Source organism: Ictidomys tridecemlineatus, chromosome 11, assembly GCF_052094955.1.
Source record: "Ictidomys tridecemlineatus isolate mIctTri1 chromosome 11, mIctTri1.hap1, whole genome shotgun sequence".
In the NCBI taxonomy this organism is placed as follows: Eukaryota; Metazoa; Chordata; class Mammalia; order Rodentia; family Sciuridae; genus Ictidomys; species Ictidomys tridecemlineatus.
In genome coordinates this window covers 118,392,446-118,453,848 of record NC_135487.1, presented here as the reverse complement: position 1 = coordinate 118,453,848, position 61,403 = coordinate 118,392,446, and the positions used below count along the sequence as shown (strand labels likewise).

Genomic DNA, 61,403 nt, shown 5'->3' with positions numbered 1-61,403 from the left:
TAAAAAATGCCAGGTTTGATTGGCATTGTAAAATGGCTTCAAAAATATTACCCTATGACTCAAGTTTATCATATATGCAGAAAAGCATGGAAACAGAGCAGCAGGGTAGAAATTTGATATTAGTGAAACAAATACTCAGTGTTAGCAGAACTGATCACCATTTCATATTTTCTTGAGTAGCACTCACAAAATATTTTGAGAGCTAACATAGGAAGATAAGCACAAATAGATGAAGTTGAACTACATTTTGTCAGTGAGGCCTTGCAAAAGGTTGTCTGTCTCATGCCAACCAATGAAGTTGAAGGCAAAGAAAATCACTGTCTCACACTGTCTCATATGTGAGACAGTGCAAGAAGGTTCAGAGGAGAAATGACTGAATGCTTGTCTTGATCTAATCAGTGAATTAGTTGAGTGGTAAACTCAAGGCAGGTGGGGTGTGGCTGGAGGAAGTTGTTCATTGGAGGCATGTCTATGAGGTATACATTTTGAATCTGGAGAAAAGAGTTTCTCTCTTTCTCTGCTTTCTGATCATCGTGTAAGTTGCCTCCCTATGCCACACTCTTTCTCCATTAATATTAAATTTATGTCTAATTACACATGAATATTCATATTATTACATATGCTTTATATTAATGTGGTTTTATGTATAGAACTAAATTTAGGAATAGTGTAGGGTTAGACATAGGGCTAGGGAATGAATATATATATATATATATATATATATATATATATATATCTCAAAAGCATGAATATTCATAAGAATGTACACGTGAAAATGTGTCTGAAAATATATATGTTGTGAAAAAGGCAAGGGTTTAATTTGAATCATAATACACATCTTTAATTTGCAAATGCAGTGATAAATTATGTAAAACATATTGATATATATGCAAATATACCATTGAAAATTGAATATATAAGTCAAAATATACATAAACATATTACTACATACACATTCATGTAAAATTAAGTATAGAGATATTTTGAGAGTTAATATTAAATTATAGCTTGGGTTAAAGTTAGAGAATGAATATGTAAATCAAAAAGAAAAATATAATTACACATGAAAATATATGTAAGTGTACATTTTTCAAATGGAGAAGGGTTTAATAGGAGACATAAATACACATTTTTTTAAAATTATAAACTCAGATAAATGTATATTAATATGTAGTAATACTTATGAAATGGACGTGTCTAATTAACAAAAATATTCTTATTATTATATATGATGCTATATTAATATTTTTAGGTATAATATTACATTTAGGATTACTATTGTTTTTAGTGTAGGGTTAGGAATTAACATATATATATTGAAAATCATGAATATTCATAAGAATGTACATGAGTGTATTTGTATGGCAATATATATCCCTATATATGGGTTTGTTTTTTTGGGAGGTGTTTCCAGGGATTGAACTCAGGGGCACCCTTGTCCACCAAGCCACATCCCTAGCACTATGTCAGTTTTTATTTAGAGAGTCTTACTGTGTTGCTTATTGCTTTGTTTTGCTGAGGCTGGTTTTGAACTCCAGATCATCCTGAGACTCCAGAGCCACTGGGATTACAGGTTTGTGTCACTATGCCCTTGGTATATGTTTGAAATAGGGAAGTGAGTCTTATAAATACACATTTTAAAATTGTAATTGTAGAGATAAATTTTATATATGCATATACAATTATATATGTAAATATACCATTTGTAATTGAATATCTAAGTTGAAATACACATACACATTCATATTACTGCACATATACTTATGTAAATGGGTTTAGGTATAAGGGTGTTGTGAGAGTTAGTATTAAATTATGGCTTGGGTTAGGGTTGATGTTTGGGAATGAATAAATTTTTCAGAAAACATGAATATTAATGAACATATACTTGTGAAAATATCTATGAAAATATATATAAACACATATGCTTTAAAACAGTGAAAGGTTTAATGTGAGTTGTATGAATATACATTTCTTATTTTGCAAATGCAGAAATAAAAAATATATATTCATACAAAAATATGCAAATATGCCATTGATAATTGAATATATGTATCAAAATACACAAAAAACATTTATGTAAGTACATAAGCTTTTATGTAAAATTAGATTTACTTAAAGGGGTATGCATAGGATTAGTATTAAATTATGGCAAGAGTTAGCAATATAGCTATGGAATGAATATGTATATCAAAAAACATGAATATTTCTAAGAATGTACATGTGAAAATATATAAAAATATATTTTTTTGAAATAGAAAAGAGTTTAATGTGAGACATATACATACACATTTTTAAATTTGTGAATACACAAATAAATATACATATATAATATATATGCAAATATATTTTTGATAATTAAATATATGTGTCTCATTACACATGTATATTCACAATTTTATGTATGCGTCTATATTAATGTAGATTTAGGTATAAGATTATATTTAGGTTTAGTGTTAAATTTTGTGTAGGGTGATGGTTAGGGTTAGTAAAAAAAAATGCATATGAAAAACCAAGAATAGTCATTAGAATAACTCATGAATATAAGTATGAAAATATAAATAAATACATATGTTTTGAACTAGGGAAGACTTTATTTTTTATTTATTATTTCAAAAAATTTAGTTGTTGAGTTTTATTTTATTTATTTATATGCAGTGATGAGTATAAAAACCCAGTTACTCACACATGCCAGTAAATTGCACTACCACTGAGCCCCAGCCCCAGCCCCAGCCCTGAACTAAGAAAAGTTTTAACATAACACATATGAATACAGATTTTTAAAAATAGGACTGCACAGATTTATTATATATATGAGTACATACTTATACATATTCTAATATAACATTGATACCTGTATACATAGTTATTTACAAATGAATATTAAAATTATTATATATGCTTTTATTTAAAGGTAGGTTTAAGTATACAAGTAAATATAGGGTTATTATCACTTTCAAATTTTGGTTTACATTTATGTTTATCTTTAGGGAATAAATATACTAGTTGGAAAAATGAATACACCTAAGAATGTGCATGGTAACATTTGCATAAAAATTAACATAAATATGTTTTGAAATAGGGAAGGGTTAATATGAAATATAAATACAAATTTTTAATATGCAAATGCAAAGATAAATTTTATATATGTATATATAATAACACTTCTGCAAATATAAGTGATAAATGTGTATGTAAATATAAATACATATGAGTATTCATATAAGTATATATGCTTTTATCTGAAGGTAGGGTAGTTATAGGGGTAAAACTATGATTAGTACTAAATTTTGTATATAGTTAGGGTTAGGGAATGAATAAGTATATTGAAAAATATGAATATTTTAAGAATGTACATGTGCAATTTTGATGTTTTGAAATTCTGAAGGGTTCAATATGAGATTTAGGAAGACACATTTTTAATTTTTGAAAGCAGATATATGTATATATATGTATATAAACATGTATATATGCAAATATACCAATGATATATGAAGGCAAGTCAAATTACACATAAACATTAGGCAATGAATAAGTATATTGAAAAACGAGTAATTATAAGAATGTACATGTAAAAATGTGCATTAAAATACATAGAAATATATGTGTTTTGGGATAGGATAAGGTATGATATGTATAAATACACATTTATTAATTTCCAAATGTACAGATAAATTATATGTGAACATATATAAATACTTATGTATACAATTATCAATTGGATATTTGAATATGTATGCAAGAATATTCATATTGCTATATATGCTTTTATATTAATGTTCGATTAGGAATGGGGTAAATTTAGGATTAATAATAAATATTGTGTAGGGTAAAGGTTAAAGTTAGGGTATTTATATATATATATATATATATATATATATATATAACATGAATATTTAAAAATATGCATGTGAAAATACATATAAAATATATTTGAAAAATGAACATAGACCTAGTAAAAAAGAACATTATATGGCGAAATGTTGACAATAACTAAAGGAAATCCACTGCCATATATACAGTTGGAAACATATAAGTTTAATATACAATAATAGAAAATAGAAAAAGTACAAGGGAAAAAAAGTTTATCTCAGATATTTCGAAGCAGTGAAGGCAAGATAACAAATGCAGTCATAAAGCAAGACTCAAAATTTCCTCAAGGATTTATTGAGAATAGATGATTTGAACATAGAATTCAATTATGAGTCAACAATAAAAAATAAGTGAAAGATCAACAGAAGTTTCAAATAAAGCAAAGACTTTATATAAAAAATACATATGGGGTAAAGAAAAACATTACAAGGAAAATTGGAAATGCTTTTGAGATGACAGATAACAAAGATTCAACAAATCAAAGCAATAGGAGGCTGATGAAGCAGTTCATAATTCCACCTGCTTACATTAGAAAAAGACACAGGATAAAATCAGTGTTGACTCTGATCATGCAACTTGAGAAGCACTAATAATAATTTATTTCTAATAATAATTAAGAATTTGCTTAGAGTAGATATGTACATGGAGTTCAGGGCCAATGAATGTAGCATATACTAACGTGGGATCACAAAGAGTGCAGCACCATAGCAGGCAGATGAGCAAGTGGCCAGGTGCAGAATGGTGTCCTGAAGATGTGTGCAGGTCAGCTGAAGATCTTGACTTTGTTGTCTCTGGATGGGGTGGAAGAGAAAGGAAGGGAAAGGACTATTTCTTAGTTGTTTGTGCTGCTGGATCCTGGGCACATTGACCACAACCATAGAACTTTTTTTTTTTTTTCTCTGATGTGTGGTTTGGTCTTTGGAGCATTTTTCTTCTAGGTCCACTCCCACTCTCTGTGACACAGGCCACATTTCATAAGATGAGCGTACACTAATCATGTGACCTGTCAATGCAGGGACCTGTGGTGGCTTTGCTTCTTTTGTGGCTCCTGGAAGGCAAGGGTCTCAATGCTGGAGCACACAGAAGGACCCTTAACGATTTCACCTGCAAGTAAACAAAAGAATTCTGTTCAGATGGAACTGTTAGACCCCACTTATGATGCCCAGACACTGGAATTAGGGCAAAGCATGCAGGAAGGCATAAACATGGTGGGAGGTAGTAAAAAGAATGAGTCAAGGGGATGCACTGGATCTGGAGGAGATTCCAGGTTCCAGCTTAGAGGATAAGCTTCCCTGTGCACCCAAATCCCTGGTGCCCCAGCCATAGCCCTACTGCATGTCATATGGTCAGATCCTACTACTGTCCTTTTATTACCCAGTTCATACTACATGTTATGTGGTCTGAAGAAAAATAAAGGCCTTGTCATATTCCAGGAAAAGAAGGATGAAGCATGAAACACGCACATGTAGAAACAGCCTGTACTGAAGAGGACATATTGGGGCAAGTTCCCCTGTTAATTGTGTGTCTCATTTTTCATAAGGAGAAGTCAAATTGGCAGGGACCTCAGAGATGGTCCACCTTTAACAGATGAAGGGTAGTAGCTCACAGAGGCAAAGGGGCCAGCCAATGGCATACAACCAGTTAACATTTAGCCTGGAGTTAGAGACCAGAAATTTGGAACAAAAGAGGGTGGCCTGCACACTGGAGGGAGCCAGCAGGAACTGGAGGCTGTGGGTTAACTTGGCAGGGATAGGAAGAGGCTGTACAGAGCCAATCCTCTAAGTGTTGTGTTAAGAGGCTCAGGAAAGAAAGCAATTCTCGGAGAACCAAAGGGAATTAGAAAACAAGAGCTAGTTAATATACATCCCATGCTTGATCACACTATGGGTGTCAAGGCTCTCAGGGTACAACTTAGGAACATTCCTAGAATGCTCAACTGCTCTGATGTTTACCATATAAGTTTAAAGGTTTAATTTCTCATATTTAAAACAATCAGTTACACATGAATTTTCTCTTAATAGGATTTCTAGGGAATTATTAGCACAGCATTTAAGTGAAAGTAGAGAATATCTGCTATATATATATATATTTTAAAACTTTTCCCTTAAAGTGTATTTTTTTCTTTTCTTTTCTTTTTTTTATTGGTTGTTCAAAACATTACAAAGCTCATGACATATCATCTTTCATACATCTTTTTTTCATTATCAGTTTTTTCTTTTATATCCAGGAGACCAAATGGATCTTCCTTCATGTTTTTTAAAGAAAATGAGATGTTAAAATAAAATGCTGTTCTTAACCTAATTTTGTGCACTAAAGTCAATTTATAAGGTTATGCCTTATTTGGTTTTTCATAAAGTAGTTCAGGAAAGTCCAGAATGCACTTATGGCCTCAAGATCTCTTGGTAGACAACTAATTCACAGAGAGACTTTGAAAGTTTCTTCCCTCAGGGACCAACTGAACTGCATTTCTCTGGCTCCTTGCTTGACTGACATCAAGGAGAGAAAATTGGGCTAAAGGGGAGAGATGGTGAGGAGAGGAGAATAATAACAGGGTAGAAAGCGGAGGGGGCAGGAGGGTGAAGGGATGGAATCTTAAGAGGAGGCTATCCAGGAGCTAAGACCTGTGTGGTGAACCTGATATCTCCTAGAAGGTAAAGGAGGTCAGGGTCACTTACAGAGCTGATGTCAGATGGTGATGTATTTGAAGCAGGCTCTGTGACTGTGTAAGATGGAATCGTTGCTTTCGCTCCAAGTTAGTCCTTGCCTTCTTCAAAATATCATGTGTCCTGGTCACTGAAAGAAGAAAAGAGCCCCAGAGAGAAGGAATTTCCAGCTGGGCCCTACTTGCTGGGCATGCATTTTCTAGAGCATTTTCTTCTCACCCCTCAATCATGGCCTCTTGCTGACCCCTTTTTCTCCCCCTCCTTCTGCAACCACAACTGCTCATGTCACAGGAGGGTTGGGCCCAGTGCATCAGACTCTCCCTTCCCAACATTCCCAGTGCCTCTGTGGTCACTGTTTATCTGCAGCACAAGTGGGACATCTGCAAGACAAGCCCTTTCCTCTGCTGCTCCACAGCTCAGGGGCACCTACGCTGGCTGACAATGAACTGCTCCATGTTCTCCTTCTGCTGGTTAGCAGTCTTCAGACGCTCAGCTGTGCTCTCAAGGAGCTTCTCCTGTTTCGATACTTGGGCTCGCAGATCCAGGAGCTCCCTTTCCATTGATTCATCCTGGGGAAGAAGGACAAGCTCTCAGACAACAGTTTGGAGACCGAATGTATCCAGTTCTTTGTGGTTCCTACCAATCAGAAGCAGAACTCCAATCTTCTCAGCAGACTGAGTTCCCTTCATTATAGCTTCTCAATCCCTCAGTTCAGAACAGTTGAGAAAAAGACCACAGGTAGGAATGTTGAGAACCTGAAAGCCCCCAATCAAGGATCAAGGAGACCCTGACTCCAGACCCACAGCAACTCCCAACTGTGAACAAGACCTCCAAATCAGTCCTTGAAGTAATTTTGTCTCACCCTTCTCCCATCCATGCTGGACTTGGAATTTCAGAGATACTATGTCTGGGACACAGGGCTACCTGATGACAGTGTTCACATTTCAAAATGTCTGTACGAATCTGAAGATGGTAAAGTGCTTCCTTGTAATTAGCATAGTTTTTTCCCCAAACATACCAGTTACATTAATATGGAACTAAAAACTAGTGAGCGGATCCAGATTCTAGTCCAACCAAGGCAGGACAATTCTTTAGGGGCTCTACCTTTTCCCCAGACTGAAACAGAGATAAAAGGTGTGTTGGGATTCTAGGAGCATGACTGAAAGAAGCTGCAGGATCACAGTGACTTCCTTTGATCTTTTGACCAAGAAGCCCTGAGGAATGGAGAAGCTTCAAAGGCCCCTGAATTTTAGTTCAAACTTCAGATTTATTGGAAGCAGATATTTATAGATTACCATGGCATCTATGTCTGTGCTTCTCCATTTCCTTTTCTTCTCTTTGAATTATTATCTTGGGGTTTGGGGTGTGAGGACAAAGTAAGGTAATCAGAGCTTCAATGAAAACATCCACCAGGGGTCTCCCTCCAGGATGCTACATTAAGATCCAGCACATTCTAACAACCTGTGTAGCTCCTGACCCTCAGAAAGCCCTGGAACTGAGAATACAGAATCTCATGGGGCAGAAGAGCAGGGCTTATACCAGAAGACAACACTGGCCTCTTACCACTTTGCCAGGCAGCCCAGGGCCATGGATACTTGGTAAAGCTGCTCTCCAGAACATGGTCAGGAGCGAGGCTGACTCATCTAGGGTGCGCTGCAGGGCATGAGCACTGCTTCTTAGCTCATGGAAACATTTGCTGCCTGGTGCCTGTGGAAAGGTGGGAGGGAGCCATGGACATCACTGAAGTTGAGACATCACAGGGCTCACGACATTGCAGCCCTGCACAAGACTCAAGCTTTCTTTGTTGATGAGGCACAAAGCATGGGCTGCTTGAACCTGCAAAACCCTAGCTCATCCCTTTGAGGTCCCAGGACTGAAGTGTGGCTCCTTTTACCTGGAATGACTCCTCACCTGGACACCCTATATAAGGCTGTCACAGCTCATTCCCATGTCATGTCCTCTACAGACCTTTTAACTTCCTTGCATACAATAAAAGACCCCTCTGCACCAGTGAACTTGAGGTACAAGAGGTGACTTCTCACATTGGGCTTGTGGCCCATTAGTTGGTTTATGAATAGGGGTATGTATCTTGCCCTGAAGTGGGGGTTACCTGGATGCAAGGCTCTGTCTATACATCCATGGGTCTCTGGTAGCTCAGACAGCACAGCCATTGGCCCTTGTTGTCTCTGAACACAGATGCACTCTGAGAAGCATTTGCAGATTGCCTCCCTCCCACTGCCAGATTCTTACTCTTTCCACACACAAGGCCTTTATGGATGTGAATCCCTTAGTACCTGTCCTCCTGACAGATTTTAATCCACATGGGTCAGCATGAGTGTAACAGATAATGAGCCATGAGACTGTGCTGATTTCAACATCATATGGGCATCAACTCTTAACAAATACTTTACTGAGGATGGTGGCAACACTGCACAGACATCTCTGTGGCTCTGAGGCAGAATATCTAGTTGGTTTCCTATACCACAGAGTAGAACATAGACTGAATAAGGAGATAGGGAAGCAAGGGCTTGGCTAGAATAATTGGAAGATGCTTCCTCTGTCATTGGGAGATGCAGGCCACAAAAATAAATAGGGGAGAAGAAACTAGAATTAAGGACAAAGGGCACAAAGAAAGAGTGAAGGCAGGAGCTGCAGGTGTGACTACCTCTGAGCCCTGAGCATCAAGGCCCAGGAAGTTGCATGTGGGTGTCAGGAGAGACTGGATCTGTTCAACCAGCTGTTTCCCCTCCGCAATCTGATCTCTGAGAGCAGTATAGTCATCAATGTGGCCTATTATGTGGCGGCCATGCTTGTTGGCGAAGGAGCCATCCATAGAATCACCCTCTAGCTTCAGAGAGTTCTTCATTCCTGAAGGATCATTTGAATCCAGCTCTGAAAAAGAAAGCCACAATAATAAAGATCTGCTGTTATTCATGAAAATATCCTCAGTTCTCACAGTGCAGAGACAGTGAAAGAGCTCAGGGTCAAGAAAGGCAGCCTTCAGAAATGCAGGGTGGCTCAAGCCTATAGACACATTTTGGTTTCTTTATTTTTATAATCTTTCTTACAACATTACATAATGATAAACTTTCCAGAAGAAAAATTTTGTTTTCATTGACAAGTGGGCTATTCAGGACAATATTATAAACATGAAAGCTTTCTGTATAGAAAAGGCACAGACAACTGAATAAGAATGTGTACAGGGCAATGACCAAAAGACAGCAATAGGACAACTGTGGCAAGAAGAAGAATGAGAAGAAAGGCAGCCACAGAAGTCTCAAGGAACATGGAAGATGCTTTCTCTGTGAGGAAAAAGGATGTCGCACACAGAAAATTTTCTAAATTCACATGACACACTTACAGAGGACCAGGAGATATTTGCATTAATAATTTTCCTTCATTGTGTCCAAGCCCTTTAGTTGTCATATTTATACCATTTGTCCTGGTGACAATGACAGTATCTGAGCCAGGAGAAGAGAAAGAAGAGCTGTGGAGGACCAGAGTTAGAAAATCTATGCCAACACCCCAAATACAGAGGAAATACCTGAATCTAGGGAGTAAAAACAACCAGTGTCAAGGACATCACAAACAGCCTGCACCCCAAATCATGCACAGTCTGGCCTTCACCACACAAGATCTAAGGTGCCAGGACTTCCCTCTCATATCATTAGCCGATATATGTCACATAGAAAAGCAAAAGTCAACAGATTGATATGTTTCTATTATTTAGAAAAAAAATGTTTGATGGATGGATATTCCACATGAATGTAACTTCCAGTAAAAACTTGTTAGGTACAATTTCATAAACCAACTTTGAGTATAATTTTCTATGTGCTTTCTAGTACAATGCCTTGTATTGAAACTTAAATATGCACGAAATCACATATATATAAAATACACATACATATGCATATATATGAAATATGTATATGTTAAAATATTTATCAAGGGCTGGGGTGCAGAGTTCAGTGGTAGAATGAAGAAAAAGAAACCACTCTATATAGTGTGGCAGGTCTAGCACACACAGAAGAACTTGGGTTCAAATTCTCTGTATTACAAAAGTAGATCAAAATGTAAACTATCAACAAAAGGAGTTCCTGGTAAGAGGAGAGTGAGTCATAGCCAGGTTCCAGTTCAGGCCTCTGGAAGCTGAGAACAAGAGGAAGAGCAGGGACTGAGCCATGCTGCTGCATCTCAGCTGGTACATGGGAACACAGTGACAGGGAAGCCCTGTCAGGAGGAAGTGAAGAGGAAACTCAACACCACACCCACCATGGCAGCTCCAAAAGGGCAAGGCAGCAACCTAATGTATGCTGAGCACTTCCTGCCAGCTGGGTACTGTGCTTAGCAGTTTACAGATATATCTTACTTACAGGCCACAATAAAAAGTCCATGAAATAGTCCACTTTCATCTGACATTTGAGGACATTAACTGAAAAATGAGTATTCAGTGCAACCAGAGAAAATAAGGATTAATATGACCCAAGAATATCTGGCATGAGAATGTCAAGGCTCAGACTTAGAGGAATCTGAGCAGAAGTGATTGAGGATATGGCCATGCAGGTTATTGGAGAGGGTGAATTAATTGGTGCCCCCCAAAAGACAAAACAGAAGACACAGAGTGGAATGTTGTGTCAAGAGGCTGGGGAGTGGGGCCTCTGTTAACACTCAAATTAAAACTAGGGAGGCAAGATACAGGCTGGATATGGAAGAGAGCCAGAGAAATCTGGTGAACATGCTTATCTGAACAGGCAGGCAAGAGACTGGGGCAGGACTGAATGTCAACCACGTGAAATAAGTGTGCCTTCCACCCAGCACTTTTCCACAGCCCTGATTTCCTTAGGGACACGAGCATTGTGCCACAAACTGAGGTCCCCCTAGGTGAAGAAAAGGAAGCCCTTCTAGAGAGTGTGGAAGGTCTGTGATGCTGAGACGGAGCCTAGTGAGGTGGAAGGAAGACCAACTAAAAAGCCAAGCACCTGATTAGGTCTCTAAGCCCTGTAAACCCAGCTTGTCTATTAATGTCTCAGTTTCCCCTTTGTCAGTTGGATCATGTAAAATATAAAAATGTAGTAAAACCTGTCCTACAATAAATGACATTGGGAAACACAGGCTCCAGGCCAGTATGTGTCTCCCACCTATAGCCAAACTTCCATAGAAATTTGTTTTTGCCTTTTTAGGTTTCATAATGATTTTCTTACCTATATTTCTTTTTTAAAATTAGAACTGTGTAGTTATATATAGTAGTGGGTTCATTCGGTCAAAAAAATACACACATGCAATTTGACTTCAGTTCATGATTGCCCCCTTCCCTCTCTCTTTTTTCTCCCATTCCCCCTAACATTTCCCAAATCTCTTTCATCTACTCTATTAGACTTCTTTTTTGCTCATCTATTAATTTATATTTGATTGCTTCTTTCTACCTATGCATAAAGGTGGAGTCCTTGTGGTATATTTATATGTCCACCTAACAACTTTTTAAGAATTCATTCTGGGGCTGGGGTTGTGGCTTAGTCGAGAACACTTGCCTCAAATGCCTGAGTCCCTTTGATCAATCCTAAGCACCAGGTTAAAAATATATATAAATATATTGTGTTCATCTATAACAACAACAAAAAACAATCATCTGCATTGCCTCCCCTTACCCATCTCTGCACTCTGCCTCTCAATCTTCTCCATTACTGCTCTTTCCTTTATCTGTATGATATCCTATCCTGCCCTCCCCATTTCCTTTGTTCTACTCTAGTTTCTGCATGAGAGTAAACATTCAAGTTTTGAGTTTTTGTGTTTGGCTTATTTCACATAGCATGATATTCTCATTGCTATCCATTTACCTGTAAATGCCATTATTTCATTTTCTTTTATGCCTTTGAAGAACCCTAGTGTGTGTGTGTGTGTGTGTGTGTGTGTGTGTGTGTGCGCGCGCGCGCATGTGTGTTTACATACATATCATATATATGTGTCAGAATCATAAAATTTATTTATCTATTAAGGTGATTCCACCATTTAGTGAAATGTGCTTCTATAAACATTGAGGTGGCTGTCACTGAAGTATGCTGATTTTAGAAGTTTTGGCAAAATACCAAGGAGTGGGCAGATCCTCACAGGGTGCTTACATCTCTAGTTTTTTGATGAATCTCTACAGTGGTTTCTGGACTTGTACTAGTCTGCAGTCCCATTAACAATATACAAGTGTATATTTTCCCCACAACCTTGCCTGCATTTTTATGTATATTCTTGAACATTGCAATTCTGGAGTCAGATAAAATTTTAATATTTCTTTCATTTGCTTTCCCTAATTGCTAGTGATATTGAACCTTTTCTCATTTGGATATTTGTAATTTTTTTCTTAAGAAGTTTCAATTTCATTTTTTCTATTGCCCATTTATTGATTGGGTTATTTGGGATATTTTTGTATGAAGTGCTTTGAGTTATTTATATATTTAAGAGTATTAATCCCTTATCAGATGAGTAGCTGGCCAAGATACTTTTACCATTCTGTAGGCTCTCTCTTCACACTCTTCTTTCTTTCTTTTGCTGGGAAGAAGTTTTGTAATTTGATGGTGTCCCACTTATTTATTCATAGTTTCAGTTCATGTACTTTTGAGGAAGCTTGTGCCAGCAATTATATGTAGAATGTTGGCCCTACATTCTTTTCTAACAGTTGCAAGGTTTCTGGTCTAATTCCAAAGTGTTTGATCCATTATCATTTGAGTTTTGTGCAGGGTGAGAAATAGGGTTTTAGTGTTATTTTTCTAGATAGTTATCTAGTTGTCCCAGAACCATTTATTAAAAATCCTCTTTCCTCCAATGTATATTTTTGCACCTTTGTTAAGTATCAGAGGGCTCTAAGGATTGGATTTGTCTCTGTCTTCTATTCTGTCCTATTGGTCTTTGGGTCTATTTTTGTGACAATATCATGCTGTTTTGTTACTAGAGCTCTGCAGCATTACTTATTGTCTGGAGTTTTGTACCAATAATAAAAAACAAACTGAAATAGAAAACTACTTCAAGAATTAGATAGTAGGAGACAACTATGTAGGCTAATATATTAACATCCCAACTTGAAGTGGTGGGAATTACAATATATATTTAGGAATACAGTATTTTTCTTCTGGCAGAGCTATTTTTGTTTAATACTTTTACTTTATTTATTTTTACCTAGTGCTGAGGATCCAATCAGTGCCTCACACATGCTAGGCAAGTTCTCCGCCACTGAGCTACAATACCAAATCTAGGAATACAGTATTTTTATTGAAAATTCTTTTTAAAAATATTATTATTTTTACATAATAGCATATTTTGGCATATTATACATACATAGAATAAGTATAACTTGTTGAAAATAGGATCCCCCATTATTGTGGTTGTACATGACGAAGAACTTCATTGTTTGTATATTCATACATGAAGATAGGAAAGATGTGTCTTATTCATTCTCCTGTCTTTCCTATTACATGTTCCCCCCTTCTCTTAATTCCCCTTTGTCTAGTCCAATGAACCTCTAATCTTTCACTCTCTAGTTGTAAGTTAGCATCCACATTCTGCCTTTGGGTTTGGGACTGCCTTATTTCACAAAGCATGATAGTCTCCACTTCCATCCATTTACTGGTGAATGATATAATTTCATTCTTCGTTATGGCTGAGTAGTATTCCATTTTGTATGTATACCAAATTCTTTATCTACTCATCTGATGTAGGGCACCTAAGTTGGTTCTATAGCTTAACTATTGTGAATTGAGCTGATATTAAATATTGAAGTGTCTATGTCACTGCGGTATGCTGATTTTAAGTTGTTTGGGTACAAAGTGAGTGGGATAATGGGGTCAAATAGCGGTTCCATTCCAAGTTTTGTAAAAAAGCTCCACACTGCTTTCCAGAATGGTTGCACCAATTTCCAATTCCACCAGCAATGTATTAAGTGAATCTCTTTCCCCACATCCTTGCCATCATTTACTGTTGCTTTTATTTTTAATATTTACCATTCTGAGTGGGGTTAGTGAATTCTCAGTGTAGTTTTGATTTACATTTCTCTAATTGCTAAGATTTTAAATACTGCAACCTCTAAATCAAACAAGTTCAGGCAGCTTCTCTGATTTCAGGTTTTTCTGTACTCAATCTGTGTTTCTCTGTATTCTCCCCTCCCTTTGTGGGGTCTCTTTGCTGCTTTCAGTACCCATGTGGCAGGTGAGTTGGCATGTATATATTCTTACATTTTGTTGTTGTACTCAAATTTCTGATTCCCTAGTCCAACTGAATGTACACTATTATATTTTGTGAAATTCCTTTTTCATCAACCTCAGTAGGTGTCTATATTCCTGCTGCTGTGCTCATGATACAAGGTAATGCAGCTTTCCACTATCTCACCATCTTCTGGTCTTGCAATACAGCTTTTTATCCAGGATGATTGCTCATCAATTTTAACACTTTTCAGATTGATGCCATCCCATTTGTGGATGTTTCATTTTATTTCTTGAACTTTAGGAGTGTACTTAAAGAATTCAGTTCCTGAGCCTCAATGTTAGGGTGTTAGGCCTACATGTTCTTCTGGTAGATGCAGGGTTTCTGGTCTACTTCTCAGGTCTTTGATATGCTTTCAGTTCAGTTTTAAGAGAGAGGGGCTAAATTTCATTTGGCTACATATGGATTTCCAGTTTTTCCAGCCCCATTTGTTGAAGAGGCTATCCTCAGCACACTATAGTGATATAATCACATCAATGTTTTTAGCAGCACAATTCACAATAGCTAAGCTATGGAGTCAACACACACACACACACACACACACACACATACATGTATTACTCAGCCATAAAGATGAATAACTTTATAATAGTTGCCATTATATGGATGAATCTGGAGACTACCATGCTAAGTGAATTAAGTCAGTCTCCCCAAATACAAATATCAAATGTATCAAATGTTTTCTTTGACATTTGGAAGCTAATCTACACTAAGGAGGGAAGAGTGGAAGAATACAAATTCCAGGTATTAGACAAAGAGAAATGAAGGAAAAAGAGTACGGTAAGGAAAGGAAATGAATGGTAAGAAAAGGAATGAACCTGACATTGTGTTCCTATATGTACATTTGCTATGTACATATAGGAACACAATGCAGAGAATGTCACCTTTATGTACATCAAAAGCCTGGGGTCCTAATTAGATTAAGATATATTCCATGCTTCTATATGATCTCAAAATGGGCTCTACTCTCATGAAAAACTAAAAAGAAGTCATAAAAAACATAATAAAAATGACACTTTAATTTGCATGTCTAAGTTAACAATCCAGGGGGCTGGGTTTGTGGTTCAATGGTAGAGAAATTGCCTCGCATGTACAAGACCCTGGGTTTGATCCTCAGCACAACATAAAAATAAATAGGTGAAATAGAGGCATTATGTCCAACTACAACTAAAAAACAAATATTAAAAAAAGATAACAACCCAGGTTTGAGTTAGACTTGTTCCCTATGAAAACCCCCAGAGAGAGATCCATGAGCTACTAACTTAGTAAAGACTCATTCACAGCACAAAGAGGTAATGAAGTCAAGCAATTCAGGTACAGAAGGCAAAAAAGTGTAGAAAGTATACAATTTAAGAGAAGGGAGCATGTGTCTGAAAGATGCTCTTCATAGGGTTGGGACTGGGCTTCCCTGCAGCAGTTATCAAGAATATTAGGACAGCAGGCATGAGAACAGAGCAGATTTCAGAATGTAAATAGAAAATGTAGATGGAAGGGCAGGTCAGGGCTACAAGGCCATGGGAAGTACAGATAAGACCAAACAGAGGCTCCATCTCCTGTTGGAGACAAGCACAGATGAAGAGAAATCACTGCAGAAGGAGGAGCTACAATCTTACAGAGTTAAAAGGAGTCAAGTGCATTCCAGAGCCAACATACCTGAAGCCTGAAGGCCAGGGAATCTGCATGCTAGTTTCCTCTTGCTCATCAGAATTTTTCTTGTAATCATCTTCTCTTTGCTGACACCTGTGGCATCATTGAGGACATGCTCTGTAAGTATGTGCAAATAAGGCAGGATTTGTAAAATGCAATAGCACCCAGATATATTTCCAAACACTAGAAAATCAGAGTGGAGGTAGGTTGTGCTTTGGGGAAGGAAGAGATAATAAAAATCAAGCAAAATCAAAGGAGAAACACATTATTAAAGAAAGGAAAACTCATCCTAAGGAATTTAAAAATATGCATAATAATAATACACTGCACATATACCCATTATATATGAAAAAGCACATATAAAAAATGTGTAATACACACAAGAGGGATCTCTATATTTATCTGATGGACAACTGCTCCTTTGGGCTCTTGACTCCACCTGTGCATGGGAAACTTGCATCTATGATATGTATGGGCTCACATGTCCACTCAAAGGCCCTTGGGCCTTCTCAGAGGAAATTGAAAGGAGAAGAGGGTTCAGTAACAATCCCAATTCTCCCTTTGCTAACTACTCCTAGAAAACCCATTTCTTATGTCCCTGTCAATTGACCCAACCTATCAACCCAGGCACAGTGACAGAAATCACGTTTCCAATGGACATGTCATCTTTTGTACATGTGCCTAGGTATTCTTGAGTGGGTGGTGCCCATGCAAAAGTTCCTAAAATAAAGTAATACAATTGACAAAAAGGGCTTTAAAGTAACAATGAATTCATGTTTATTATCCAAATATAATTAATCTTAGTCACTATTTCTGGAGAGAACATTCTACAGAGACACCAGGGCATGGGACAAAAAAAGGAATTTATTGATCTTGATCCACAGGCAGAAAAGATCATGAATAGAAATGATGGACATCATATTTTTCTTTGGGGGGGGGACAACAGGGATTTAACTCAGGGGACTTGATCACTGAGCTACATCCCAGCCCTATTTTGTGTTTAATTTACAAATTGGGTTTCACTGAGTTTCTCAGCACCCCGAGGCTTTGAATTTGAATAATACTTTTTGCTGAGGCTGGCTTTGAATTCATCATTCTTCTGTCTCAGCCTCCTAAGCCACTGGGATTATAGGCCTGAGCCCCCATGCCAAGCACAGCAGACATAGTTTAAAGACAAAATCAGTCAGATCCACCTGACCTCTGTACCTACTCTGAAACAAGATGGGTCTCCTGCCTCTGCATGCATAAATTCAGCCTACACAGTAGAGTTGAGTGCAGAGAATTTTTGCTTTCCTAGGGAGAAAAGTTAGATTCATTTGAATTATGATAGGAATACTCACTGGCTTCATCCATAGCAGAACTGACTGTAGGCTCAGCTGATGGGAAGACAGAGCTTCTGACAAGTTCTTGTGTGTTAGATGAATTAGGATGATCCAAGGGTAGAAAATAAGTTTTCCCCAGCAGGAGGTCATCCTCTTTCTCCTCCTGCAGTTCACCATTGGGAATGCTGAGACAAGGAAGAATAACCAAAAAATCAAGGTGGTTTAGAAGCTACAGCCTCCCAGTTGGTTATGATTCAAAGTTGAAGAGTGGAGTCCCCTAACAGGTGCCTGCCTTCAAAAATAATCTAGAAAACCATTTTCAACTCATGGACATAATTTAGGTGCCATAGTATGAGAGAGAGAGTGAGAGCCACCAGTGTCCAGTGTACTGGCCAGATAACAAGCTGATGAGAAAGGAGGCTCAACTTCATCTATAAAGTACAACTACAGAAGGATCATACAATGAGAAGCAAAGCTGTAGTTGAACCTAGGGCATGACTGATGCTGACACTTGCATATAGATGGCCAGCAAATACAGCCTGATACATGATACAGTGCCCCCAAAATGTGTGCCTTTTAGAACTTTTTCTATCCATTTTTTTGACATAATACTTTTGGGGGGGGAAGGGGTAGAAAGGGAGCGTATTTCTGTTTTTCTTGCTATGACATACCTGTCCGGGATTATCAGGCCATAGTATAGAAAGATAGTATGCCTCTAATTCTGATTATTCAACTTAAAATAAACAAGTGATTTTGTTAAAAGGAAGAAATGCCCAAGACTGACTGTGCAGTTCTTCTCAGTCACGCTCAGTGTACCAGCACCAGGAAGATAAAAGATAACCTTGCTAAAGGGCTCCATCACACTGGGCTTAGTCAACATCACCCCTGCCAACAATAGTCTTTTTTACATTTGGTCATCAAATGTGTCTACTTTTGACCTCATGGTCTAATCTTTCAGGTTATCCTTAACCCCTTATTTTGCCTTTTCTTACAATCTCCAGATTATTTGTTGTTACCTGGAATTCAGTGAATTTTGGTCTTTTTCATCATCATTTTCATGGTTTTCTACAAACAATTCAAAAACATCCAGGAGTCATTACATAGTGCTATTTCACCCATTTCAACACAGAGCCCAAGTGGGTTCTTCAGTCACCTTGGCTAGACAGGAATAAGAATCTGCAGGAAATCTTGAAAGTTATTACAATTTCGATCAGGAATGAGCAGAAAAAAGAGTCATGGAAAATGGAGTGGGCTAAGGGGTGAAGACAAAATGACTTCTGCCACGTATAGCCCAGATAAAGTTCAGTTGTCATAATCTTTCCCATCAGTTTTCACAATTTTTCTTTGTGTGTTGACTTAGTCCTGTTTGCCAAGGAGGGTCCAAGAAGGAGCCATGTGCTAGTGACTTATGAAGGCCATGTTCCCAGAATAAAGAGGCAGCAGAGTCAAGGAAGCAGGGTAGATCAAAAGCCTAGACAGTGTGTGATTCCAGGGAAGGTGGCATGTGTCTGAAAGATGCTCTTCATGGGATTAGGACCCCCCATTAAGCTGGGCTTTCCTGTGTCAGTTACAGGGAATATCAGGACAGCAGATGTAGGAACAGAGCAGATTTCTGAATGCAAACAGGAGGTGGAGATGGAACAGCCTCTCAGGGTGGGAGACCATAAAATAGAGACATAAGACCAGACAGTCTCCATCTGCTGTTGGAAAGAACCAATGGTGAAGAGAAATCACAGCAGAAGGAGCTACCTCCTCATAGAGAGAGCTAAAAGAGGTAAGTGCATCCCAGAGCCACAGAAGCTGTCACCACTCTACCCGAAGCTTGAAGTCCTGGGAATCTGCATGCCATTCTCCACTTGCAGAAGAGTTGTTTTCTTTTCATGATCTTCTGCTTCATGACACTCATGGTATCAGTGAGGACATGCAGCTCACATCCAGGTGTTTTGACAGCCAAGCCTCCAAGGGCATCACCCTCAAGCTTGGGAAGGTTCTGCAGTTCAATGCAAGTATCCAAATTCAGTTCTGAAAATAAAACAGGAACTATTATCCTGTGACACAACTATTGACCCCAAAGGGTCACCTAATGAAGAAAGCAGCCTTGCACAAAAAAGTCTAAGGATTTATGTGTAGCTTATAGAGACTGATACTTTCAGGGCTGGGGTTGTAGCTTGGAGTTAGAGCACTTGCCTCAAATGCATGAGGCCCTGGGTTCTATCCTCACTACCACATAAATATAAAGACATTGAGACTGATACTTTCATTTTGTTGATGATTCTGGCATATCCAGTATGATAAACTTGACAGGAGGCAAGTGTGCTTACAATTCTTGAAAATATTCAAGAAATATGGAAGTTATAGACACCTATAGCTCCCCAATATAAAAGGCAATAATACCACTAGAGATCTAGGCAGAGCTTTTAGTCAGGAAGTGATCATCAAAGTTAAGCAAAATCATAGTAGAAGGAAAACTATATGAAAGTAGAGAACTGGGGAAGAATCATCCCTGGAATATTTTAAATCTTACTCTGACTAACTTATTTTATATACAGGCATTATTACTAATAGAACTACTGTATATGCCTAACATATAATGGATATATCTGATGAACAGAAAATTATGAACATTCACATGTGGGATTGTATAATATCAATATTCTGGCCACAAGAAGTCAGAAATAATTTAGAAACCTGAGGGAAAAAAAGAGATGTTTGAAAAGCAGATGCTCAAAAATTCCCTGTGAGACACCAGAACACAATCACTCAACTGAGCCTGTAGGCTTAGTCTTGACTGGGATTGTGGGAGCACCCAGTAGAGTCCAGCAGGAAGAAAAGATGGTGAACCTCCGCAAGTTTTCACACGTGCTTCAAGAACTACACACCAGTGACACACACAGAGCCCATGCCAGGGAGTGCTCTACATGAGGCACAGGTGTTTCTTCTCTTGCATGACCCTCAGATGTTTGTAATGAGTGCAAGGGTGCCCACATCTGTCAGATGAGTGTGGCACCTGACATGAGAACCAGAGGCTCCAGAAGCTGATATTGAGGGAGACAGAGAATCAAGATGAACACAACCCAGATTAAGGGGACAAGGAGGGACTAAAACTCAGTCTTCACATCTGAGCAGAATTGAGTCCTTGTGAGGACACTGGCAACATGGCTATGAAGACAGACGAATGGAGAGGATGGACTCAGTGTGGAATCAGCAAGGAGACAATTTGTGCACTTTCTGTGTGAAGGTGTCACATTAATTTAAAGAGATGAGGAAAGGTGAAAAGTGAGCTGGATATGTCAGGACACAGAATTGTAAGCCCAGGATTTATACTATTACTGAAAAATTGCTCTATATCCAATGAAAATATCTTTTGTGAAATTATATTTATCAAATAACCAGAAGTTATCTGAGGATTTGAGATTACAGAGTCAAATCTTTCATTAAAAAATTTTTATTTTTATTGAACTGGTACTATGGAAATTATTTTAATAAACCATGAAAGAGATGAAAGCACCTAAGATATGCACTTGGTAAAGGCCAGCCCAGGACCTGAGAGTGTATTTAACCCTAGGCCCCAGGCTCCAGCTCACATCACTATGTCAGAGAATCGCAGCTTTAAGTCTGACCGAGAGAACATGTAGAGACCCACCATCTCTGCCACCCACAATATTCTGACAACCAACATGTGGATCAGAGCTTACAAATTCCCTTGCCTTTCCTATCTGGGAAGAGCATCCACTGTTTTCCAGGGTCAGTGTTGGCTACACAGCTATCGATAGCAGAGGAAAGACTCAGCCTGGCTCCACCATCACCACAGATTAACTGGTGATCCAACATTGTCCCCTGACAACTACTCATTTGGGTATTTACATCCAGGTGTGCATCTGAGGCTTGCATCTCTGACACACTGGGGCTCACATGCCCACTCAAAGGCCATTGGAGGCAGGCCTTCTTAGTGACACCTAAAAGGAGAACAGGGTAACTATCCCAGTTCTTTCTTTCTTTAGTACCCCCACCCAGAATGCCCATTTCTTATGTCCCTGTCTGTTGGGGAAACCAGCTTGTGTCTCAGGTACAGTGACAGAGATCATGAGTGTGATGGATATGTCACCTTTGGTTTCTGTGCCTGGATGCTAAGAAGGCCAGAATCAATAAATGGGATGGCAAACTGCAAAGAGTCTTCAGAGTAAAGGAAACAATTAATAACGTGATGAGAGCGCCTACAGAATGGGAAAAGATTTTTACCACATGCACATTAGACAAGAGCATTCAATCCTCAGGATGTATTAAGAACTCAAAAAACAAAAAACCCAAAAGAAAAAAAAAACATTAAATAACCCAATAAATAAATGGGCAAAGCACTGAACATGCACCTCACAGCCGAAAAAATACTAATGGCCAAAAGATACATGAACAACTCTTTATTATCTCTAGCAATTAGAGAAATGCAAATTAAAACTATGCAGAGATTCCATCTCACTTGAATTAGAATGGCAATTATAAAGAATTCAAGTAACAATAAATGTTGGTGGAGAATGGGGTGAGAAAGGTACTCTCAAAAATTTGAGTAGGACTGAAAATTAGAGCAGCCACTATGGAAAGCAGTATGAAGATTCCTTAGAAAACTTGGAATGAAACCACCATTTGACATCATCAACAGATGAATGGATAAAGAAAATGTAATGTATATAGAGAATGGTATATTACTCAGCCATAAAGAAAAATAAAACAATGGCATTTGCAGAAAATGGATGGACTGGAGATATCATGCTAAGTGAAATAAGCCAATCCCAAACACCAAAGGCTATGTGTTCTGACTTCTAGATGATAACCGGAAAAAAGGGAGGTTGAGGAAGGGAATAATAGAAATCTACGGTATTGGACAAAGGAAAATAAAAGGATGGGAGGAGAGGGAGAAACAGGAAAGACAATAGAATTAACTGGACTTAACTAGCCTTAACTAGCCTTGTATTTGAATACATAACCAGGGTAAATTCACATCATAAACAAAAAGAGCGGGATCATCCACAGGATAAGTTATACTCTACTAATGTGTAATTTGCAAAATACATTCTACTGTCATATGTTACTAAACAAGAACAACAACAACAAAGGCAGGTGTCCAGAAAAGAGTGTCCCTGAAGAAAAATCATCCACTTAAGATGGCTTTGAAGAAAAAAATGAGTTTAAGGCTATTTTCCCAGGATTATTAAACTCCATCACTGTTTGTAGAGAGGACATTCTATTGAGACTCAGTGACCTGATTGAAATTAAAAGGTTTATTGATCTCTCCCCCGAGGGAGGAAAGATCATGGAAAGAATCTAGGATACCATGGAGAGGGGTGTCCAGTGGTTGTATAACATTCCTAGTTATGGGACCCTCTCTGCATTTCAGAAGCCTATGACTCCTTGTGGCCTATATACCACCTACAATCCATACAAATATACAGTCTGTTGCCACCTGGAGGCTGTTAGCAGCTATAAGCAATGCAGCAGAGGAGCTGGCTCCTTATTGTAAATCAACTGTATGAAACTGTGAAGAGATATCGGGTCCATAATCCTTATATTTTCCACATACTACAGAGGCAAATTGGACATTCCTCCTGATATAATTGAGTTCTATGTCCCTAGGGAAATGAATAATGTCCTCAGAAATTGAGCTGACTGGAGGTTTCCAGCAGCCTCATGTCTATCCAGGTCAGACTCAGGAAGAACTGGGTACAATAGGGCCTGCTGCCCACTACTGTGTTCTCCACACACTCTCCTTGAAAATCCCTCATTCTCACCACGATCTGCTTCAGTTTTCTCAAAATTTCTTCAATCTGACTGTTTGGCTCCATCACCCTGAGAGCACACCTCATCATACTCTCATCACTGGTGTCTAGATTCTTCCACTCTCCTCCTCACTATCTTCTCTTCTTGTGAACTTCCCCAAAGATCAACTGTCTCATCAGGTTAACGTTTGTTAAGATACAGCTGCACAGTGTTACCCATGCTGGCCTCATGCTCCTGGCCATGAGAGAACCTCCTGCTGGGACCACTGAGCCCAGCCTCACTAACCTCTCACTCAATGTCCTGCTCTTACCATGTTCCCACTCTGCTTGGGAAAACTGCATTCCTACATCCCCCTGAATAATTCCAACTCCCTATCCTGCATTTGAAGTCCTCATTCCTGGCCCCACAAGGTTATCCAACATCACATCCCAACACTCCAATACACCATCCTTCCTTGTCAGGCTGTCTCCTCCCTGACTCTCACTCTGCTTCTCTATCTTCCAGCATTCAGGTCTTTGTCTACAGGTGCTGCTCCCTGCCTGTCATGTACTGTGTGTCCCCAAGTCTCAGTTCATCCATTATTAATCATCTGTCATTGAAGACACTCAGTAACATGCATGAGAGATCCTCTTGACCTGAAGGAGAAAGTATCTTAAACCAATATACCTGTTTGTGAAAGCAATGGTGAAACAGAGAAAAAAAGGAGATTAGACCCTGAAGGATTGAAAATGGCCACTGACACAAGAATCTCTTCATGGACTCTTGGCAACGTGGACAGTTTCTTCACAAAGGTCTTGTACAGCATGCTTTCTACCAGCCACTCTGTCGTTACATAATTTTGGTGGGAAGGAGAACTCCTTTTATATGTCCAACCCCTGAAATCCTGGCCCATTCCTTTTCATGAAAACCTATTTAGTATCATTATATCAAATCAAATTTCCTCCCCTTCAATCTACTTCTTTCAGTTCCTTGAGGCTGGATCCCTCAATCATTGGGTACAATATTTATTTCCACTGTGTCTAAACCTCCAGCCCCTCCTACATATAGTATCTATTATGAAAAGTGGCCAAATCTGTGAAGTCCCTTGGGAAAGTCTCACCTTCCCTCAAGGATATTACTTTTAAACTACCTTGAACTCAGACTGAAGGGCTTTGGGGTAGTTTGGTCTCAAAGTGGCTGTAATTCAATGTAGACTCACTCTCTCTACCACTTCCGTGAATGACTACAGAGCTACTACTACCCTCTAGGTCATCTGCAATAAATATTTTAAATTGGGTTAGAATTTTCTCCTGTTTTCGGTTGCCTGCTTTTATCAGGGAGGAACCTTGCTGACATTTTTCAAGGCTCACAGTACAAGATCCTCTGCAACTATTGGAGCCATTTATCAAACTCTAAAAGTATTGTTGCATGCCATTAGTGGGCAAGATGCAAAAGTCCTCAACAAAATATCAAGTTGTAGCTTAGATATATTCATGTTATTTCTGCAGGGCTTTCTATGTACACAGAGGATAGGTCCGAGCAGAGAGGTCAGCACCACTACTGTAGTTACAGCTGTGTCCTGTTCACAATATACACATTAGGGTCAGTGAACCCACACAGGATGAATATTAGTACAATTAGAATGCTCTTTTTCTTCATTTCAGATTCATGTATAAAGGTGAATGTGTCCATCTCTATTTGGAGGGAATGGATGAGGCACTGGCTCTTCCCAGGGACAAAGTATACTGATTAATAGCTCAAAAACCCATGTGAGAGGCTTTATGAATTCTTTGTTCCAGAGAAGCAATGTCTGTTTCTCTTTGAAATTGTCTCAAAAACATTTGTAACATACAGAATTAGAAATGGGTGAACACCCAACCCAGCCTCCTCTTTGAAAGATCAGGCTGCACAGCAGTAAAAATATGTTGGCTGAGGAGCCAGGCAGACATGGGCCCTGTGTTCCCACCACACACTAGTGGAGATTTGGGGGCAGTGACCATGCTGAATCTCAGTGTCCTCAGCACTACTGTAGAGACACCACCAACTGTGAATAGTGTCTCTTGAGGATTTAATGGAGTAGTCTGTATACAGAGATCCCTTGGCAGTGGTTACAGTTCACACATGTATTTTATTTCTTTTTCTGAAATGTTGTGACACTGAGATTAAACTTTTGCATCACTGCACCTCAGTGGAAATGGGAAAAAGAAAAAGATGGTCACACCTGAAAAGGCACTGACTAAAGCAAGGGTTGGAAAATAAATTTAGTCAGTTAATTTTACTATAAAACATTCTGATACAGTGAGACATCAGACTTCTGCTCTTCCTAAAAACTGATTTAATGAGTAAAGACTCAAGAATTTCAAAAGTTTATCTGAGGAAAAGTTGAACCCTACCTTGAGTGAGAGGCAAGAAGAATATATTTTTTCTCTACATACTCTATAAAGCTTCTACCACTCATGGCTCTTGTTCAACAAGAGTGACCTTCCTGGGAATTGTGGAGAGAAATGCTCTCTGCTGTCTGAATAACTGGGTCAGTTCCCCATCATGTACACTGGCCATTGACAATTTACATGAGAACATAACTCTCAGATGGAACAGATGATTCAACATGTAATCTATGGAGGAAAGAATCATTTGTGCTCCGTTGGGTTGAAAACTACAGCAATGTATGGTGGAACAGAAACAGGAATGATTAATTGAAGGATAGCCTTCTCAGAGGAAGTTGAAAAAGTGCGTTAACACTCAAGAACCATAAAAGATCTCCACAATGATTTTTGAATATTCTATCTCATGAAAAGAAGAGAGGAAATCATTAGAAAATAAATGCAATTTCCAAGGACACTGCAGAAGGAATGATTTAACCCCTTTAAAGACTGAGGTCTGACCAATCCCTCCTGGAAAAAGTTGTAGTGATGTCTGTGAGATGCTTCTAATCCCCTCCTCCTAACTCCAGTCTACCTGCAACTGTGGCTGGCACATTGCAGACCAGGATTAAAAACAACTGACCTGGCAAGAAAAATAACAAAGCTTCAGATCCACCTGACCTCTGCACCTGCTGAGAAACAAAATGGTCTCCTGGCTCTTCAGGCATATGTCTCAGCCTAGATAGTGGAGTTGAGTGCAGAGAATTTGTGATTACCAGGGAGACAAGTTGCATTCATGTGAATTAGGATAAGAGTACTCACTGGTTCCATCCACAGTAGAGCTGAATTTAGGCTCATGTGATGGGAACACAGAGCTTATGACAAGTTCTTGTGTGTCACATGAATTAGGATGACCAGAGTACTCAAAATATTTTTCATCCAGCTGGAGGTCATTCTCTTCCTCTTCCTGAAATTCACTGTTGATACTGCTGAGACAGCTGAGGCAGGGAGGAACAAAAGATGAAATCATGGTGATTCAGAAGTTACAGTCTCCCAGTTGTTCCCGATTCAAAGCTGAAGGGTGGAGTCCAAAACAGGTGCCTCCCTTCAAAAATGATCCAGAAAACCATTTTCATCTCAAGGACATAGTTTAGGTGCCACGGTATGAGAGAGACCAAGGGCCACCAGTGCTCAGTGTAGTGATAACAAGATAACAAGCTAATGAGGAAGGAGGCTTAACTCACCTATAAGACACAGTCACAGAAGAATCACACAATGAGAAGCATAGCAGGGGCCAACCTTGTGCATAAAGCATGGTGAATTTTAGACACAAGTGTCTGATCAATAGTCTCCTTAATTGAAGAGTCTCAGAGACATTTTGCCTTCTTTGCACATCCATGTTATGACATGATATCATTTTTATTCTATCTATTTTTCTTGCTATGCAATACCTGTTGATGAGCTCAGGCTAACAGTACAGAAATGATTTTTGAGTCTCATCCTGAGTTTGACATTTACAAAGGGAACATATGATTTATTTAAGATCTAGAAGTGCCCAAGGCTGCTCAGTTATTCTTGAGAAGACTTACTCTTACAATACTATAAAGAAGACAAAGAATTTTGCTAATGGGTTCCATCATCTTGGGTTGAATCAACAACTTCACTGCAATCAGCACTCCTACTGTGCCTTTAAGAAACTTGACTACATTTGACCTCATGCTCTGTACTTTCAGGATTCCTGCACCCCTTTTATTTTATCCATTTTTTTTCTTGCCCCTGGTCATTCATTGTTACCTGAAATAAAGTGACTCTTCTTTATCATTGTCCTCATTGTCATGGTGTTCTGTAAACATATTCAGAAATGCAGAAGTCATTAAATAACTCCCCTTCACTCATTCCAATACAGACACTTCCCTCAGAAGAAGACATAATTTATGTATATATAATTCAGGGAGCAACTAAGGGACTTAACCTGGGAGAGCTCACATGTTGAGTTTAAAGAAATGGTCAGAAATGCTATGCTGATCCATCATGCACAACGTCTCTGACTGGGGGGATCATTATGGAATGCTCTTCATGTAATTGGACAAAGTCAAAATGCATTTTGGTCTCCTGATCCCTGGATACTCATCCAGGTTCTTCTGGATTTCATTAACTGCAGCTTCCTTCCTTCCACAAAGCTCATTCCAACACTTAGTGGCTCTAGGCCCCCTCACAATTCTCAAATAGAACCAGTTTCATTCTCTATAAAGAGGATTAAAAGCCCTGAGCCTCATTTTTCTCAATACTAGGGATTTTTTTTTTTTTTTTAAAGATCGCAAAGTTAACTTTGGCAGTGTACTAGAAGGAAATTCCTTTCAGAACTGTTCTGGTATAAATATTACTGCCACCTTATTCTAGCATTTCAATGGAAGCAAAATTAACCATTTCAATGTTCTCTCTCTTTTATGTTTTTGGTACCGGCCATTGAACTTAGCGGCACATGACCACTGCACTACATCCCCAGGCCTATTTTGTATTTTATTTAGTGATGGGTCTGAGTTGTTTACTGCCTTACTTTTTCCTGAGGCTGGCTTTTTAAATTTTTAAAAAAATTTTTTTAGTGTTAGGTAGACACACAATATCTTTATTTTTTATTTTTTTATGGTGCCGAGAGTTGAACTCAGTGCCTCATGCATGCTAGGTGACTGTCCTACCACTTGAGCCACATCCCATGCCCTCTGAGTTGGCTTTAAACTCAAGATCCTCCTGCCTTAACCTCCTGAGCAGCTGGAATTATAGGCTTGTGCTTGTAATCAAAGAATTAAACATGAGCAAGAACACTTAGGAGAGATAAGTTTTCCTAGGTTGTAAGAATAAGGTCATACACAGCCCTGATATGCACACACATAAATGGTACCTGTGAGTAGGTTACAGTCTCTATAACTTCCCTGCTCTTGTTAGTTCTAGGTTTACCATCCTGAATTTGTCACTGGACCATCAGAAGTATTATTAATAGAAGTGCATTTGTGTTTTAATGGGGTAGTCATGAGCTGCAGCTAGACAAAGGGAAACTTCATGCTCACCCAAGAGATCATCACTGAAGCAGGTGGGCTGGTGGATATCTGATGATTCAGAGTGACTGGGGCAAGTGTTACAGCCCTCATTCAATATGTCCTGCAGGATTTCTTTCTCCTCCTGTGGGGCTTGTCTCAGACTGGAGGGATAAAGAGTACAATTAAATGAGAGGATTAAATATGAGTCCCAGTTGGTCTAAATAGAGGCCTAAGGGAGTGGTCACAGAAGGGCAAGAGGGTACTCCTTTCAAAGAGAAAGAAAATGATCCTCCTAGGATGTGGGCAGGGTACACATGTCTTTATGACAGGAGATAGGAAGAGGGGCTCAATCTACTGACTAGAAAAGAGCTGAGGACAGACACTCCACTCTCCCTGTGTGATACAACCATGAGCCACAGCATACACAGAAAATGAACTTTATGTGTGTGTTTGTGCGTATATTTGTATATGTGTGTGTGTGTGTGTGTGTATGTGTATTCCCCCCACCCAGCTATGACATCCCTGCCAAAAAGTCTTATCAACCAGAAAGAAATCGATTTATATCTCATATTAAATGGACCCATACAAGACAGGAGATGTAGATTCTGTCAGGTTAAAAAAAAAATTAGTTAGTTTGATTATTTCTAGTTGGATACAGACAAGAACCACAGAGAAAAGAAAAACACCTCCTTAAAAGATGGACTTCTTCCATGGTTGAGCAATGCAGTCATACCAGCAGCTTGTGTTTGCCTTTGCATGTGAATAGTGTGGACACTTTGTACCTCTTGGTTTGCTCATCTGGGGACCCTCCTCATATTTAACCCATCCTCTTCCAGGCTCTTAACACTCATTGTTACCTGGGAGCCAGTAATTCCTGTTCTTTTCCACTCTCCTCCTCTGCACCACTCCCTGAAATCAAATTCAGAAATGTCCAGTCAGTCAATGAGTAGTTTCTACATCACTCACTACAAACACAGGGGAAGCCTGAACTCAATGGAGAATCATTAGTCCCAGACCTTTACCAACACGGCCGTTATATGTGTGTGGAACTGATATGGTACACAATGGATCCTAATACAAAAGATTTGAGCTATTCTTGAGGATGAAAAGGCATTTTCATGTCTCCAGTAGAAATCAGTAACTGGGAATTAACCTATGCCCACCCTACACTTCCCTGTAAACTAAAAGTTGCTATAGTCTTTGTGTTTCATTATTCCACTGTTAGTAAACTGAAGGCAAAATAACAATATCTTTACTTCTAGAAATGATGGATTTCCTTTTGATGAAAGAAAAGAGGAGAAAAAGTTTTGGAGAAGATCTTTTTCTCAGAGGGGAAACAGACAATCATACCTCACTTTAGTGACCATAAACCTATCTGCAACTTACGATATTTCTGGAACTCGTTGGCCAGGGTATACACGGTAGATTGACATAAGATGAATTTTTCTTCCAGATCACGGAAATTCAGTTTGTGTTCTTGTAATTCGGCTTGTAGTCCCCGTATGATTTCTTTCAATTTCATCTGAGGCTCTCCGTCAAGGTTCATTTCAGCCCCTCCATCAGGGGAAGGGCTGAAGAATACTGCCATGTTTGTACAGTAAATGTACAGCCAGGACCTGCAAAGAGGAAACCCAAGCATGTTATGGGTTAAACACAAGTGAATCCAAGAGCTGGATGCAGTGGCAAACGCATATAATCTCAGAGGCTCAGAAGGTGAGACAGAAGGATCTAGAGTTAGAAGTCAGCTTGAGCAATGACAAGGTGCTAAGCCACTCAGTGAGACCCTGTCTCTTAATAAAATACAAAAAAGGGCTGCATATGTGGCTCAGTGTTTGAGTGCTTCTGACCCAAATATTTAAAAAAAAATAAAATAACCCAAATAGAATTCATTGGGATTAAGGGAAGACAGCAGCTGTCACGATTCACTTACTGTTGAGAACTAAGTACTCAGCAGTCCACAACACTTCAAACTCCTTCACCTTTCAAACAAGGATTCACACACCTGAGTCTATAGCATGGACTCAAGAGAGAAATGAGGAGGTAGGGCTGAGTGCGCTAGGTAACAGTCTAACAGAATCAGAAGGTGGGAGATGTCACGGAATGTGGGAGCCTCTGCCTTCCAATGGCCTCATGATGGCTGACCCACTGGTTTCCTCAGAAGGTCACTACAGATGTAGACCACCACTCATTGGGCAGTCTCAGTACTTGTGTACCCTCAGGGCAACGTTACCAACTTTTCTTTGTTCCCTTCTCCAAACACCATATTTCACATTACTCCTACAGGTATATCTTGAGAATCCTCGAAGTAAAAATGGTTTCCCAACAAGTTAAAATTATCTACAGGACTACCCAGTGGTCACCTCATTATTTGCTTAATAATAAGGTGGATCATAAGGCTTTTCCTCAAGGGAACAATGCAAAACTGTCAATGTAACATAGTCATAATGTTCTTCTCTGAATATGCAGCCATTATTTCAAAATCCACTAAAAATACAGAACAAAGAGTAAACCATGAGTGTTTGAAATTGTGTTCTGCACTCTCTTAATATTATTTTGTTATACTCCATTTTTATTGTGGCCTCTTTTCTCTCACTGGGATATCTGTTGGTGTATAGGACTCTGAAGGAATTCCTCACTTATTACAAAAGTTCCAATTGCCTTAGGCAATAGCAACGTGGAAAGGAGAATAGAAACATGGAGGGGAGCCATGCTAAGTCTTTGTGAACCCTCAACTGTGGGACGCTCATTGGAAAGAAAATTTCCAGATCCCTCTTACTAAGTCCAAAGCAGATAATGTCCAGTGCTGACTCTGCTCTTCCTGGCAATCTTCCCTTCACTAGGTCAGGCTACTGGTGTCTGCAATCAATGTTCTCACCTACTGAGAACCATGGCTGAATCTGAAGCAGATACATTAAGCTCTTTTCAGTAAGGATTGGATACCCTTCCTAGCATGCTGCAGGGAAATGAGCCCAGTGCTTTATCTGTAGGACCTCAGCAAATGCATTCATTTGCTTTAACCCACTTATAATGTAAGTTCTCTAGATACATGGAGATTTTACATTTTACACACGTCACAGGGTAAACTGAGGAGCAAAGCAGGGGAGTTAGTTTATTCTGCTTCTATGAACACAAGAGTCATGGACTCTCATCCACTTGAATGTCAGAAAGCCTGGCTTTTAGCCCCACCTTCCTCCCTTTGGACTGCAAACCTGAACATTACTTCAATTATTTACCTGCATTTGAAATGAAGTTCGAGTAAAAACAAGAGTTGAACTTTGAGGAATGACAATATTAGTTTGTTTTGAAGTGGATAGAAAATGCAGAGGTCTAGAGAAAACATCATGATAATCTTCGTAAGGAAGAACTTATGTGTCTTACTTATCCTGCCTCTTTCTCCAGCTGGCCAGAACATACTCAGTATCTGTTGATGGCATCAAAATCATCTTCAGATCTTGAGAATATGGATTTCTATGAGCCAAACTGGAGAGCAAGTGTTGGTCTGAGAAGTCATACATCATTATGCTGGGACCTGTTGGAAACAACCAGTAGGGGGATCAACCTGACTATCAACATTTTTTGATACAGCACTGGCTACACTCATCAATTAGCCCACTATCAATTCTTTCACTTGCTGTTCACCAGACTGACAGTTCTGTAAAAGCTAAGATAATGTTCTACCCATCTCTGTGTTCACAGTTTCCAGTGAAGACCAAGCACTGAGGCACCTGGCAGGATACACTGAATGAGTGCATAAAAGTGGTTGCCTACCACTGTCTTTACAATGAAGTCCCTTTACAGTGTCATCTAAAGCCTTCTAGTTAGTGTCCCCTTCAATGAATCCACAAGTGCCACATACAGAGTCTTGCACATAACTCTGCATGTGAAGAAGAGAAAACTACCCTAAGAACACTTTGTTTCCCACCTATAATCCACATTGCACTCTAGGGTTTGTAATTGGGGCTCTTGCCAGTTTTAAATTTTTTTATTAAATTTTTAATTTGTATGAAAGTTAAAGGTTGACTGAAGAAAAGGCTTACAGTTGACTTACTCTTATTCTAAAAGATAGGTGTTAGAAAAGCATCCATGTGCCAGTGATTTAGGAAGACCATGCCTCCCAGGAGAAAGAGGCAGTGGAGCTGAGGGAGCTGGGAGGAGAAGGCAAAACAGCCGACAAAGTGTGATTTCAGGGACAGCGCCATGTGTTTAAAGGATAATTTTTATAGTATTTGGACACTGAGTTGGCTCTGCGTCAGTGTGGCAGTTACAGAGAAGAGCAGGACAGCAGCTTTGGATACAGAAAAGTGTTCAGAGTGAAAACCACAGGAGTGAGTCAACCTTATGCATAACCAAAGTTGAATTTTACACTCTCCTATCAAGTGAATACAGCTTCCTGCAAGTGGAAGGTCCCAGAGAACTTGTGCCTTCTACCTACACAATATTTTGATATGTTGTTTCTGTGTGTGTAGCTGCTGTTTTTGCTATAGCAGAACTGTCCAGGATCTTGGAATAACACTTCAGAAAGAAGTTACTCATGTCATTCTCATTTTAGTTCTTTCAAAGGAACAAGTGACTCTTTTAAAGGAGAAAGTCCCCAAGTCTTCTCAGACAGATGATAAAAATGCTCAACAGAAAACAGGCAATTCAGAGTGGTTTAGCAAGGGAAACCAGTGACACCAGCAGATGGTTTTTACCTTTGCAGCTATTTTGGCCTGTTTATGTGCTCTTTTTGTCTGATAATTACCCTCCCATGATGATTCCCTGGGGGCCAGTGATTCAAGTGATGCTTTTCTTCATCATGATGCTCTTCACTATTTCCTACAACTGAATTTATTAAACCCCCTTTAGATATTAGGCAGTTCTATCTCATCCATTAAAAACTGTAGCCTATCATGGCACAGAGAAAATATCGGTATGAATTTAGAAAGATCTCATGCATTTCTTTAAAGAAATGGCCTGCCCAGGTATTCTTATCCATGAAACAAAGTGGCCCCCATAAAGTAGATCTCACAAGGAGCATGCTAGTTGTTTAACTGGGCAGAGGGTAAAATGTCCTTTCTTCCCCACATGAACAGAAACTGGAAACAACTGGTGAATGCTGGTAAATTTCAGGTATACCTACCTCCCATTACATGGCTGCTTCCCAGGCACAGTGATTTACTTCCCAATACGCCTTTAATAGAAAACATATTCATTCCTCTTCAGGGAAGAAAGACAACCCTGTCATACATCTAGGAACTCCATACATCTAGGAACTACACAGGACCCTCCATGCCTGCTCCTATCACTTAACCAGGGAAAATTCTCTCCATGTCACTTCTTAAGTATTAAAGTGTACCCTACATCCCACCCTCAGATTTTACTACTTCAACTCCCTAAAACAAACCCTGAGAGTGACTTTTGAAAGTACACTCATAAACATTCCCTGTTTAGATGCTACAGCTATCATGCCATGTGCATTTTAAGCAATATTTTTGAGAAGAGAAAACATAACCAGAAAAGATAAATCTCCCTTGGCCCACAATTAAATCAGCCTGCAAATTCCTTAAAAGTTTTCTTTCTTAAGCCATGCTCTTTTCAATTTCACAAACTTGCACCTGTCACACTCTCCTTCCTGAAAGTATGTTAGGTATTTGCTGCCTGCCATCTTAAAGGCACATGCCTGGTTCAGGAAGGAACATATGGGATAGTATGACCTCTGCCTAGTGGGTGAATCTACTGTCCTCCCACTTAGGCAGTCTCCATCATTCAAGACCACACACAAGATGCAGATACCAGGAGAGAAGGTACAAATATCACTTGCCTAATGGAATCTCTCATGAGCTGGGCACCTTGGAACATCTTTCTGTGAGCAGGGCCTCTGGGCACCTTACAAAATGCTCTGCCAACTTGTGCTCTTCAGCCAGTTCCTCTGGATGGCCCTCAGGGTCATGCTGGATAAGGAGGTCCTTGATATGCCTACTGAGGAAGAAAGAAGCATCTTCATCTTCCTGCAGCTTCAGGGGGCCAATTCTGGTGCCTGAAATTCAATCAGCAAATTAAAATCCCTAAGGTAGGATACAAGGGGAAATTTATAACTAGAACTCAATGAATGATGGGATAGTAGGATTTGGACACAGATTTCTATGACAATATCCCTTTGAAGCCTTCAAACCAATATTCTGGTACTTTTGGAGCAATTGTTCACACATTCTTGCACTTGCCAGTTTACCTCCTGCAGACTACTACACACCCAATGTTGGTACTTCATCTACTTTCTTGGTACTTTTCTTTTGATACTATTAAAAAATACATTTGTACATGTGTATATATTTATACATTTAGGCATATAAATGTATATGTATACACATGTACACGTACATATGTATAGATAAAAACATACATAAGTACAGATATATATCTAACTGCATTCCTTGCTTTGAGAGCCCTACTACAAAAGATGAAGTATGTGGAAGGAAGTCTGAATTTAACCCTGCATTTAGACTCTACATGAGAAGGTGGATGGGACCTGGGTACAGGAAATCCCGAGATTGATTCATTCAGAGTGACTCTACAAGTACCAAAAGGAAAACAAACTTATGTGGGGAATGACATTGCTGTTTGGGTGAATGGAATTGGTAGTAATCAGCAGCTTGTGTGTACAGGGTCGTGTTTCTCTCTGTCCTTCCACCTGGGTTGAGCTTGGAGACAAAGTGCTGTGCCAGCCTGTTCCTATCAGCAATTTGCTCTCAGAGGACCTTCCCCAGGGGACTGTCAGAGTCTTCCATGTGAGGAAGTCCTTGAGATGCTGACTGAGGAAGAATTAGGCATCTCTCCCTTCCGGGGACTGCTGGGGTAACTGGGTGACAGCTCTCAAGCCTGAGCATGACTTAGAACAAAGAATTTCCTGACGCAGGTAGAAAGGAATGCATCAGAATGCATGCAGCATTGAGAAGCAATAAGGATTTGAGAGAGGTGTTTCTGAAGACATCATGAGGAGTCCTTCAGTGCAATTCTGACTCATTTAATGCCAGAAGTCCATGAGCATTCATAGTTTACTTGAACTCTATTTCAGTAAGTTCAGAAATAATAAGTTTTGACCTTTAATACAGGAATATTGAAGAAAGCAAGCAATATCCTTTAAAAACACACTTTGAAACTCTGTGCAATACGTACAAACATACAGAAGACCAATTTTTCCCTGGATCTGGAGGGAAGAATCTATACAATCAACATATCACATTGGTTAGCTCAGCACCCCTGGATGATCAGAATTACCTGGGGGCATTGGCTCCTGTCCTTCATCCTTACCATGTTATTTATTTCCTGCCAATAAAACCAGACTGGGCCAGCCACATTAAACTACTCCTGCTTTACACATTGCAAACACGAGCATAGAAATGTTCTCTGGGTACACTGGGATGTCCTGAGAAGAATACTGAAGGAGAACTTAAAAGAAGGTACCCTGCACTTACCATAAAAACTGGCCTTGTTTTGGAGACCAGGTGAGTAGGCAGTCCTGTTCTGATAAATTATTGACCCAGATCCTGTCTCTGAACTCTGGAAAAAATCAAGCATGCACTTTTTTCCCCCCAAGAGATTCTGGTAAAAGTGCCTAGCTGCCTTCTAAAACACATGGGTAAGTTCCCTCAGCAGACACTTTGTTTCATGTTGGTTCAGATTAGAAAAGTCACTGAAAATAGATTTAGATGGAATATGCAAACTCTCACAAAGGAAACATTTATTGGTGTGCCATTGACACAGTATCCTTGGCTATTAATGGATTTTGCAGGTGACAGGGTAAAGCCTTATCTTCAGGGAAAATGCCATACATAGGCAATGAGAATTTGGGACTGGAGCTTAGAGCCAAGCAAACATGGTACCATCTTGAAACATATAAGCGATTTTGCTGTCCTTCTTGGATAGCCACAAATGTTCAAAAAACACTGCGGAGAATTGATATTTTACAGGACAAGTAGAGGAGAGATAAGAGGACCCACTGCAAAAGAGTCTTTTGGATAGATGATTAGGCATCTGCATGCTAAAGAACTAAATGAGATTCTTTGAATACATTCACTCTCCTCATCCCTGCCTGCAAAGTTCCATAACTTGCATTTGCCAGTGAGTGCCAGGAGGGACAGGTGGGGCTAAAAGTTGGAAGAGTGCAAGCTACCTGACCCACCCAATGCCTGTACTTCAGACCTTGTCCTAGTGTTTGACTCATACCAATGAGTAACTATGGGACCTGCCTGCAGGGAGATCTCTCTACCCACATAGAGGGTTGAAATTGAAGAATAGGGAGGCTACCTGGGAACCCACCAGGAGCCACCTTTTTCTTTTTAATTTTTTTAATAATTGTAGATGGACAGTTTTATTTGTTTTGTTTTTATGCTCTAATCTCTTTAGTTTTTTATGCAGTGCTAAGGATCAAACTCAGTGCCTCACACACATAGCCAAGCACTCTGCCACCAAGCTACAGCCCCATTCCACCACCTTTTTCATGGAAGCAGTGTATTCACTGGCCCCATCCAGAGTAGAGTAAACCACATGTTCCTCAGAGAGGGAGGCTGGACTCTTGCTTGGGAGGCCAGAAAAGTGAGACAAGTCATGACAGCTGGAATGAGCCCAAAGCACCTCTTTCAATGAGTCCATCAGCACTTCATTCATATCCTCCTCCACTTGCAGCTCCATGCAGAGACCTGTATGATATACAAAACAATTACATGGCTGCATTTTCTTAGTTTCAGAAGAGTATATCACTGCAGTGTTTTGTACAAACACTAGTTTTTCCTATACTTACACACAAAAAGCAACCTTCAATGACAATAAATATACTCTACGTGAATGGCAGTAGTGATAATGATTTATATGCTACATTCAAAGTTAGTAACATGAAACGCAAAAGTACTAAAAGAAATGATCTGAGCAAGTTTGACAGCCAGAATCGAAGATTATTGTCTTATATCATCTTGTTATTCTGAATAATTGTAATATATGTGTGTGAGGTTGTATGTTCTGAACTTAGTCCTATCAACAAAATTAATTATTTGATGGAATTAATTATTTTGAGTTTCAAAATTCACAGGCAGGGATAGAAACATTTTTATATGCAGATCTAGCTTCCAGGCCACAGGTCAGAATACCCAACATCACATTTAATTCCCATTAGTAGTCCAGTCATTATTTTATTATGATTATACAGTCTTGTAAAATGTCCTTTTTATGAAATACAATCCATTTTCATCTAATAACATTTTAGATGCCAAGTATTTAGAAGTGACTCTGAAGAACAAAATTATTTCCTGAAAATGTTCATACTAACATACAAATTAGCACCAGACTGAAGACAAGGACAAAACAAAATCAAATATAAAGACTGGATTTTAAATGCCACTACTAATACCAGATTAATTTTGAATATTCCTATTTGTACTGGAGTATTCATTACAAAAAGAACATTTCTAGTTTAACATCTTCAGAATAAAGTTTTAAATACCAATCCTTAAAATAGTTCATTTGAAAATATATAGAGAAATGTAATAAGCATGCATAAATGTTTTTTCATCAGATTTGATTACATACTTATTGTAGATATTTGTAAGTTATTCACCCCTGATTATCAGTAAAGTTTGCTAGATGTCATGAAGTAAAAGATCCGAAAAAAGATTCTAGAATAAACACTGCCACTGGAAAAGACACTGAAAAGCAGCCGTTTGCAACATTTTGAAAATCTGTTTTCATATTTCAGTTTTATAAGAAGTAGTTTTAAGTATTACATACATGATGATAAAGTTATACTTGTCTCATGTAGTCCTGAATTTGGTACAAAAGAAACTACGTTAAAATCACATCAAGGGCTGGGGATGTGGCTCAAGTGGTAGCGTGCTCGCCTGGCATGTGTGCGGCCCGGGTTCGATCCTCAGCACCACATACAAGCAAGATGTTGTGTTCGCCGAAAAACTAAAAAATAAATAAATAAATAAATATTTAAAAAATTCTCTCCTCTCTCTTTTTTTTAAAAAAAAAAAAATCACATCAAATCTCAGATCGAGAAAAGTAGTTTTGTGTTGTTTTTTCCTTTTGATAAGTGAGCATGTGTTTTGCAATCTCTCAATTCACAGGAGTACAAAGTTAGACCCTGAACATGTCTTGTGGCTGTCTTTGCCTTCCTTCAGAGCTCCCAAATCACAATGAAGTACATTGTAACACAGTAGTGAGGTTCAATAGTTGAACACCTGCAAAATAGGACTGATTAATTGGTTAAAATGTAATCATATTTGTCAATATAATTTAAGATTAAAAATAATTCTCATATCTTACTACTGATTTTCAATATAGCCCATCATTTTGATTCTTCAATACTTGGTATATTTTTCATAAAAAAACATATTGGGAAAGGAAAGTTTCATTGAGATAAGGACAAGAACAAAAATTATTGAGCTCTGTGGAAACTTTGATGATTAAACAGACAGCAGTTCAAGCACCTCTTACTTTCTTAGCTAAAGGTACTATTGATGAGCACATCAGGTACTAGGAAGGTCAAAGTGCATTGTGCTAACAGACAGGAGAGTTGTATTTAAGGTAGTGTGTTAATAAGCACTGAAGAGATCCATTAGTAACTACAATGAGGTTGTTTTAGTCAAAGGGAGTAATTAATAGAATTATGAATAATGGTTGTTATGCAATTCAACCCTAGAAAATGATATTGAATATGAAAAGACAGACTTGATATTATCCAATAATGTAGTGTTTGTCAAGTGTCAACGTTAGACTAAAAAGGAGTTGATTGTGTATATCTCTAAGTTAAATACAATTGCCTAATTGTTGAGTGACTTCTACAAGTGTTTTGTTTGTAAAAAGGTTTTTTTTTTTTCTTTAAAAGTGGGAAGACACAAATTGCTATTTGCTTACTGTATTTCAAACTTTCACAAATAGTGAGGATGGGGGTTAAGAGCATAATGTTGGATAAAATGTTCAAATGTTCTAATAAAGACCAAAAAAATGTAAATAAATCTACAAGTGCTGCAAGACTACTTATTTCTCAGTTCAGAAACTGATTTTATGACATCAATGACAGCTCATTGTTAGAAAAAAATTGAAGACTAACTCTGATAATAGGAATTTCTTAGAAGATACTGATCTTTTCCTTCATTTAATAAAATTGATTCACTTTCTGCATTCCCTTCTGCTTTCTACCTTCCTTTAAATACATTAACAGATTAAATATATTAACAGACTTTCCCACGAAATATATTAACAGATTTGCCATTCTTATTGACTTTCTATTCTCATTTAACATCCCCCAGCCTTCAGTGCCAAAAGGAAGCACTAAAATAACAAAATGCTTGGCTCCAGAAATTACTCTAGGCAACAACCTTTATCTTCTGCCCATTCTTTTTCAGTTCATCTCCCATTGACCATGAGCAGTCTTCCTCCTTTCTTTTGACATCTTAGAGACTTCACTGGCTTTGAATCAGCTTCTACCCAGGTGGGAGCTATAAAACTACCCCAGTAATCACAGAGGACTGTGTAAAGGCAAATTCAAAACCTTTTTCACGGTGAGGAAGAGATGAAAGGCTTAGAACCCTCATAAATTAATAAATTCTTCTAATCACAATTCTGAAATAGTATTCTTCCTTTATATTTATATTTGTCTTTCCAGAGCTCAGATCTTCAACAATTATTATAATAGTATACTTATTATTCATTTCCTCCTCAATTCACTTAACTACATATACACACATACAATAAAGGACTCTAATAACTCTATCAATGCAATTTTCACAGAGAGTATACCCGATTGCATTATTGTCATTAAAATCATTTAATATCACTCTTTGTTTTTAGAAAAATTCTATTTGGGGGGATTGGTGTTTCATGACTTGGATCCTTTTCACTAATTGGACCTGCTTCTTTGCACTTTAAAACAAAAATGCTAATTCTAGTGTTGCAAACCACTTTGGGTTCTCTAGATGGTCAAGCTTGGGTATTTCTGTGCACCTTCAGTCCCTTACTCCGTAATATGGCATTTCCAATGACTTATAATTCCTGCCTCATACCATGTCATTGCCTGACTGATTCCTACCTAGCTTTCTAAAGTGAGTCTATCAGTGAGATGTTCTGATAACTGGTGCTTACAATTCGCTCAGTTGCTCTATCTAGGTGATTCTATGGCACTCTGTTAATTCCCATCCAACAGATACAGAACGTGCACAAATTCTTTTTCTGCTTGCCACTTTATGCAACTATACCACACACCACCTGAGGGTCTTACATCTTGTATGTTTGAATTCCAAGCACTTTGTCACAGTAAGTGCACAAAAAATGTTTGCCAATTGCGTGCCATAAACTCCAGATACTAAATTTAAAATTTCATATATGGAATTTCAAACTTAAATTTGAAAATATGAATATTGATGTTAGGACAAAGTTTCCCTTTTAGAGTCTTTCTATTTGACGAACTGGATTCTAAACTGGATATCAGAGCTCTTGGAACATGAGGCAACAACAAAAGCCAGGGACACTTAATACAGGAACTTTTCTCTACCTACTGGACTTCCAGAATACATCTCTGTGTTCTATAGATCAAACAAAGCTCCCAAATACATAGCAATTCTGGATGTTGAGAAACTTTAAAAAAGGAATGTCCAAAAGAATATCATTTCAACAAAACACAGAAGTCAAGGGGAAGAGAAAAGGACGAATAGCCAATAGTAGTGAGTGACATCTAATATTATGATGATAAAATGGAGACAAAATAGTCTTTATGCTCATTTATGATATGAAAATACTACAGTTTATATAGCGTAAGGATGAGAGATTAAATAGAATATCAAGCATAACAGACAGAAGAAGCAATTTAAAATCATGACTACACAAGGTATTTGTGACTAAATTATTAAAGACATCTTATTCAGCTTTACATGGTTTCCTTTATTTTGGTAATTTAGCTCAATGTCAGTATTTCCCTTCAAATTACTGAAAATAACTTTAAAACACGTTGGAAGATATTAAACAGTTAAAAGCATACTCTACTTATAATTCTTACTAATTCCACACTTAAATGTATGACTTGTAAAGTTGTTAGTACGTATTATATTAGAAACAAAAAGTTGTCGCCCACATCTTTCTCTAGCTGGGCCCAGTTTTACCTTAGAAATTGTATTATTTTAGGACGTCAACTGAGTGGTCCTCCCAATTATGCAACAGTGTGACGAAAAATCACGCTTCTGTGAATGGGGACAGAGATACTTGACCTTCAGTGTTCTGACTGAAGCTTCTCTGACCACTAGTCCCTTTCTGTGCAGAAATGATTGTAGAAAAAGGACAAGGAGCCTGCTGGGAATAAAAGGAACAGAGTTCAGGAGTCAACATCCAGAGCCCACAGAGACTCTAAATTTCAGAGCTACTTCCAGCAATAGAGCCTAGAAGCATTTGAATATGGAAACTTGTGTGCAGCATACTTTGAGCTCATCAACTTACATTTGTGTATTCTTTAGAATGGAAAAACCTCCAAACTAATAGAATTCTGGAATTTGTGAGGTCCAAAACAGTTGATATTAGACTTCTTGGCAAAAAGGAGAGAACTCATGCCATTAATTGGGCAAGTACAATATTCAACGGTATTTGTACCACCAAACTTGTGAAGCAGTTCATGCAGCTTGTGCTGAAGGGGAAAAATAGCATTTGTAACACTCATTTCCAGATATGAAATACTTTTACTACAAAGACATCTGTCTCTGCATAACAAAGTTATAAATCATCTGGGGAAAAATTATTTCCTGTAACTCTACCTTGTATGGATGCTAAAGCATCAATCATTTTTCTTCTACAAATGCTATTTTGGTTCCAATATTAATAAATATAAACCTATTTCCTCTGTTGACCTCTCAGTCATGTTAAAACAACTGCTGCCTTAGCAATGCTTTTCTCAGACAGCACGTACATCCTAGCCAAGCTAGATTAATTTTATCTGCTTTCCTGTTTCTCTTTAACACAGTACAATAAATTAATTCAATATGAAGTAAACTTTAACATATCCAAAATTTTGTACATGTAACAGATACAGTATTTGTAAACTTGTTTTTGAGGGAAAAAGTAGCTTAAATTTTAGTTTTTTCAGTCCACTTAATCTGTATTAATTACTACATTCTTACTTTGAAGCTTAAAAGCAGGCAATATGTACACGAATGATCATGGTTATTCTAACAAAAGTTTATTTACAAAAACACTCATAACAGGTCAGATTTGAACTGTGGGCCCACTTTTTTTATCCCTGTCATGTATTAAAAAACTGGGAAATAATACATAAAAGAACGTGCAGTAAAGCAAACCATGACTAATACAAGTAACTACAAAAAATTTCTAGGACATAAAGTATATTTACCTCAGATTTGTTATTATTATCTCATAATTAAGTGGCCTACAAATGGTTGAATAATGGAAATACTCTATCAGCATGCAGGTAATTCTAACCTAGTTCAGTGAAAATCATATTGCCTCTCAAAAATTCTTTGTTGGGGCTGGGGATGTGGCTCAAGTGGTAGCGCACTCACCTGGCATGCACAGGGCACTGGGTTCGATCCTCAGCACCATATAAAAATAAAATAAATATGTTGTGTCCACCTAAAACTAAAAACTAAATATTAAAAAACTCTCTCTCTCTCTCTTTCTCTCTTTAAAAAAATTCTTTGTCAAAGCTCTAAACAATTGCTTTGGCTATTGTTGAATTTTAATAGTATACTTGCAATTTTCATATTATCATGTTGTCACTAGTGATCCTTAAATTGAGGAGGAAAAAAAAACTGTATGGAATATGGGTGTTAATTGAGCCACCTTCATTACACAGTCAGGAGTGTGGTCATGAAGTTTTGATATCCTCTGCACTCACTTCAGGCAGAGTTCATATCCACAGACCCTGTGATATTCCCTATTTCTGCAATAAAACTACAGATTACATGAGCTATTCCTCACTGGGCATAGGGTGTCAATAATGCAAGCTGAATAAATTCTTGACATCTGCTGGACAAATTTGTTCTTCTTAACCACACTGTCTTCTATACCTAAATGTTTGCTAGGGGATACATCTTATGTTAAGTGTTCTTACCACAATAAAGTAAAATTTAAAAGTCACAATAGATTAAATATAAGCACAGACATTATATTATTATAAACAGGAAGAAACAAATTTGAGTTACCTCATTTCTGTCATTCAATGTAACAACTTGAGTTTCACCAGGGAAGAGGTGGGAGGGAAGGGGGACCGACAGCGCGAAGGGGAGGAGGTGGCAAGGGAGTCTAACAAGGAGTCCCGCCCCCTGCGGGTCCAGAAGCGAAAGTGGGGAAAGCGGAATCCCTGAGGCTACCACGCTGTGCGCTCCGCCCTAGTCCAAGAGCGCAGCTGGCGCCCCGCCTACGCCTTCCCCCGCCTTAGGGACGCAGCGCAGGTGGGGGCAACGGGGAGTCCAGCCTCGCTTTGCGCTGGTTGGACTCAGTTCACTGTCTGCGCTCAGCTCTCTCAAGCTCTGGGCGGTGAAGGCCAGTGAGAGTCAGCGAGGAGAAGGGGGTAAACTCTGTGCCTTGGAAGACACATGCCCAGACGTCCTTACTGACCAAGGCTCTAGAGCTCTGCAGGTTCCCAGGTCCTGCACCTCAGGCAGATGAAAAGGGCGCTCCACTCTTCTGCTTTGGTTCCACTGGCCGCTCAGGGCAAAGTAATTTCTTTTTCTATTTCTCACTTATAATGTTTCCTCTGAGGCCTAAGGACCGCCGCTTGTCACAGAAAGGAGCTGTCATGGGGCAGAGAGCTGGGGTTTGCATCTGTCCTCCCTTTCTCTCTCTCTCTCTCTCTCTCTCTCTCTCTCTCTCTCTCAACTTTTGCACACACCACCACCACTGCTGGTTTATCTCTTGCAAGAGAAAACATACCTTATACATATTTACATATACGTAGCCAGGGATATAGTAAGTTCTAAATAAATAATAAAAGAATGAAAGGTAAATGAAGTATTAAGAGAGTTCTTTTTTTCAAGTGACAAGAATTTTTGGCTAGCAGCTTAGCAGTGGAAGAGAAATTAACCAAATCAGGGTAAACTGAGTATTTATACAAAAAAGACAAAATTGAAGTGCCAATCATATAGTCAGAAAACTTTCTACTGAACAGTTTGCAATTTTATTAAATAGATATTAAATGGACATGTAAGTCATGTCCAAACTATTTTATCTCAGTGTAGTGTCAAGATTACAAAATTCACTTCTTTTATACGGGAGAAAAACAGTGTTTTTATATGTCATGTCAAACATGATGAGACTTCCCTGAAGGTACTCAACGATATATACTTATCTTAGAAAAACAAAGAACACAAAATCAGATATTTTTATGTTTCATGGATTATCTTTTTCACTTTTTAGAAAAATAAGGAACATTACATGATTACACAGGCCTCTCCCTAACCTCTTAAAGACTGAGTTGGGATGGGTGTCATAGGCATCACTTTCCTGGTCTTTTGCAAAGCCCACAAGATGGTACCCCTATTTTGCATGAATTAGGCACAAATAAAACTTGCCTTCTTGGGTTTTCTATCTATGTCCTTGATCTTCTTTGCCAAAATGTGGGTATGTAGAAAGACTTGTGTATGATGCAATCTATGACAGTTTTATCATCTGTATAGTTTGTATTCAATTAGAGACCTTTCCTATGGAAATGTTACTAATTTTTATTAAAAGATTGCTATTGTTCATGTAAAACATGAAAAAAAAATCAGTGAATCTGATAGTGTGAACTTGGGGGACTAGATACTCAGAGCTATGACCAAGCAGAGGGATTCATGCAAAAAAGTATGTGCTTTCCGCTCCTGGGCTCAGTTCTGTTTCATACTCTCTTGCACTTCAGATGATCAGTGATGTCTCTCCAGCAAATGCCTGATGAGATCATGGGCATGCGAATCTTGGCATCAGGCCCGCAGCACCTTGCTCCACATCCTGCCCCAGCTCACAAGCACTGTTGTGCAGTATTAGTGGGAATTGCTTTGTGTTGTTGGAAGGCTTCTTGGATACTCAGCAAGCATCAGCCTTTTAATTTTGGAGGCTTATTGTCATTCAGATGTGTAACTCTGCAGGTGTACAGAGTATCAGATTTTACTGTCAGTGGGTTGTACTTGACATGTCTTAAATTGTATGTTTTTTGGAGAAGTTTATATACTTTCTTGAAGACAGGATAGCCTTTTCTTTAATATCCATTTAAAATCTATTCATTTCATTTAGTGGGAGTGTTAACTTGTCACCAAACAGGACTCTACTTAAAAGAAAATTTAAAACTCTTTGGCTTATATGTGCAGGCTGGGTGTGGTGGTACATGTCTGTAATCCCAGCAGTGCAAGAGGCTGAAGCAGGAGGATGGGGAGTTCCAGCCAGCCTCAGCAAGGGCAAGGTGCTATGCAACTCAGTGAGACCCTGTCTCTAAATAAAATACAAAATAGGGCTGAAGATGTGGCTTAGTGGTCAAATGCCCCTGAATTCAATCCCAGATACACCTCCCCAACCCCCACCAAATTGCTTCTAAACCCTGATGCCCCTTGACTATGGGATGAGAAAGTCCTGCTCCTGAACTATGCAGACAGTGTGCAGGCCAAAGTACAAATGCCGGACAACTTCCTGGACATTGGGATGGCCTGCAGTTGGCTTAGGGGTGGATCTGATGACAGTAGCAAGGACCCCATTGATGTCAACTACAAGAAGCTCAAAAGTGACATTAAGGTAGTTGACAAAGACTCTGAAGAAGCAGAGATCATCAGGAAGTATGTTAGGAACACACAGGCACAATGCCTATGACCTGGAAGTTTGGATATCTCTAAGGTAGAGTGCAAAGGGGAGAGCCAACACTACAAACCCTTTAAGTAGCTTCACAATCGAAGGTTGCGTGCACAGGTGCAGGACCACCAACTTTGCTGGGATCCTGGTCCCCTTCTAGGCATAGCCCTGCCTGAAGCACCTGTGACAGGCTACATGTTTGGCAAAGACATATTTTTTGCTGATATGGTCTCAAAGAGTATCTACTACTTCCACACATCTCAGGGAGACAAGATAGGCTAAATCCTGTTGGGAGAAGTTGTCCTGGGGAACATGGATGAACTGAAGCATGCTTCACATATCAACCAATTACCCAAGGGCAAGCAGAGTGTCAAAAGATTTGGGCAAAACTATCCCTGATCCTTCGGCTAGTATTACTCGGGAGAGTATAAAGGACTGGGATCTCATAAGGTGTTATCTATACCTGCCTACTATATAATGAATACATTGTCTTTGATATTGCTCAGGTAAATCTGAAGTATCTGCTGAAACTGAAATTCAACTTTAAGACCTCTCTGTGGTTAACAGAAATATGAGTTGCACCCTGGTGACTCTCATTTGAATTAACTGTGTGCTCATGCACCAACACACCCAGCAGAAACCTCAACTAAGCTGCCAATGGATGTTACCTTTACTAAATCTCCTTGGAAAGGGTTTTTACATAAACAGGTCAAAAGGTTTTTCTCAAATTTTCAAATCCTTTTTATGTTTAATTTTGCATTGGAGGGTTTGAGGGTTCTATCTAGCCAGGCACAGTCCTGACAGATACATCTGACAGTAGAGGGAAAGTGGGGGAGAGGTTTTTGGTTTGTTTTGTTTGCTTAGACTAGTCTTGTTTCAAAACAAAACAAAAAAAAAAAAAACAACAACAACAAAAAAAAAACAAGCCAAATTACAGCACTTGCCTTATTGGTTTCCCAAGAGATGGAAACAATGTGTTTCCACCCTTTTCTCTAAGTGTTCATCTTTAGTTTTAATTCTGGCAATGTGTGATGCATTTATTTTGAGCTAAACATAAAAACTAATTTCATACTAAAAATGCTACCATTAATAATATTTGTCAACATCATCAGTGATCACTTGCCTATTATGTTTCTCAAAACCAGAACTCTAAAAACACAAATAGTTTTTGGTGGTTACATACATTTTCTTTCTGTTTTCCTTTTTTGTATTTTTATTTAGAGACAGGGTTTTGCTTAGTTGCTGAGGTTGACTTTGAACTTGTGATCCTCCTGTCTTAGACTCCTGAGCTGCTGGGATTGCAGATGTGCACCACTGTGCCCAGCTAGAAAAAAAATCTTGTCTGGTCTTCTGGAGGTGATATGGACAGAAGCTAATTGAGCCATGTATGAAATGCTTGCTTGTGCATCAGTCCTATGATGAACCTGTCACCTGTTTACCCCACTAAATTCACATGACCCAAGAGTAGAGGAAGCATGAATCCCAAGGGACAATCAAGGTGCTATTACCGGCAGAAGGGGAAACAGAGCCTGGAAATCACAAAATAGAGTGGCAGGTACTGCCAGCATTTAACCCAGGCTCCTAGGGAGCCCTGGACACCTCATCACACACAGTAGCCACCATAGCTTTCCAAACTTCCTGAGTTTGAAATAAGCTGAAGAAGCTGGTGGATTCCTTCTTGCCCTCTTCCTTGATTTTCTCTGGTCCAAGTATTTCTAAGAATTTTAGGACACCTCTGACCTCAAGAAATTCTATCCAATTACTGTCCAGGGAGTAGAAGAGTTGAAACAAAACATTTGACAAATTCCTTGACACTAACCTCCTAAGGGAGTCTAAGTTCCTTTCCTCACATATTTTGCCTCCTATCCTGGAAACGTCCATAGGTAAAGTGACATGATACTTTGGATATTCTTCCTTCTAGCAGGAAGTGGACATCTCTTTATTTGGGGCTTTCCAGCCTCTGTTTCTCCTTCTGCTGGTAATAGCACCTTGATTGTCCCTTGGGGACTCATGCTTCCTCCATTCTTGGTCATGTGATTTTAGTGGGGTAAACAGGTGACAGGTATGTCATCCTTCTGGCTATAGAAATTGGTCTGGGGCCAGGCATGTGACCTAAGCTGATCCAATGAGGCTCAAAAGTCAGAATGTTCTTGGGACCCATGTAAAAGATTGGTTTCTTTTCAGCATAGCTGAGCTATAAGGTGCATGTCTGGAGCTCCTGGGAACCTCAGCACACAGAGCCTTCTGAATATAGAGGACAGATGGAGACTTTAAGGGGAAAGAGGGAGGGTGGGACCAAATACTGATGATAGTGTTTGAACCCCTGGGTCTAGTCAGGTCTGAAATATGTATTTCCACCTCTGGGTAATTCAGTTAAGCAATCCAATAAATCTCTTCTTTCTGAGTGTAGCAGGAATTACTTTTCTGTAATTTTCAATCAAAAGGATACTAACTAGTAAAAGGCCAATGAGGAACATGGGATGGAGGAGTAATTGGAGCAGACTTCCGGGGGACACTACATCTGGGCCCACCTTGAAGGTTAGGGGGCACCTACAGATACCTAGAATCCCATGTGGTATGAATGCCCAGGATACCACGAGAGACTGGAATTTCTCTAGAGTGGATCTTACCTGCCCACAGCTGATAAGAAGATGCCAATTGACCTGAAAAGCTTTTCTAAACATAGGTAAAGTGATATAGCTGAACCACAAGTCAAAGAATGCTTTTCAAGGTAGTTTTCCCTAGAGAAATAGATCCTGTGCCTGATTCTGGGTAACCCTTCAGGTCCAGGATAACAAAGCAGCTGGAGTGCACCCTTTAATCTGAGAGGAGCTAACGGGGAAGGGGCAACACACAGAGGATAGGTGCTGGGTCATTCCTTGTTATCCAGGAAGTTCCTCCATGATAGTTTAGCCACTTGGCTCTGACAGGTTCCCTAGGGAGCAAGGATGCTTGCATCAATCAAAGGTGCATGGAAAAAGCTGAGGGTGAATTTCTCAAGTCTCTCTAAGCCATGATCATTGTACTCTTGCGTCTCAGTATAGTTCATTATTTTGGGCCCAATCCTAGATTTTAACTTCCTAATTAATTCTCAATTGTGTACTTGCTCAAAGTTTTACACTAGAGGTTACTATCCTTATGAAGAACTGCATGGCTTCCTAATAAGAATAACAAGAGATGGTAGAAAAATTAAACTTTGATTTAAAACAGCCTCAATATTTAATGTTTATTTTTAAAAATCAGCCTTTGCAAAAAGTCTCATCATAATATAGCACCCAGAGCACGTGTCAGCTTGGATACAAGGTATAAAATCAAGCCACAATAGAAAGGGAACCAGTCAACAATTACTAGGCTCATAACATATCACAGGCTCTTTGAACACTTTAAGATATTAGCTGAAATTATTACAGCTCATGGAGGATGACTGAGAGCTTCCAAGACTGATAAGAGCTAATGTAATGGGTTGGATGTAATAATGCTTTGTTGGGGGAAGGGTGGGGGAATGAGTCAAATTGTCTCTGCTGCACCCTGGTTCCCAGGATGCCAATAGAAGTAAATACAGATTGGTTCATTAGGAAAGGCTCTTTACTGCAAAAACATCATTTGCTCTAGAGCTAGGCTCCCCTGCATGTTGCCACCATAGCTGGGGGCCAGGTTATCAGCCACATGGAAGTCTCTTTATCCCTACCTTATCCCTTCCCTGTTCCCCCATCCTCTGCCCTGTTCCTGACTCAGTGCATTCTCCTTTTCTTCAGTGACCAGCTAGGCCAACCAACTTTTGTCACCATCTTTTCTCTCTGTACTAGACTGGTCTTCTTTTCATAGTCACTTGCTCTACATATTTTGGGTCTATTATTTTCATTATTTAGTTCTAGAAGGTTGCCATAGTATCAGCAGTAGATAACAAGTACTAGGCAGTGTGCTAACTGCTTTGCTTGAATTGTCTCATATAATCCTCACTGCAGCTCTCCGGTGCTCACTGTCAGTATTTCCATTTACTCCATGAGTATAACATGAAGTTACCAAAGGTAACTGGTGGATCTGGGATTTGAACCTGAGCAGGCTAGCCCAGGTTCTTCCTGCCAGGCCTTTCTACCTGTAGACATAGGGAGTGGGCGAGGCTGCTGATGTGGGTGGTCTCCCTGTATGGTGTTGCAGGTGGAGTTGTGGGTTTGCACTGCCTACCTAGTGGGAGATCCTGGAGTACAATAGATGGCCTATGGGCTTTGGGTCAGACAGATCCATTCCTATTTACTAGTAAATTACTCAATCTTTCCAAGTTCATTTTTTCTTACCTATAATAAATGTCAGTCCTCAGTACTCCCCCCACCTCCCAAAGTTAGGAAATAATACATAATTCTGGCTATAGAAAGTGAATCTACAGCTGTACCTTTAAGGCCTGGTTCATCCAGTCATTGCATAAGCATTAGCTGAATGTCCACTAAATGTAAGGCACTATTACTAGCACCTGAGGTATGGGGAAGAATGACGATGCCTAGCACAAGTGCAATGACTGAGTAAGAAAGGAAGTGGGCTGGACACAGAATCCTTGGAAACACTAACATTTAGGGTGGGAGGAAATTCTGCAGCTGAGGCAAGAGAAATAGCAATAGAAGAAGAGAGCTGAGAAGGGGCAGAGGCCATCAGGCTGGACTAGATGAGGTGAAGGAGGCACAGCACTTGCCTTGGATCTCGAATTTAAAGGGGCACCAAAGTTGTGTGCAATGGCAGACACCTATGATCCCAGTGACTTGGGCATTTGAGACAGGAGAACTGTAAACCTGAGGCTTGTCCTTGCAACACAGCAAGACCCCTCCCCCCCCGCCCCCAAAAAGGGGTGGGGATATAGCTCAGTGGTAAATCATCTCTGTAAAGGGCACCAAAAAAAAAAAAAAAACACACCTCAGCAATAAAATCATATTTCAGTGCAATATTTAAAATAATCAAATTAATATAAAATTCATGATGAATCAAATATCAACATTTTACATAAAAACAGGATCTGACTCTGCACCTGAGATCCCGCCTCACTTACCTCACCCTGTGTTCAAGTGGAAAATGTTAAGTAAGACAAGGAAAGAAAACTGGAAATCTAAATTTGGCTGCACAGAGGTTGCTGGTAACCACGGTGAGCTTAGTTTCATGACTTGAGGGTTGAGAAGCCAGATTACAGGTACTGACATTTCTCAAAGCATGATCTGTGAACCATAGCATCAGAGTTATTGGGAGCACTTGTTAGAAAAAAAGGTCAGGGCCCTATACTTAATCTATTAAATCAGAACCCTAGGGGTGGGGTGGGCATAGGGAGGTAGACTAGTAATTTGTACGTGTTATTTTTAATTTTTTGCTGAGCTGGATTAAAACCCAGGGTTTCCTGATGTTAGCTGGGGAGCTATGTCCCCAGCCTTAACCTTTATTTTAAACCTCTTTGCTAAGAGCCATAGCCAAGTAGGAATGATGCATGGCATTTTTGGTTGAAAGGTGATGCCAGCAAGCCATTGAGATAATGATTATGTTAAGATGTGCATTCAATTGGACATTGGACCCCTGCTGTCCTCCTAGGCCTGTTATTTTGGAGCTCTTGCGGGACTCCTGGAGAGTTCCCATTGTTTGGGGAAGTGTGGTAGGAGGGATTTCCAGAGGAGGGATTTTCCTGTTGGTGTGGTGTGTCCCAGGAGAAGGCTGCATGTGTGGTGTTCAAAGGAGTTTTGGAAATAAAGTTTGTTCTTGCTTGAGTGGCTTGTGATTTTGTGCCCAGCCAGACTGTGGCAACTCTTTTATGCACACCAAAGTACGACATTAGGGTGAACCTAGAGACATATTCTGATATTCCCTTTGGTCTGTGTTCTAGGTCTGAATCTGATCAATAATTTAAAAAAAAAAAAAGTAGGTGCCCTTTCTCACTGTGTTATATCCTCAGCCCTTTTTACTTTTTAAAAAGTTTATTTTGGTGGTATCAAATCCAGGGCCTCATGCATGCCAGGCAAGCATTCTACCACGGAGCTCCATCCCCACATCTCCAGACACCCCTACTTTCCGTTTTGAGAAAAGGTCACACCAAGCCACCCAAGTGGCCCAGAATTTGTGATCTTTCCACCCCAGAACACCCATAGCTGGGTTTACAGTCATGTGCCGCCACACCAGGCTGTTTAATAATTTTATCAGTAACTTAAATGGAAGGAAAAAACAGCTCTGTTTAATTAAGTCTTTAGTCCTGCCCAGCTGCAGACTCTTTGGTTCATTCTTTCCTTTATTCAGCAAACAAGTGCCAGCCCTCCTAGATAAGAGAAATGCAGAGCTGAACAATGAAGGAGACAGATGCAGCTCCTGGTCTCTCAGTGGGGGTGAAAGAGATATTGACCAGGTAGTAACAATCAAATGTTATGACTATCAGGACACAGGGAGGGACTGTGAGTACAGGTAATGGGAACCTCAGGTTCTCAAGTAGTCTGGGCCTCAGTGAAGGGCTTTCTAAAAACTGATATTTAAATTGAGGTCTGAATATAGGAGTATGAATTAGTTAAATAAGGAGGGGGGTTTCAGAAGAAAAGGGAGTTCAGGCTAGGGGAAAACCCTATAATAAAAGGGTCTGAGTTGGGTGTAGTGGTGTACACCTATAAGCCAGTTACCAGAAAGACTGAGGCAGGAGGATTACATTCCAAGGGCAAGCTCTGGCAATTTAATGAGATCCTTTTTCAAAACAAAAAATACAAAGGACTCGGGTTATATCTCAGTAATACGGTAACCCTGGGTTCAATCCTCTGTCCTGCCAAACAAAACAAAATAAATGAAATGGTCTGAGATGAATCCACAGGCAGACAGACCAAGAATATCCCCAGATCTTTCCATAATACAAACCACCTCAAAGATGTCCGAATCTGCTTTCAGTCCTGCTCTGCCTACACGGCTCCTGAACACAGGAACCTCAAACTCAGCATGTCCCAAATCAAACTTAACTACACCTAAACTTGCTTCTTTTTTATGTTATCTTCCCATTCACCTCGTTTCCCAAGCCAGAAATATGAGAGTCATCCTGAGGCATGAGTGGAGAGAGTAGCTGGGTATATAAATATGGAGCCCAGATTCCAGAAGGAAATTATCATGAAAACGCATGAGACCACTTAGGGAGAATTTGATAGTGTGAGCAGAGAAGAGGTAAAATAGATGGAGTCTCAAGGAACAACTACATTTAAGGGAAAGTATTCCCTTAAAGAAGAAAAAAAGGGAGAAACAAAGAGTCTTGGCATCACAGAAACCCAGGGAAGAGTGTTTTGAGAAGTGGGAAAGTTTGATTGAAAAATGCCACTCTGGTCATGTATAAGGAATGAGGATGTAGTCACTGGGCTCCACAATTAGAAAACCATTGGTAATCTTGACCAGACCAGCATCAGTGGAGTCAGGGCAACAGGGATTAGACTGCAGTAGGCAGAGGAGGAACCAGGAGAGCATGTGGAGACAGGGAGAGTAACTAGCCTTTTCAACAAGCTTCACTATGAAAGGAAGGATCTGGGTGCAACTTATGTTTGAGGCATGGATTTAATTTTATTTTTAAGGCAAAAGAGATTCTAGCATACAAAATACTGATGAAAAAAGCTGGTAATGAGGCAAAGGGGAACACTACAGGAGAGAAAAAATAAAGTCCTTGAGGAGATGGGAAGGGATTTAAATGTTGAACAAATGAGAATTAGTCCTAAGAAAGAATACCAGCTTCCACTCTGATAGGAGAAAAAAGAGATAGAGGTCAGACTGGGGACACATTTACAAGTTGGGAATATGGAAGTCGATGGAATCCTTGATTTTGGGGATATGCCTGTAATCCCAGCAACTGGGGAGGCTGAGGCAGAAGGATCAGGAGTTCAAAGCCAGCCTCAGCAACTGAGTGAGTCCCTGTCTCTAAATAAAATGCAAAATGGGGCTGAGGACATGGCTTTTTTTTTTTTAATCATCAAATGTTCTGTTCTAAAATATTAGAGAATATCAAGAGAAAATCTCCCTTAAAACTGTTCTCTTTTTCTTTTGAAATTTTCTATTGTTTCCACCACTCAGCAAAGGCTACCTGCTTCTAAGGCAGGATCAAGCTTACAAGGAACAAGCTGGATCCTTGGGAAAACTCCTGCTTCAATTCAGGGGAAGTCATGCCTTGGTCAGTTTGAATGAAATTGTTGAGGATGTGATTCCTTGTGACTTTGCCAGCATCGTCCCACTCTTGTAAAAAGCTTAAGAGCCTGCTAATTACTGCCTGTTCTTTTATAAAAGTCATGATCAATCAGTAGTCCTGAGGTGGGCTCACTACCCCCAAAGCAGTACACTTCATATGTGATTCCAGGAAGGGTGTCCACTTAGCCTAGCCAAGCAAGACAACTGGGTGGACAACTGTGGATCAATCTCCAGCCCTGGAACTGCAGCTGGTAGTGGATAGTGGAGGCAGCTGGACAATGAAACCAAAGGGCACTGTCTTCACAGGATACTAATAGATGCAATATGGAGAGGAGAGACCCTCTGGGTTGGCAGAATAGGACACTGCAGGCTTCCTACCTTCACAGCTGTGTGAGGGGGTACATTTTCCATTTATGGCTCAGTTTAAGCTTTTTGATGTTCCATAAACAAGACAAACATATATATTGGGCAAATCTGATGTTTCAAACCCAGCAACTGCCAGGAGTGGTGGCTCCTGCCTACAATCCCAGCAACTGGGGAGGCTGAGGCAGAAGGATCAGGAGTTCAAAGCCAGCCTCAGCAACTGAGAGAGACCCTGTCTCTAAATAAAATACAAAATGGGGCTGAGGACATGGCTTGGTGGTCGCGTGCCCCTGAATTCAATCCCTGATAGTCACCCCCTACACCCACCCACTCACCCCCCCCAAAAAAAAGAAAAACCAAACCCAGCAACTGAAAACTACCCTCTTGGCTCCTTGCTGGTAGACCCTCTTCTTTCTCCTTTCTGTTGCTATCCCCTCCCTACACGACCGTCCAAGGCTCCCAACTCTTTCTTTTCAGATGCTCCCAAGTGCGTCCCTCAAAAAAGCAACCATTTTCCACGGAAATTTAAAAAAAAAAATCAAAGAAAAGCCTGTCTAGCGCCAGGTGGGGAACATTTTAACTAGACAGGAAGCTCCTTTCAAATCCTCTTCTAACTTTCTCCGTGAAGAGGAGGAAATCGCCATAACTTTTCATGGTCTCCAAGGCGCCTCCACAGAGCAGAGCCTGGCAGAAGCGAGGAGCAGCCCTGCGATGCTGGGGGCGCCCCTGAGCTGCTCAGGCTCCTCTCGCCTTCTCCCAGGACGAACTCCGCTGGGATGCCCTACACTGAGGCGCAAGACCCTGGCACCTGCGCCCCCTACTGGCCTCAATAGACACTCGGAAGCGCGCGGTTCTTCAGGTCAAACGTGGGTGACAGTTAAGAATCTAAGTAACTGACTGAACTGCTCCCAACCGCTTGAACCCAGGACTGGAAACTGAGTCTGATCATCCCACCTCTGAGCCTAGGAACACCTTTTCCTATTTCAAGTATTTTCTACTTGAATGGAAATAGGACAATAGGTCCAAATAGAAGCAGGTGTCCTGGCGAAGGATTTGGTGGTCAGCGGCTTAGGGTCACCTGAGGACAGAGGGGGTCTTGCAGGGTCATGGGGCCCATTGGCCACGGGGTGGAGACCTCCAGTGCCAGCAAGCATGGAGCCCTCAGAATCACTGGGGATAGGATGTCCCAAGCTTAGACACCCAGATTTGATGTATCCAGTTTTCCAGTGGTTGTGGCCTCAGGCACCTGAATTAATGAGGAGCCAGGGGACATCACTGGGAGACAGGGCTGAATGGACAAGCAGCAGGGTACCATGGAGGACTCAGGGAGCAGCCACTGTCTTGAGCAGCCTCTTTCCCTGTCCTGAATCCTGCCTGTCCCTTCAAGTAGAACTCAGAGGGGAAACCAAGTCTCACTTAAGGAGTGAGAGAAAATGGGCTTTACCCCAACTAGACAAAAGGTTCCACCTAGAATTAAACTCTGATTGTTGGACCTAAAGTGTGCAGAGTGCTCACCATTACTGCATGGAACCACAGTAATGAACAAGTCCCAAGTCGCCCTAGATTTGCAAGCCCTTTCTCAGGCTCCATCATGCCCCAGCTTTTCTTCCTGCGGTGAGTACAGATATCACTCAGCTATTACTCTGTGGGTCTTCTAACCATAAACACATTATATCTCCTAATTTAGGTGTTCGTTTATCCTTTTAAAATTCTTTGCCACTTATACACTCTTATATGTTTTTTTTTTTGAAGTATTTCATTTTGGGAAAACCATTTTAAATGGTATTGATTTCAAAAGTTTCCTTTCTAGTTATGTATATATTTCTATTAATAGAAATACATTTGAATTTTGTTTGTGTACATTGCACCCTACAATTTAACTAATCCTGCTCATTAGTTTTAATATTTGGAGGAGTTTTTTTTACCCAGAATCTTTGGGATATTTTATATGGACAATCATATCATCTGTGATAGAAATAGTTTTATCTCTGTCTTTCCAAGAATGGATGCCTTTCTTCTTCTGCACTATCTCATTGGTTAGGACTGACATAGAATGCTCATGTGACTGGTGAGGGTGGCCACTTTGCCTTTTTACCAGTGTGAGGGGAGGGCATTTGGTTTTCCCCAGGAAATATGATGACTGTGATGTTAGCTATTCCATTTCATAGATATCCTTTATCAGTTTGATAAGTTTTTCTTCTATTCCTAATATGCTATTTTTTTTTATCACCAATAGATGTTCTCAATGAACTCCCTTTGCCCTTTTGTCAATAATCAATTGACCATACTGATGGGGCCCTTTTTGTGTAGGTTAATCTTTTTGTTATTTTCATTTATGTGTTTATCCCTTTGCCCATAGTACAATATCTTGTTATAGTGAGTCTTAAAATTGGGTAGTGCAATACATATTGTCAAATATAGTTTCTATTAAAACTGATATTATTATGTAGTCTTAGTATTTAACTATCAACATAGTGAATTACAACAATTGATTATTTTACAGAGAGCCAGTCAGGCATCCCTGGGTTTAACCCAGCAATTAGGGAGTTTCTCCCCCCACAAAGAGAACCAATAAGATATATAGATATAAAAGGATGCATTATGAGATTTGTCCCACAATTGTGAAGGCCAGGAAGTCCCATGATGTGCCATCAAAGCTGGAGCACCAGATGTAATTCAGTCTGAGTCCACAGGCTTAAGAAGCAGGGGAGCTTTCACTGCAGAGTTGAAGTGATGACTATCCAGAAGACAAAGTGAATTAGTTATTCCTCCATCTTGATTATTATTGCTGTTATTATTCTTTGCAGTATTGGAGAATGACCCCAGAGCCTTCTACACACTAGGCAAGCAATCTGCCACCGAGGTACATTCCAGCCATTTTTATTTTATTTTATTTTGTGACAGGGTCTCACTGAGTTTTCCAGGCTGGCCTTGAACTTGAGATCTTCTTGCCTTAGCTTCTCAAGAAGTGGGAGTACAGTTGTGAGGCATCATGCTCAGCTCTCTATCTTTATTTTTTATGGGACTGTGGATGAATTGAATAATATGTACCCACTTCAGTGAAGATGGATCTTTTTTCCCAGTCCTGGGCCAAATACTAATCTTTATACAGGCAGAAAAAAATGTCTCACCAGTTATTGGTGTGTACTTTAATGCAGTTGAATTCACATTAGAAAAAAAAAAACCACACCCACTTATTGTATTGCTCATTTTGTACATTGCTGGAATTAATTTTTAATACTTTATTACAAACTTGCATGTATGTTCATGAGGGTTATTGATATGTAGGTTCTGGGGTTCTTTGGTTAAGTTTCTTTTAGAAAGCAGGGATCTCTTTAGTATTGTATTAAGGGCATGCTGACTTCACAAAATAAATCATGAAATATTTCCTCCTTTTCCATTTTCTGAAAAAAAAATTCTGTAACTTTTATAATGTTTCTTCTTTAGTTGTTAACAAAATTATCCAGTTAACTAATATGGACATAGAGATTATTTTTTATTATTAATATGGTTTCATTTTGAGTTAGTTTAGTAGCTTGGGGTTTTCAAGAAATGAATCCACATTTGAATTTATATGATAGGGTAGTTCATAATGTTATAAAATTTCCATATTATGCTCTTGATATTTTTAGGATCTTTAATGATATTCCATGCCATTCTTGATAATACTAATGTGTGTTTTCCTTCTTTTTTCATAAATACCAGTTAGAATATTACATTTTTTACTTTCTCAGAAAATAACATTTTCAAAAATTAGAGGAAGAATTGTGGGAGAGAGAATCTGAACAGTGGAGTTGGAGAGTCAGAAGAACCACTGAGAAGGTAATGAAGGTAATGCATAGAGCTGATATGTCCATTAACTCAAGTGTGACCTCAAGGAAAGAAGTGCTGGACTCACCTAGGGAGTTATTCCTTTGTGGTTCTGCACCCAGATATCTGGGTATGGGCTTCATGCCACTGTGGGTCTATGCTGGCAGCAGTCACGAAGGAGAGCTCTGTGCAAATGGAGGAGAGCAAGGGAAAGCTGGAACCCACCAGTTCCTCTCCATCTGTTCATCACCACATTAAACCAGAAGAGTCCTAAATTTATAATCTAGACTAAAATTATAATTGATATTTTAAGAAAACATGCAATTCATAAAAGTGTGTGCAACTAATATAAGAGTTTCAAAATACGTGTAGAGAAAAATGACAAGAATTAAAGGAAATCTACCGTCACATATAGAGTTATAAACATTTGTTGTCTGTAAAAGGTAGAACAAGTACAAGAAAAGAAAAAAGTGTGTATGGCTATAAAAGATTTAAATACTACAAGGGTATTTAGATTATTATATCTAGCAGATAGAGAAGAAACATTCATTTCAGGATTACATGGAACATTCACCAAAGTAAACTGTAAGGAACATCCTGGTTATAGTTTTAATCTTGTATTTTCCACACATACTTAAGTGCTGAATGTTGGGTCCCTCACCGTTGGCACTATTAGGAGTGGTGGAAACTTTGGGAACTGGGACCTATTTTGAGGAAGTAAAGTCATTGGAGGCATGTCCTGGAAGGAGGCAATAAGGACTTGGACCTCTTCTGCTCTCTCACTTCCCACACACCATGATGTGAACACCTTTGCTCCACCACATGACTCGGACCAAAGTGTTTAGCTTCACCACAGGTCAAATAGAAGGGGCAAAGAATCCATGGATTTAACCTTTTAAAACATTTGCTTAAACATATTTTTCCTTCTTTTAAGTTGTTTGTCTTAGGTATTTTGTCACAGTGTTGGCAATTTAACTCATACAATATAAAGTGAGTCTCAAGATTTTCTTAAGAATTTTTTTCAGTGTATATTATTTGACAACAGAATTAAATTATGTGTCAAAATTGTAAGTATCTGAAAGATAACCAAACCTTTTGGAATTGAGTAGTGTATTACTTTTTAAAATACATGTGTGTTAAAAAAATTACAAGGGAAATTGGAAATTATTTTGAGCTGAAGGATAACTGAGATTCAACCAAGCAACAGCAGTAGTAGGTAGATGAAGAAGATCTTAAAAGAGCATTTCTACGTCCACCTGCTTACATTAGAAAAAGACACATAAAATCAAGGATGTCTTAAGCTCCCACCTTGGAAGCTACAAATAAAGAAAAGAAATAAGCCAAAGTAAATGGATGAAGGAAAATAATAAAGATAGGAGGAAAAATAAAAGAGAAAATGATGACACCATAAAGAAAAACAATAAAATGGAAAATGATTCTTCAAAAAGCTAAAGAGCAAGACCAAGCAAGAGAGAGAAGCGCAATAAGCAATACCAAATACAAAAACCATCTCAATAGATCCTAATGTACTACAATAATGTAGTATTGTGTATCTTCCTGTAAGGTTCTATTGTATAAAAAACATTTAATTCAATGACAACATTTTTTTTAAAAAACCAGAAAAAAGTGAAAAATCTGAATAAGTATATATACATGTGATAGTAACCAAATTTATAAAAACATATCAAATGTACTCTAAAACTATGACTTCATTGGTGATTATGTCATATATTTAAGAAAGAAATAAGACTAACCTTATCCAAAGTTTTCTGATAACATTCCCTGGATATACGATACAGCCAAACCCATAATATGAGGTCAGAAGGATCCTGGTCACAAAATGCCCAAACCACACTTAAATGTTTTATTAAAACTTATAACTAGTATCACTTTTTTCAGTGCTGGTGATCAAACCCAGGGCCTTGTGAAGCCTAGTCAAGGATTCTACTGCTGAGCAACCACCTCAGTCATCCCAAGGGGAGCGCCCACCGACCGGCAGGCGGCGGCGGCCCGCGAGGGGGAGGCGGCTTCGGGCTTTGTGGCCGCGGCGCGCGCGGCGGGGCCTGGCCGGCAGGGGGCGCGCCGCCGGCGCCAGGCGCTCCGGAGCCCGCGGCCCTCCAGGCCGCTCAGCCCGCGAGAGGAGTCGAGGCCGCCGCGCTCGCGCCTCGCCGGCCCCTCCCCGGGTCTCCGCGGCCACCGCGCCACCCCCTCAGGATAGCTAACTGCCCAGAGAAACAGAGTGGAAAATGCAAAACAACGAAATTATAAAACCTGCCAAATACTTCTCAGAGTGGGAAAAGAGCATCTTGCTTGCTTTGGTAGAAAAGCACAAATATGTGCTGGAGTGCAAGAAAAGCGATGCCCGAACTATCGCCCTCAAGCAGCGGACCTGGCAAGCGC

General features: G+C 39.4%; 1 protein-coding gene and 2 pseudogenes across 1 annotated transcript; 2 read left to right on the top strand and 1 right to left on the bottom strand.

Moving 5' to 3' along the window:
- Window positions 1–4,014: 4,014 nt before the first annotated feature.
- LOC144368356 (myomegalin-like) lies at window positions 4,015–10,126 on the bottom strand. The gene is made up of 4 exons (XM_078027174.1): window positions 9,199–10,126; window positions 8,097–8,240; window positions 6,546–7,102; window positions 4,015–4,974 (listed from the first exon to the last, which is right to left on the bottom strand). The coding sequence occupies exons 1-3, from the start codon at window positions 9,466–9,468 to the stop codon at window positions 6,950–6,952; spliced, it is 567 nt and encodes a 188-aa protein (XP_077883300.1). The 5' UTR covers window positions 9,469–10,126; the 3' UTR covers window positions 4,015–4,974; window positions 6,546–6,949.
- A 36,242-nt stretch (window positions 10,127–46,368) lies between these two features.
- LOC144368700 (poly [ADP-ribose] polymerase 1 pseudogene) lies at window positions 46,369–47,248 on the top strand (annotated as a pseudogene).
- A 13,881-nt stretch (window positions 47,249–61,129) lies between these two features.
- Window positions 61,130–61,403, top strand: part of LOC144368353 (myb/SANT-like DNA-binding domain-containing protein 3 pseudogene) — a 1,204-nt pseudogene continuing 930 nt past the window's right edge.

Excerpts from the sequence above, each read along its gene's own strand:
- LOC144368356 (XM_078027174.1), bottom strand. The coding sequence starts at position 9,468 with ATGAATAACAGCAGATCTTTATTATTGTGGCTTTCTTTTTCAGAGCTG. Across the intron at positions 8,241-9,198 it reads TTGATGCTCAGGGCTCAGAG|GCACCAGGCAGCAAATGTTT; the intron begins GTAGTCACACCT and ends ACCTTTCCACAG. Across the intron at positions 7,103-8,096 it reads CTGGGCTGCCTGGCAAAGTG|GATGAATCAATGGAAAGGGA; the intron begins GTAAGAGGCCAG and ends CTTCTTCCCCAG.